Source organism: Stegostoma tigrinum, chromosome 8 (genome assembly GCF_030684315.1).
Source record: "Stegostoma tigrinum isolate sSteTig4 chromosome 8, sSteTig4.hap1, whole genome shotgun sequence".
Taxonomy (NCBI): Eukaryota; Metazoa; Chordata; class Chondrichthyes; order Orectolobiformes; family Stegostomatidae; genus Stegostoma; species Stegostoma tigrinum.
This window is the reverse complement of record NC_081361.1, coordinates 59,275,138-59,347,226: the sequence shown is the minus strand read 5'-3', so window position 1 is coordinate 59,347,226 and position 72,089 is coordinate 59,275,138. Positions and strand designations below refer to the sequence as shown.

Here is a 72,089-nt window from a genome sequence, read left to right as displayed (position 1 = left end):
GACTGATTCAACCTCCAGCTGAGACCCTCCTCCCTCTCTCAATCCCTGTTACAGCAGATGGTTTTGCAATATGGAGAGTCCTTTCTTTTGCTGAACACATGTTTAGCTCTACAAGGTTGTGAGAGGACATTAGTTGAATAGATGCTTCATGATACTTGATGTTGCAAGCAAAGGCTGTGTTGAAATTTGTGTTGAATATGATATAAGTCACCGAGTCCCGAAAAGAATTATAGTTTCTAAGGTACACTTACAACATATCAAATAAAATGAGTATTTTAGCTTGACACTCTTTGCTCGTTACAATCAAATGGTATTTCATTCATTCCTCAAGAATCCTTCATGAAGACAAGTTTAAATCTATAAGAGTTCACATAGAATGATGAATTTCACATACTTGATATCACTATCTGCCTGGCTTGCATATTTTCAGTGGAAACTGCCTTGTATTTTAATGTTCTTGCTGAAATGACATCTGACATTGCTAGCACCAGAGGTGTCCACACACACCATTTAGCATAATGTCATTCAATCATAAAACATGGCAAAGCTGAGTTTCATGTCCGCGGTTCTAAATATTTCTGAAAGTAAAAAGTGAGGTTGTGGTAGGTCGATATGTTACAAGACAGTTCTGAACATTTATGCAAAAACTAGAGGTAATCACTGAGAGAAGATGAGAAAAGCAAATTGTTTGTAATACAATTGTAAGTGAGAACAAGGATCTTGAATCCAATCTTTTGGGCACAGCCTATCAATTGTAGGTAGATGTTGCAAGCAAAGGGAGTATTGTAGTTTGTGTTGAATATGATATGAGCCACAGAGTCCTGAAAAGAATTGTAGTTTGTAAGGTAGAATTACATGATATCAAAAAAAAGAGTTTCTTTGCATATTAAAATCAATCGGTATTTCATTCATCCCTCAAGAATCCTTCATGAAGAAAAGTTTAAATCTGTAAGAGTTCACACAAAATGATGGATTTCACAAAATAACAAGAAGTTCATTGATAAGAATGTATGGCTTGCTGTGTCCTCCACACAACTGTATCTTTCATGAAGAACTTTGAGTGACTATACTCATTTCATGAAGGCCAGCTAAGTATCTTAAAATAGCCCCAATGAGCTAATGTTCAATTCCAGTAGTTAAATTTTGTTAAGCAAAGCACCCAGGTAACATTCAAATAAGCTTAAAAGATTTGGAAATGTGATGACAGCTGGCATTTTGAAATGGAACAGCAGAAGGTGACAATATAAATCCTCACTGAAACATTTAAAGTTCCAGTATATGTTAGAAATGTCATATATAAAGGTCAAAGTAACAATCAAAGTGCACCAACATCTACTGTAAAAGTATACAAGTATTCTTAATGTTAGTGATACAGTTTATAGGCCACATCATATCAACTGAAGAGAAATTGGCTAAAGCACATTTAATCCAAAGTATAAACCAAAACAATTATATTTTAGAAAGAATTTTATTATTCGAGTTGCGATTCACTCATAAATAATCAGCAGAAAACTAAACATTCTTCCCACTAATCTGGTAATTACCTACAGAGCAAATCCTCGGCATACCTAACAATAGAATGTCAGTCTTAACAGAACTAATCAGTGTACTGGTCCGAACAACTGAAAAACCCATTGAGGAAAACTATTACTAATGCTGATAGACTGATTGGAACTGACGAAAAGAAAGAAAAGTAAATTTTGCAAAAGTGAGATATCATGAGAAACACATGATTCCTTACCTTTATCCGTTTTTCAAAAATATCCTCCCCTTATAGGTTTCAATGCTATCAATGATATTGGGTTATGGCTACATAACTGTGAATAGGACTCCTAGGGCTAGATTTTCACTCACTGTTCCCTCAGTGATGGATCAGGAGGCTGGGGTAAGATGGCGCATTTAAAACTAGTGGGTGGTTTACTAAGCTCCGACCACACCAAATCAATCTGTCTCAAATTTTTGGGATATGGAGTTGCAGATTCACCAATCCCAGACCCATTGAAGCCTTTGACGAGTCGACTATTGTCTTCCTAAGGGCCCTATTCTGCCAGTGCCTGTACTTTACCATGGAGATGAGAAGTTCCATCACATGGGAAGCCTGTGAGCTTTATCAGCACAGGCTTGTGTTGACTTGCCTCCTTTGTGAGATACTTGGGCCTACTGGGGACCCTTCAACTCAAGGTCATCCCATCCTTTAACCCGACACCTCACCTTTTGAATCTTTCACTCTCGGTCATCTTTTCCCGTCACCACGACCCCTGAGCCTGGACTTACATGGGCCTTGCAGCATGGTGTGACTACAGAGCTGCTAGCCATCTGATTAGCTTCCAACTGTCCAAATTCTTTCAAAGTAGGAGTGAAAATCTTGCCTTAAAACAATACACAACAACAGCAGTTCTATTCTATCATGAAATCCAGCATCAAACAAGCATCCTTTACGCACGTGACTGACAATGAAGGCCCACTGTGTATTTGACCAATGGAAATACGAAGAAGTAAATCAAGAACACAGTTGCTTGACTCCTTTCTAACTCAGAGGCATTGGGTTTATCCCCTTCCTACCTCTCCAGCTATGATCAGTAATAAACGGAAACCAAATATTTATGATCTGTATAGCACAGCTATTCCTGAATCAAAGGAGCATTTATTAAAAAGCTCTTTTCATAGGAAGTGGGTATTAACAGCAAGGCTAGCCTTTGTGGCTCATCCCTAATTCCCTTTGAGTTGAATGGCTTGCTAGCTATTTCAGTGGATGGTTTCAAGACAACAACATTACTGTAGGTCAGGAGGCACACATAGGCCAGGCCAGGTGAAACCAACAGATTTCCTTCCCTAAACAATTTTACTGAACAGTAATTCATCTGGTTTCGCAGTCTCCATTTCTGAGACCAGCTTTCAATTGTATAATATTAATAAATTGAAGTTAAATTCCACCAGCTCTGTAGTGAGGTTTAAACTAATTTTACTGAATATTCAAAGGGTCCAAATCCACTTTTACATAATGTACTTCATCCTACAGAAGGCAAATCATAAATCAGGAATTTCCATAGAAACAGAGTGAATGCGAGGGGTGGAATTTTGAAACAGCACTTAAAATGACAATTGATTGGCGAGGTCATCTACTACACGAGTGATAGTGGGTCATGTCGTTTTGTGGCTAGTTGATGTTCATTGACCCACTATTACTATCACTCGTATCCTTACATACAGATGAGGAAGGACACCACTTTGATTGGGACAACACATCCATCCTAGGACAAGCCAAACAGAGACACGCACGAGAATTCCTAGAAGCATGGCATTCCAACCAGAACTCCATCAACAAACACATTGATTTGGAGCCAATCTACCATCCCCTGAGAAAAAGAAAGGAAATGACATCACCAACGCAGGAAATGACATCACCAACCCAAGGAAACCTAACCAGATAAATAGAAAGCGGGACATAACACCAGCGCTTCACTGGAGGCTCACTGATGATGTTACCCAGAATGGTGACGAAACGTCTGAAAACTAACCTTCCAGCTCAGTGAACCAACTTACATCTGGAACAAAATAAAGACCCACTCTTTAGTGGACCGAGAGGAGGAGAGTGCTGTGTTGGAGGTGGAAGGAAGACGTCGGGTTGGCTGTGCACCCTTGCGACCAGTGGATCTTAATGCTGGCTTCGGCCTAACGCTGGTTCAGGGGAGCAGCCTACCTGCAACGATGGCTGCGGCAAGTGCTCGTGCCCCAGGCCAGGGGGTCCAGAACACCATCCGTGTTTCTGTAAAGAAGGTGGATGAAGGTGCACCTGTGGACCGCACCTTCTTCGTGAAGAGGGTCCTGTTGGACTGCTGCGGGTTCGCTGCTGCGGACATTTACTGCGTGCAGGATTTCCCCGGAGGAGGTTTTTACGACGTGACCTTCAGGAGTGCCAAGCTTTCCGAGCGCTTCCTGGAGGTTTTCAAGGAGAAAGGAGGTGAGCGCCCCCTCTCTGTATTGACCGCTGTCCCGCTGTTTGTGATGCCAGCGCAGAGGAGCCGTATGGTGACTGTACACATGTACAACCCGCATGTGCCAGCAGTTGATGTCCTGACCTTCCTTGGAAGGTACGTGAAGGTGGAAGGGGACCTAATTGACATCACGGACCCCTTTGGCATCTGGACCAGTAAGAGGCAGGTCAAGGTGACGCTGAGGATGGGTGCAGACGGGAATGTCGTACACCCCCGTCCAGCTTCACGATCGGTGGGAGCAAGGGCTACCTGACCTACGCAGGGCAACCTAAAGTCTGCCATGCCTGTGGTAGGTCAGGTCATGTGGCGGCTGACTGCAAAGCCACCATCTGCAGGAACTGCAGGGAGGAGGGACACCTTGCAAAGGATTGCCCACAAGAGAAAAGCTGCAACCTTTGCGGGGAAGCGGGCCACCTCTATAGGGCATGCCCATGGCGGGAGACCACCTACGCCCAGGTCGCCGGTAGGGGCAATGTGGGGCTAGCCCCACTGGAGGAGAGGAAGGCACCAGGGCCCAGCAAGGACCCCACGAATGTGCAGGAGGGCCTGGTCGTGCAGGAGGGCCCAGCCCCGCAGGATGGGCCCGAGGTCAGCAAAGCACCCCTGCAGGCTCCGATTTCCCCCCGACAACCCGGACTCGATGGAGGTGGCGACAGGCGACCCAGGGGAGTGGACGACGGTCCGGAAAGCGAGGAGCAAGGCGCGCCAGCGGGTCCAGGAACCGCAACCATCAGGCGGGAAGAGGCAGCTACAGGGGGGCTATAAGAGCTCCTCTGACGAGGGTGTTTCAGAGGGGGCCTGCCCAAAGCAGAAGCTAAAGATTTCAAGGGAGAAGAAAAGCAGCACCCTGCTTCCAGGTGACGGGAGGCGTCCTGAGGCTCCCTCCGACACCCAGTCACATGCCACTGGGGCCCTGGAGGCCCCCCGGGAACTTCCAGGCGGGAAGGAGGAAACAGCGCATCCCCAGCCTGACCCAGAGCCAGGCTCTCCTGCTTCCGTATCCCCGATGGGGGGATGCCACCCGGAAGGCAGCACTGACGGTTTCCTGAGCCCGGAGAGCATCCAGCAGTTAGCCCGGGCAATTGGCATGAAGGGACAGATGGAGTGGCTGGACCTTGGACTTGGGGAGGGTCCTGCGGTCACTGCCCACAATGGGGGTACGAGTTGCGAGCATTAATGTGTGCAGCATCAAGTCCACCGCAAGATGTGTGTCCACGTTGGCCTACCTGACCACCGTCAAGGCGGACCTCCTGTTTCTGCAGGAGTGCGGGATACCGCACCTCAGCAGGTACGGGAAATGGTCCGGCGCCTGGACCTGTGGGCCTTCAATCTGGTCGGGGGGTAACGACTGTCGCTCCTCGGGCCTGGCTATTCTGCTGCGGGGGCGCGACATCACCATCTCTCAAGTTCAGGAGGTGGTGGGGGGCGCCTCCTAGTGGTTGACATCACCTACAGGAACGCTCCTCTGAGGCTGATCAACGTATACGCCCCAGCGGTACGGAGTGAGCGGTTGGCCGTCCTGCAGCAGCTTCCACCCCTGCTGGCTACGTCCAGGCCAGTCAGCCTAAGCGGAGACTTCAACTGCATCATTGATGCAGATGGAAGATCCGGCATGGGGACAGCGGGTGGGGGGAGTCAACTGGACGTCACATCCAGATTCCTGATAGGCACGGTGAAGGACGCCAAACTGCTCGATGTCTTCAGCACCCCTACTGACGGAGCGCAGCGGAGGTACACCTGGTCACGGCCAGACGGGTCTATTCGCTCAAGGATAGGCTTCCTGTTTGTGTCACGGGTGTTCTCGGTCAGGTCCACCGGCGTCGAGCCGGTGTTCTTCACTGACCACTGCCTCCTGCTGGCCGACTGTCACTTACAGGATGACCAGCCGGCCGGCAAGGGGGCGTGGAAGCTCAACACGACTCTGTTGACCCCAGAGAATGTCGAGGAGCTTAAGAGGGAGTACGCTGGTTGGAGAACCGTGAAACCCCTCTTTGAGTCTCCGGGCGACTGGTGGGAGACGGTGAAGGAGAACATCAAGAGGTTCTTTGTCCTCAAGGGTGTTCGGAAGGCGAGAGAGAGGCGGGGAAAGCTGTCGTGACTCCAGAAAAGGGTGCAGAACCTGCTCCTTCTGCAGTTGATGGGGCAGATGTCACGGAGGGCCTCCGCAAGGCGAGGGGCCAGCAAGCCTCACTCTTCACCACGGAGGCCTCCAGGATAATCTTTCGGTCCACGGTCCGCTCCGTGGAGCAGGACGAGACATGCTCGCGTTTCTCCTTTCAGAAGGTGCACAAAGAGAGCTCTGTGCTTAGCCGGCTGAAGGAGGACGACGGCTCGGTGATGTTGTTTCGGCCCGACATTTTGAGGATCAGCAGATCCTTCTATGCCGGACTGTACAACACGAAGCCCACGGACAGCACGGCCTCCGAGTCATTCCTGTCGTCTATCATGGAGGTCTTAGACGACGGCACGAGGGAGTGGCTGGACCGGCCGATATCCCTGGACGAGCTGACCAAAGCCCTCAAGTCCTTGGAGAGGAATAAGGCTCCCGGGACCGACGGCTTACTGGTCGAGCTGTATTCCGCTCTGTGGGACCTGGTCGGCCAGGACCTGCTGGAGGTGTACGATAGTGCGCTTTGGGCAGGGGAAGTGTGCAAGTCCATGAGGAAGGCCATCATCACCCTCATTTACAAGAGGAAGGGGGAGAAGGAAGAAATTAAGAATTGGCGTCCCATTTTACTATTGAACGTGGACTACAAAATCCTGGCCAAGGTCATAGCCAACCGGGTCAGGTCTGTCCTGGAGTCAGTGATTCACCCGGACCAAACCTGTGCTGTGCCGGGCAGGAAGATCGCTGAGAGCCTCGCGCTCATCAGGGATACGATCGCCTATGTACAGGACAGGCGGGTGGACACCTGCCTCGTCAGCCTGGACCAGGAGAAGGCCTTCGACAGGGTCTCTCATGCTTACATGAGGGACGTCCTCTCCAAATTGGGGTTCGGGGAGGGCATCCGCAATTGGATCCGGCTGCTCTACACCAACATCGTTAGCGCAATCTCGATCAACAGGTGGGAATCGGACAGTTTTCCTGTCAAATCTGGAGTCAGGCAGGGCTGCCCACTCTCTCCTGCCTTGTTCGTGTGCTGTGTGGAGCCCTTCGCCACCTCCATCAGGAAGGACGTGAGCCTGAAGGGCGTGACTATCCCAGGCAGCAGAGGCCTTCAGGTCAAGACCTCCCTGTACATGGACGACGTCGCCGTCTTCTGCACTGATCATCAGTCGGTGAGTAGGCTGTTGGGCATCTGCAGCCAGTTTGAACTGCCCTCGGGTGCCAAAGTCAATGGGAGTAAGAGCGAGGCCATGTTCTTCAGGAACTGGGACGACCGCTCCTTCATCCCCTTCACCGTCAGGACAGACTAGCTGAAGGTGCTGGGTGTTTGGTTTGGTGCAGCTGGGGCGTGTACTAAGACTTGGGAGGAGCGTATCACCAAACTGAAGCAGAAGCTGGGCAGGTGGATGCTCCAGTCCCTCTCCATCGCGGGTAAGAACCTGGTTGTCAGGTGCGAGGGGCTTTCGGTACTGTTGTATGTGGTGCAGGCCTGGCCAATTCCCTGGACCTGCGCTGCTGCAGTCACCCGGGCCATCTTCCACTTCATTTGGGGGTCGAGGATGGACCGGATCCGAAGGTACACCATGTACAAAGACCTGGAAAACGGGGAAAGGGCGTACCGAACGCCACCCTTGCCCTGACGGCTACCTTTGTGTGCGGCTGCATCAAGCTGTGCGTAGATCCTCAGTACGCAAACACCAAGTGTCACTACTTACTGAGGTTCTACCTGTCCCCGGTGTTGCGAAGGATGGGCCTGGCCTCGTTGCCGCGGAATGCTCCGAGTAGTTGGACTGTCCCGTACCACCTGTCCTTCGTGGAGAAATTTTTGAAAGGAAACACCTTTGACCACAAGGCCGTCAGGCAGTGGTCAGCACGTAGTATTCTTGGGACGCTTTGTGAAAAGGAGAGGGTGGGTCCCGTCGTGTGGTTCCCCACGCAGACTGCCAAAGTCGTTTGGCAGAATGCCTCATCGCCAGAACTTTCAAACAAGCACAAGGACATTACTTGGCTGGCGGTGAGAGGGGCTCTGCCAGTGAGAGCCTTTATGCATGCCCGGAATCTCTGCCCCACCGCACGCTGCCATCGAGGCGGCTGCGGGGGGGGGAATGAGACTGTCGATCACCTCCTTCTGGAGTGTGCCTATGCGCAGGAGGTCTGGAGGGGGATGCAGTGGTATTTGTCGAGGTTCAGCCCGAGCAGCTCCGTGACGCGGGACTCCGGGCTCTATGGGCTGTTTCCCAGGACACACACCGAGACTAACATCAACTGTGCCTGGAGGACCATCAATGTGGTGAAAGACGCACTTTGGTCTGCCCGCAACTTGCTGGTCTGCCAGCTGAAAGAACTGACCCCGACCGCGTGTTGCAGACTGGCACACACCAAGGTCCAGGACTACGTGCTGAGGGATGCGCTAAAGCTTGGGGCAGCCGCCGCCAAGGTGCGGTGGGGAAAGACCACCGTATGAAACCCCTCGTCCAGAATAGGGAAAAGCACCCTATCTGGTAACTGGGCCCAGCTGGCGCCTTCCCCAACTGGTCAGGGGGCCAACTGGGACTGTGCGGGGTGACGACTGCCAGGGTATTTTCTTTGTTTTGTTTTTTTTCTTCTTTGTTTGTTTTTTTCCTTTAGTTGGTGTACGTACCCCCTGGGTAACCCAGAGCGGCTTGCACGACTGGGTAGGTGTATAAATATGTTTTAATTTTTGTACATCTTATGAATAAAGTATATTCTTTCAAATAAAAAAAAGTGACGAAACTTCTGAAAACTAACCTTCCAGCTCAGCGAGCAAACTCACATCCAGAACCTCAACCTGAGCTACAAATCTTCTCAAAACTCGCTGATATGAAACACCTGTATCCAAATGAAGTTGACACATTCAGAAGTTTAAGAGTGATGTGGTCTTGTATATTAGGATTATGTAATCTCAATTATCGATAGTCCAAAGAAGTGTAGCTGTGTGCATTCAGGAGAAGCTTGGAGTGGAGCATAGCTCCATCACATGTGTTTTAAAGAAGGTTAGCACTATGGAAGTATGCCTCAATTTTTCACTTAAAAGGAGTCCATACAAAATGCCTATTGGAAGAATAAAGTTCTCAACTTTCCAGAACAAGATTTTTTTCAAAACTAGATACAAACTATGGATACTGGTCTGTCCATTACAGAAGAATTCCAAGAGCTAACAAATACATAGAACACTATTTGGATGGTAATTTATTTAATAGTTACCACTTAGGCTCTCAATTAACAAAGACATATTCCAACAGCACATGGATTATTAAGGATGCACCTGGTTGTATTTGCTTTGCTGACTATATCACAGTCATGGATAAGACAATAACTTCAACCTACTGATGGCAGCAGCACAAATTAATAGGTCATTGTCAACCAGCGAACCATTTTTGGCTCTATCTTATCTGTCCTGATCCAGGAGAGATCAAGAGTGTTTAAAAAATGCTGACCCTGCAGGATAAATAGAATAAAATTACCTCAATTTTTAAAAAATTCCCACTTGGCCTTTATTAACAACATTATGGACAAAGTATTTCCACTGAGAGATCTGCTGAAAGAGGATGGTCCCCCATGTGTGGCAAATGGGCTACCAATATGTCTTTGATTTTCTCAAGTAGGTTTGTCGGCAAAATCTTGCCTCTTGTAATACGATGACCCCAGGAAAGGCATGATTCTTAAAATGGATGCATCATAGAAAGGTTTAAGTGTGGGTCGTAGAGTCATTGAATCATAAAGTAATGCAACACGGAAACAGGGCCTTTGGTCCAAACGTGTCTGCGCTGACCATGGTGCCTAGTCAGCTAGTTCCAACTCCCTGCATTTGGTCCATATCCCTCTAAACGCTTCCAATCCACGTACCTAATAAGTGTTTTTAAAATTTTTATATTGTACCTACCTCAACACTTTCTCTGGCAGCCCATTCCATATATGCACCACTCTCTGCATGAAGAAGTTGCCCCTCAGCTCCTTCAGAAATCTTCCCCCTCTCACCTTAAACCCACATCCTCCAGTTTTCAACTCCCTATCCCTGGGGGAAAGATTATATGCATTCATCCTATCTATGCCCCTGATGATTTTATACACCTCAATAAAGTCACCCCTCATTCTACTACTTTCCAAGGAATAAAGTCATAACCTTGCCAACCTCTCCCTATAAGTTATACCTACTAGTCCTGGCAACATCCTCATCAATCTTCTTTGCACACTTTCCAGTTTAACTCTGTTATAGAAAAGACAGGGTGACCAAAACTGAGCACAATGCTCCATGTGCAGCCTCACCAACGACTTATACAACTGTAACATAACATCCCAACTCTTACACTCAATACCTCAACCAGCATGCTAAATGCCTTCTTCACCACCCTGTCTACCTGTGATGCCACTCTCAACAAACTATGTACTTGTACTCCTCGATCCCTCTGTTCCACAACACTCCTCAGGACCTTGCTATTTACTTTATGAGTTGTACCTTGGTTTGGCTTTCCAAAGTGCAACACCTCATGCTTATCTGTATTGAATTGCATTTGCCAATCCACAGCCCACTTGCCCATTTAATCAAGATCCCTCTGCAGTTTTTGATAACCTTGTTAGCAATCAATGATACCTTCTAATTTTGTATCATCTGCAAGCTTACTATTCATGCCTTGTACATTCACGTCTAGACCATTTATGTAAATAACAAATAAAGGTCCCAGCACCAATCCCTGTGGAACACCACGAGTCACAGGCCTCCAGTGCAAGAAACAACCTTCAACCATCACCCTCTGCTTCCTATCATCAATCCAACTTTGAATCCATTTAGGAGCTCTCCCTGGACCCATGCAACCTAACCTTCATGACTAGCCCTAGTCAGATATTGACTATCCAACTGTTGGCTGATCCTGTCCCTCAGTATCTCTCCAATAACTTGCCTACCACTGATGTCAAGCTCATTGGCCTGTAGTTCTCTGACTTGTCCTTGCTATCTTTCTTAAACAATGGAACAACATTAGCCACCCTCCAGTCTTCCTGAAGTTCACCAGTAGCTAAAGATGAAGCAAAAATCTTTGCAAGGGCCTCTGTAACCTCTTCCTTAGCCTCCCAAATGTCAGAGGGTGAACTTGATCAGGGTCAGAGGGTTTATCCAACTTAATACGTTTTAAGGCTGCAAACACTTCCTCTCTGGTAGTGTGTATGCGGTCTAAAGCATCCCCACTTGTTTCTCTTATTTCCTTAGCATCCATGATTCTTTCCTCAGTAAACAGCAAAGAGAGATATTCATTGAAAACCTCCCCCATCTCCTGTGGCTTCACACATAGACAGTCTTGCTGATCTTTAAGGGGACCTATTCTCTCCCTAGCCACCTTTCTTCTCTCAATATAGATATAGAACCTCTCCAGATTATCTTTAACCTTATCTGGCAGATCCATCTCATGCCCTCCTTTTGCTCTTCTGATTTCCTTCTTAAGTGTGCTTCATGCTTTTTATAGTCACCTCAGGATTCACTTGAGCCAATAGCTTAAACCCTTTGAATGCCTTCTTCATTTTCCTGATCAAAGCCTCAGTATCCCTCATCAGCCAGGAATCCCAAAACCAGCCTGCTTCTCCTTTCATCCTGATAGGGACATAGGGACCTTGTACGTTTGATATCACACTTTTAAAAACCTCCCATTTGACAGTTATTCTTTTTCCTTCAAACAGGCTCATCCAAACAACTGCTGCTAGATCCTGCCTAATTGCCCCAAAATTTGCCCTGTTTCAGTTTAGCACCTTAACCTGTGGATCTGTCCTATCTTTTTCCATAACTATGTTGAAAGTAAGAGAGTTATGGTCACCAGACCCAAAGTGCTTTCCAACTGACACTTCAGTCATTTACCTGGCCTCATTTCCTAAGAAGAGGTCCAGTGTTGCAACCTCCTATGTAGGCCCCTCTCTATGTTGATTTAGGAAACTTTCCTGGGCACATTTGACAAATTCCACCCCATCTGGGCCTTTTATACTCTGGATGGCCCATTCAATACAGGAGAATTTAAAATCTCAAACTAATACTCCTCTGTTATTCTTACAGGTTTCTGCAATCTCTTTACACATTTGCTCCTCTAACACCCACTAGCTATTTGAGGTTCTAAAATACAGTGCCAGAGTGACCATATCCTTCTTGTTTCTAAGCTTTAACCATATGGCATAATTTAATGACCCCTTAGGAACATCCTCTCGAAGTACAGTTGTTGTACCCTCGCCTGTCAAAAGGGCAACAGCCCCTCCTTGCTTACCTGTACTTCTGTCTTTCGCAGGATGAAAAGCTTTTAGTTCAAAAACCTATTATCTGCATAGACTAACTATTCCAGCAGAGCATGTGGGATATTAGCTCTAGTATCCAGATGCCTTTTAAATGTTGCAATTTTTCTAGTCTCCACCCATTCCTCTGGCAGCTCATTCTATACATGCACCACCTTCTTGCGTGAAAATGTTACCCCTTATGTCCCTTTTCAATCATTCCTCTCTCACATTAAACCTCTGCCCTCTTGTTTTTGACTTCCCTACTCTTAGGAAAAGACCTTGGCTGTTCACCCTACTCATGCTCCTTATGATTTTTTTAAACCTTTATAAGGCCACCTTTCAGTGTCTGACACTCCAGGGAAAACAGCCCCAGCCTAATCAGCCTCTCCCTACAGCTTAAAACCTTCATCCCTGGCTTCATCATTGCAAATCTTTTCTGCACCCTTTCAAGTATAGCAACGTCTTTCCTGTAGCAGGGAGACAAGAATTGAATGCAGTATTCCCAAAGTGGCTGAACCAATATCCTGTATAGCTGCAATATGACATCCCAATTCCCATTTCAATGCACTGACCAGTAAAGGCAAGTGCACCAAATACCTTCTTCACTAGCCTGTCTATCTGTGATTCTAACTTCAAGGGACTATGAAACTCTATCCCAAGGTCTCTTAGATAACAAAATGTAGGCTGGATGAACACAGCAGGCCAAGCAGCATCTCAGGAGCACAAAAGCTGATGTTTCGGGCCTAGACCCTTCATCAGACCTTCTCCCAAGGTCTCTTTGTTTGACGGCAGTCTCCAGGACCCTAACATTCAGTGTATGAGTCCTGTCATGATTTGCCATGCCAAAATATAATACATCATGTTTATCTAAAGTAAACTCCATCTGCCACCCTTCAGTCCATTGGTTCACCTGACCAAAATCCCCCTGTACTCTGAGATAACTTTTTTCAGTGCCCATTAAACCATCAATTTGACCTCCATGTTCATACTCTAGTACATGTAAATTGAAGATGTTCTCAAAGTTGATCTGCTACACTTTGGGCACACTCAATCAGCAACAACCAAAAAAGAGTTCCTATAAGAATCATAAAAGATCATTATCCGTGGATGGATTGGTTTAAAAAAACTACTTGTGAAGATGAGTTCATTTTGGTCATAAAGGGTTTAACTTGTTACATCGGGTAAATCATTTCAAAAGCAAACAAGTACTCATACCAAAAGTGCTACTTCAAGAAATTGGCCCAGATTTTCCTTGGAGTGAAAATCTCACACAGATTGCCTTTCCTTCTTTTGTTTGAGTTAAAAAGAGTGATCTCTGCAGTTTTGACAGGAGTTTCTGATCAGAATTCTTTAAGCAATTTATTCTGTTTTATCAATTCTGTTGTGGTGCAGAACTGTCAGAGGAAGGCAAACTTTGCTTCTCTTCACAGTACTCAGCTACCAGGTTCTGGAAGATGAAAGTCTAGAATCACGCATATCTAATTTGAGACCTGTGAAGTTAGGATGTCAGGTATGTAGAGAGTAAAGGCAAGCATGGAGCCAGCTTGATAGGGGCCAGTTGGATAGGTTGCCAGGTGGGTCAGGGAAAGATAGCAAAGGGACCAGATAAATGATGCAGTGTTTGGGGTGCATTGGGGTGGTTGAGGGAATTCAGGTCTGACATGGGGTGAGGAAAGGTGGTTTTCAGTTAGGTATCAGGTCACATTGAGTTGAAGGGAGGAGAGAGCTGGAGGCTGATCAGGTGCAGAGTGAAGGAAGTGAAGGGCAGGGAAGGGGGAGTGTCAAAGGGTGGTGTTAAGCCCAGACCAAGGGAAGCAGGGAGCAGGTCCAGAGTGGGGTTGAGGTGTCAAAGGCAACATTTCCCAGGGGAAAGTGGGGCATTGTTGTATCAGGGTCTGGGATTGCATGTGATGGAGTAGGTGGAAATGTGTGAGCTGAGTATGAGGTCGGTGAATATTTAGTCATGAGATAGGCTATTCAACAGGCTAACTTTTCCTGAGTTCCTATTTACTTAATTTTAGAACACTCTGAATTTTTAGATTTACATGGATATATTCAGAAATTTCCAAGTACAGGGGAACTGCCCATTGGAATCTTGAATTTTTTAAAACAAGCCCTTTTGAGTCTGCTACAATAGGGATTCCACAAAGTCCACACATGCAACTCCCATTTATACGGGATTAATATCTGCCTGGCCATGAGAAATCCAAGCCTATTACGACCATACTATGTCGGGGTCATATGGTGTTGAACGCAAGAAATAGCTAGCACACGATTCTATGTGCTGGTAAGGGATGACTCAGGATATTCGACATGTGAATGCATGTGAAGGATATCAAATGTATCAACCCAAGCAGAGGAGGGAACCTCTTTGTCCACATAATGTTCCAACCACTCCGTGATTGAAAGTCGCAACAGACGTAATCACAGCATACAAAAAAAAAAATGACATCTTGTGATGGATTTCTTCTCTAAATTTCTCTTTGATCTTAGCAATGCAACAAACATGACCAGCATTGAAACAATAGTGATATTTTCAACATATTCGGTGTCCCAGATCAGATAATGTCATGACAACAGACCGCAGTGAACTGGGAAACTTGTTTGAGACGTATGTACTTATTGGGGAGTGATCCATGTCACATTGTAACCCCATTATACACACTCAATTGGTCTAGTAGAATATATGGCCTGTTCTATCAAATTAAAAATTACCAAGAATGAATCAACTAAGCATTGTTACAATCGATGCAGATCATACGAAATCATTATTGATCATGGTGCTAGATTGCAAAGGAATAGAAGCAAGTTCAGATCAAAATCTGCCATGCCAATCACGTACAAAGAAAGTTCAGAACAACACTTTGGAACTGACAATTATGCATTAATGTTGAGTAACAGCATGATAATCAAGTTATCAAACAAAGAGACAAAGAATACCCATACTTCTCCAGCTAGGTGTCTGATGACTACAACAGGACAAGTTGTCAAACCCCAAAGATGTTACATTGAAGTGTGATTTTTTTAAAAAATTTGGTTTACATTATTTTAATGGCTGCATAATTATCAACTTGATAGCAATTCCCTATGCACAAGTCTGCAGATCTGTTTGAGATAAGGTTTTATCTTTGGCAAAAGGGAGAGGTTATGTTCTGGTTCATGGTCAGCATGTCAGCAAACATGTAAGATAAATGTTCATAATATCATCACTGTATCAGAGCAAGTGGCCTAAGAGCATAAAAATCTCATAGCCCACCTTATCCTAGGATTACTTGAAGCATGACATGCTATAAGAAGTGTGCTGCATAGCTCAATATTACCCGAGATACTGATGTGCCTGAAAAATGCAATGTCAGTTTATGATACCTACCTTTAATAAATGCCCATTAAATTCTTTAATGCCATGTCTACATCAGTTCCTATTAAAGGCAAAATGCACATCATCTTAATCTTTCAGACGAATTAAGGTAAGAACCATATGGAGCAATGTTGCAAGAGACCCAATACGACAGTCACAATTTTCCTGTAAGATGGGTCAGCCATGTGTTTTCTGGGCTTTTGTTTCTGAGGAGAAACCAGAAAAGTTCATAGGTGGCAGCAATAATCACTGCCTCCTTACATTGGTAGCATCATTTCCAGGCTCACAACACTGCAGAGAAGGCAACCAAGATTTATCCTGCTATTGGGGAATCTGGGGAAATGATGCTGACCCCCAAATACAGGTGGGTTGACATCGAGCCAGAGCAAACATTTTCGTAGAATTCCACCTGGCCTGCACACAAGAAATAAATGAATAGTGGGTGGGGTTTTTGAGGCAATTGTCCAGACTGAATTGTATCTTTCCAGGGGCTTGAAAAACAGGAGAGTGTTGCGCTTTCCTCAATTTGCTCTTATTCCTCCACACTATGCATTTTATAATTTAAGTTTGGCATCACTTAAATTTTACTTCTTAAATTATTAACTTGATATTTTATCAAATCTATTTGATAAGCAAATTAACAACATTATTAAGTGGAGATTGATTTTCTACGGTACAGGTTATCAAATGTAAAAAAAGCTGAGACGTTCTCCCTGTTTAAAACCTGTCACGGCTGTGCTAAATATACCCAACTAAGTCTCAGAATTAATTATTATATCATATAGAATCCCACAGACATTTCCTGTCAAGATGTTACCTGAATAAAAATGATGAGGCCCTGCACTAAAATTAAAAGTTCCTGACAGACCAAATAAGAATATTTCAACCACCTTCATTTATCGAGTTGTCAAACTTTACTTCTCATTAAAGTTCCAGATGGAACGTCTATCAGAAACCTTTAGGTTTCTATCCAGTGCTTTATGCAGAGAGTTTCAATTTGTATGCAGTCCTATAATGTGTTTGGTTATCAGGTTGAAACCCATTTATCATTAATATCACTTAGAAAGCACAAGCCTTGATTCCAATGTAGCCTTTGTTGTTTCTAACTCTTCTCCTTGAATTTTGCTGCAGCCATAATCGTGTATCTTTTTGCATTATCTTGTGCTAAAGGTCATTCAGAAAACTAAATTTGTGCACTGTGAGACTTGTTCTCTGCAAAAGGGCAAATGTTGTTTTGGAAAATCTTTAAAAGGTCACTCAAAAATTGCTATTCATATTTAGTTACTTTTTTAAACTTATTGGTGAAATTCAGTTATTATGGAAGCCTTTTAATTGGCTGCTGTAGATAATATCCTGGTGAGGACCTCATCACCTGTCCAGGTAAGCTTGCAACTCATTTTCAGTTCCTGGGGCCTGTGCAGGGGCAGTTTTGGACATAAGAAAATCCTGGTTCCTGTTACTCTTAAAATTCTTGTGAATTTCTTGACAGAGCAGGATAAACTGTAAGGAAATTTAAATTCCAAGTCTTGCAAAATCACACTGAAATGAATAGGGCTGATAAGCCTCTTCCATAAGAGTCTCATACAGAGAGAAGCTTAACACTTTTACTGCTTTCTTTGTGTAGCAAAAAGCACTAGTTTGTGTGGTTGAGCTACAAGGACCCTGATTTAAGGCAGTAATGATGGAAAAACTATTACTATTCACGGTCACTGTGGATCAAATGTTACCAGAAATTAATATTGTCATTTTCATCAAGTTTCTCCGTGAGGCTAAGAAAGTTTTCTCACTAATTTCTCCCATGTTAAATTCTCACCTCATTAATTAGGTATTGTTCAACTATGGCTTGTTCAATGCTAGCCCAATTTTTTCACTTGCCATAGTGAACGTACTGGCCATTGACAGGATACCCCAGGCTCTCTGGTGCCAGTGCCATATTTAAAAAGCAGAGTACTAGCAGCTTGGAGCTGTTCAAGACATTTTCCAAGGGGAAATTGGTATCTTGCTTTGCGGAGAGAGGCCTAGAGGTGCAGATGGACAGGGTGATAAGGAAGCAGGCCATTCTATTTGCCCACCCTGCCAAAGGAAGCCATGATGCCAAACCCTACTAGCCTAATCCAAGGTTGTCACTCATGTCATTGTAGTGTCAACTGTCCAGAGGAATGCCCAGCAATGCTGCAAGGTCAGTGACCTTCACTGCTCTACCAGGATAAATGCCACCACCTTCTCTCTGCAACCTCACACTCACTCTATCAATGCTACAACATCCATGTTCCACAAAGTCTCATGTGCTACTCTCATTGTAGCATTCAATATCTTCTCTACTTGCTGTCACACTGCCAATCCCTCAACCTGCTAACCGCGCATAACCCCTGAGTCTCGTACTCACTCACTGGGGACATTCCACTGTTTTTTTCATTCACCTGCACCATCATTAGGAGCTGCACCAGCCATTTCATCTCATTCAATCCTTCTCATTGTCTCATTCCAGATGAAAATGGCCCACAACAGGGCAGGAAGGCATTACTTGAAGGATGTGTTCTAAGCCTTGACTGAGGACAACACCTCATTGACCTTGAAATATAGCTATTCAGTTGAAACAAATATGATGGGTTTCATGCTTGATACGGGTGTGAGGCTGGCATAGCACAGTGGCATACAGCAAGATGTCCGAATCCTTAACTAATGACTGCTAGCAACAAAGTCAACTTGCCTGGCTTTGTATCTGTGCTAAAAGACTGAGCAAGTCAGAAGTACTGTGAACCTATTGGCACTGGCTGAGGGGCAAAGTGGGGAAAAAGGTAGCTCATGGCAAGGAAGCAACACCAAGAGTGTCAAATTAGGCAAAGGTAAGTGAGCATTAAGAGAGCAAATGGCAAAGTCTGAGATGCTCCCTGGTCTAATCCATCAGCTGTGTGTCTATTCCGATAAAGCATCCTTGCAGAAGCAGCATCTTAGCAACAGCTGTCTATGGCCTCCACAGTGCAGAATTAAAATGGGTGTTGAAAGATGCATGTCAACGTTTTTAAGGCCAAAGGAAATAGATTCCCGGTATATTTTTACTTCCTTGTTTATCTAGCATGGGTAGGAATGTGAATTAATAAGATTAGCAATGATCTAATTCAATGGCAGGGCAGGCTGAAGGGGATGAGTAGCCATTGCTCTGCATAACTTGCATGTTAAATTCATTAGAAAGCTCTGAAAGGGTAATTTTCTACTTGCTAAATGTCACATTCTACATTATAAGGAGAAATCCATTTTGAAAGTTTAATTAATTTTGCCTTGTGTTTAATTCTTACATGGGTCTGAATCATTCATTTCACAATTCGTAAAATTTAAAAAATTAGGAGTAAAAACTTTTCAAAGTTTTTATTTAAATCTCCTGACTTGCTAACTGTGAGAATACTTTAAATAGGATTAGCTGCTAAAGTTGGTTGATGACATCACAGTTGCTGGTGTTCACCAGATCTTCTAGATGTAGCACCAGAATTAAATGGATGTCAGGACAGGGGTCCTTAGGAGTCATTAACTAGTGGTCAACTTTCTTCACTATCAGCATGACCACTGTTCACCACTCCCTGGTGGCCTCTTCAACAGGCACGTAATAAAAAGGGCTTAAAATCTGCTTTTGGTACTTGGTCCAAAATCTGGCAGTACCAAACAGAGTAGATACAGTGACATGGAGTCAAATTTTATTCTGTACTGCTTACTGGATAGAGCAATCAGTATGCTCACTCATCCTTTCAATGTTACCGGTGAAAGGTCTGAACCATTTTAATGCTCAAGCTTCGTTCAAGTCAGACAGATGAGCTTGCTTATGTTTTCAGTCCTGACAGGCAATTTACCATTCAGGGATTTAGAGAAATCTACCAGCCCATCTGATTGTCAGCACAATACCCTTAAAGAGGGAGAATTAGTCTGAAAGAAAAGTAGCAGAAAGTAATAAAGCAATTAGGAAGATTTTTGTGGAACAACAGGAAGAACAGCATTGTTCAAACGTCAAGGATTGGTTTTGTCACACTCCAGCAGAGCCAGTGTTCAGCTCATCCTCAATATCTTAATGAGTTTGCTCCAAAAATCAGATTTGGTTTCCAAATTCATCAAAGTTGGTGTGTACTACCAAGATTCCACTCTGCATATCAAGTTTGATCCTGACTGAACGAAAATCTAAGTTGAAGTCTTTGCGTTAAGCTGAGGAACGTCATAAATATATCTTTTGGCTGAGACAATAAAATGATAGCTCAAACAACAATTATCCCTCAGGCAATATCTAAAACAGACATACTCTTCCTGAATTCAGGACATGGGTTAAAGCTTTCAGCCAGTTAAATACTTTTGATGCTTATTCACTTGTAGAAAATTTGAGGGAAAGATTACAAAAGAAAAAAAACTATTAAGGAGAATATGAGTCACGCAAATTAGACAGTGATGTAACAGCAAATATAATACACGGAGGGAAATGCAATTGTTGTCAATAATTAAAACTAATAGATAGCATTTGATATTGAATTAATTAAAAGCAGCAGAAAATCCCAGAAATGGTGACTGACAGGTACCAGTCCGAGTTTTCACTAAAATCTGTCTATTGCAGAATCACCCTAAATCAAATGCAATGGTAGTAGATTGTTGTACCTGGGGATTCCTTCAATCCTAACGTGGCATCGTGTAGATGAGGATATCCATCTTTCTGATCTAAGTAGAAGAGTCTTGTTGAGTAAACAAGTGTTTGTAGATTTATAGCAACTATTACAGATTACTTGTGTATGACCTATGCTACCACAGGCTTCTTTTACTCATACATCTCTTGGTTTTGTTTTTACACTCTGCCTTGTGGTACCCATGCACTATGACAAAGCTGCAACTGTCATAGAGTCAACTCTCAGAGCTACAACTTTTCTGTAAGTTTTTTTTTTAAGTTGCTGCTTCACAACCTGAATTACTGCACCAATTAAGGTTTTCCATTTGTACTGAGGACTTTTCAATTTTGACTCACACAATCCTCGATTAATTAGGTTCACAAATGTCCTTCAGGTAAGGAAATCTGCCAACCTCACCTAGTCTGGCCTCTATATGACTCCAGACCCATAGCAATGTATTTGACTCTCAATTACCCGCTGTAATGGCCTAGCAAGCCATTCAGTTGTACCAATTGCTGGGTCAAAATCCTGGAATTTCCCTCCCAGTGGCATGTTGGTCTACCCACAGCAGGTGGATTGCAGTGGTTCTAGAAGTCAGCTCACAATCACCTTCTCAAGGGCACTAGAATGGGCAATAAATGCAGTGATGCCCACATCCCATGAATGAATAAATTAAGAAAAAAAAGATATTTAATTGTATCATTGGTCTAGCTTAACTTTGGGATTGCTTCCACCGACAAACCCCTTGTGATGTAAACCGTGCCTTTGCCCTGGAGCTGCAGGTCTCACCTATTCCTATACATATTCTATTGTGTCTGAAATGCTTTTTGTGCATTCTCTTCAGTATTCTTCTGTACTGAATGTTGCTATGAAGTTTGTGGGATTTGAGCTCATCAGCAATCAATAGTATCTACTTCTGTTGAAGTCTTCTGAATCACCAGCACGTTTCTCTGGATTTTCTTGAGGCTTAAATTCTAACTTTCCTTAGTTGGTACCATTTAGAAATAGTGCTGGTCACCGCTGCTCCCTAAATTATGGCAGGGCCTTCTGCTATCACCACATTGTTATCACCACACTACTGCTCACTATATTTTTGTGGCTTCCTTCAAGCCTAAAATATAGTGTGGGTGAGGATGGCTTACTTTCAGTTCTAACTAAAAGATATTGAGTAAACAATAGGACATTTATTGAAACAAAAACAGAAATTACTTGAGAAATGTAGCATGTTTGGCATCATCTGTGAAGAGAAAACAGAGTTAACCTTTTGAGTCTTCTTTAGAACAAGTTTATTGCACTATTGCATCTATTTACAGATTGCATAAACATGACCAACATTACTACAGTTACCATTAAGAGCACATTAGCCTCATGTCTGTCTCCTACCCATTCCTTCTTTATTCTGATCAAGTCCCCATGATATCATTATGGTAGGCTTTGCTTACAGCACTCATTCAAATATTAACTAGTTCAGACCAAATACAACATAGATCCTAACTGGATTTCTTGATATAGTTGTTGACATAAGAGGAGTAGCAAATTGCCAGGAAAAATAAGAAACTCAAGAGCATAAAGAGGCTAGAAGAATGAATAAATAAATTAAAGATTCAATTTAATATGGTAAAATGTGAATTAATGCAGCTTGGAAACTAGAAGGACGTACAATAATCTTGAATAGCAAATGCTTCAGTGTAATGAAGATAAAAAGTTAAGAAGATCTTAAATCTTTAAAAGGTTGGTTAAACAGGTAAAACCAAATAATTAAGAATACAAATGGGATTTGGGACTTTATATCAATAATATTGAATACAAAAGCAAAGAAATCACAATGACACTACATAAACAATAGTTCTTATATTGTGTGCATTTTTGGGACCTTTTTCTATTGACTGGCTATGACAACCCTGAAGGTGCAATGCAGACTTATCAAGATGGTCCACTGACTCTGGAACAAGGAGTTTGAGCTACTTGAGAAAGCTCAAGAAATTACAGCTGTATCCTGTAGAGAGTGGGGGAGTTGATAAATGTTCAAAATAATAAAAGAAATTTTCGAACAAAGACATATCTATTTTTATACAGTATTAAATACATAAATTAATTTTAAAAAAGCACGAGATACTTAAAAGGGCAACTATAGCAAAGTTATTGGAATGCGGAATGTATTAGCACAATTAGTGATCAAAACTAGATTAATTACAGTATTTTGAAAGGCACTGGGTGCCTACTTTCAGAAAAGATTATTGGAGCAGAACAAGAAAATTGAATTGATGTTTGAGAAGGAGAGGATGAAAACACAAAAATAAGAAAATATAAACAAGAATCAACCCTGAAAGGTTGTGCATTTCTAGAGGAAGGAAAGGATGTATGGCTTCTTTGCATTAAGTTTTAAACATTCTAAACCCATCACAAACTACTCGGCCAGCCTTGTTCATATCATCACATACAATTATAAACCAGCTCTGAAAACCCACCACAGGCTGACGCACAAATTCCCAAATCTCTTTCAAAAAAAAACTGATAAAATTCAGTCATAATAACATTAACTTTGCACTAATCATCATCTCCATATCTGTGTCTTACTTTTGCTCCCCACTTCCTTCACAGAATCTCTACAGTGTGGAAGCAGGTCATTTGGCCCATCGAGTCCACACCAAGCCTCCAAAGGGCATCTCACGCAGACTCACCCCATCCCGGTAACCTTGCATCTCCCATGGTTCATCCACCTTGTCTGCATATCTTTGGACAGTGGGAGAAAACCCATGCAGGCACGGGGAGAGAGTGAAAGCTCCATACAGATAGTCAGCTGAGGGTGGAATTAAACCTGGGTTCCTCATGCTGTGAGGCAGCAGTGCTTACCACTGAGCCACCTGTGCCCTGCATAAATTGACCTGCATTGTTTCAGATGCTATTCACTGAACTTTCTGGTAGTTAAGGGGGGCATGTAGCATTCCTTCTTAAACGCATTTTGATAAAAAAAAACTATTTCTTACACAAGGTTGTTTCAATGTCAGCTGTAAATACAAAGAAAAATTACAGGAAATAATTAGATAAGCACAAATTAATTCCTTTTCACAAACAAAATTCAGAAGTGATACAGGTTCCTAATTTTAGAATTCATTGATATTAAATATCTTTTAATTATGATATAACATGGAAAATCAAAGTTGTCAGAGACATGCTGCACGCAAATTTGTATGCACATCCCATGAGTTTAAAATGATTAATTATGGAAAATAATTGAATTCTAAACAGATTAAGTTGTTTTCACAGTTTATTGCTGACAAAGCTTACAAATACAAGGAATGCAGGACACAGATTTTTAAATCTCTTAAAACTGCTAGAGACAATGAAGAAGACTTACATCCAGTTCAGTCGTTTTTAGGCTTTTTCCATTCACACTCACTCAAAATATGCCCAGTGGAATTTTAAAAGGCCTACACAATAAGTTTTACATTTAAGCTGCTTATTATCTTATAATTTGAAATTGTCTGTGAAGTTAACCAATTAATTATCTGAATTTTCCATTCATTCACTTCTCTATTTTATTTTTCTCTATATGCTGTGTTTTTCTTTGCATTATTACTTGGCAATGCTCCTCTATTCAGCTATCCCATTGCTGAAAAAAAAAAGCTTCTAAGCAGCTTGAAAAATATTTGAAAAGACTTGCATTTACTTAGCACCTTTCATTTTCCTCATTACATGAGGAACAGAAACTGCCCATTCAGCCTGACCAACCTATGCTGTGCTGATGTTCCATTCAAGACTAATCCCACATTTTCACTCTAAATCTACCATTATACCCATCTAGTCCTGTCTCCCACATACGTTTGTATTGCTTTCCGTTATGATCACCTGAATAGGGTCAATCGGTTCCTCACCTTTTAAGTTTCTCAAGTGGCTACAACAAATATTTCTGTTTCTTCTGGCATATATTTGATGTGTGATATAGCTATGTAATTAACTAGATCCAAAGTCACAGCCAATTGAAAGGTTTTACTGAGTGAATTGAGAAGAATTTTACTACTTGCCAAACCTGAAAAAGATTAATAATACATGATATCAAAAGGTAACAATACTAAGGCTTTAGGAGGTGTACTTTCTCCCATTTTGTTTTAAAATGAGGAAAAGTTGAGACAGAGCTGCTGGGCAGTCTGCTCAAAGCCAATGAAGTAAAAAGCTTGAGACAGCTTTGGGTTTTTCTTTTAAAGTTGGAACAATAGAAGCAGCATGAATGGGTGGGGTCCAGCTCCTGGTCAATCAGAAGTGTTAAGTGTTTTCTTTTCTGCAGTTGCTGGGATCTTGAAACTGGATGTGGAAGCTCTTATTCCTCTCTCTGTTTCAACTAAAACATGAGGTTTTCTTTTTGTTGCAAGAATTGCATGTGAGACAATCTATTTTATTGAATTTGCCTTTGCCAAGGGTGTGTTTATGGGATGTTACTATAATGGAATAGTTAAATAGTAACAGTTAGTACACATATTAATGTTGTAAAGCATTTCAATAGAGTTAAATTTATGTCATTCTTTCTATATTTTCATTTTGTCTGTATTTTAACTGTAGTGTCAAAATAAAGTGTGTTTTATTAAAAATTGAGTAGTTTGACCAATTGAATCGCATTTAGAATGCAATGCCTACATTTACCTCTAAAATAATAAAATGTTACAATCTAGGCCCTCTTAATATATTTTTGAGGCGGTTTGGTCTGGTCAACAACAAAAATACAGACAAAAACAGCATATTACATAGTATCAGAGCCAGGTCATCTAGTCCATTCCATTACTGTTTGAAAATCTGTCCATCTCAGCCTTGAATAGCCTCAATGACCAGGCCTCAGAGTCCTCTGCAGTAAAGACTTCTGCAGATTCACTACTCAGAAAATAAATTCCTCCTCATCTGTCTTAAATATACACCTCTTAACCTGAGATCATGCCATCTGGCCCTAGGCTCTCCGACAAGGGGATATATCTTGTCTACATCCTTCCCATCAAAACCACTAAAAATCTTATTTGTTTCAAAAGGCTGCCTCTCATTCTTCTAAATTTCAATGAGTACAGGCCAAACTTACTCAACCTCTTCTCATAATCTCCCTATGCCTGATATTTCACACTGAACCATTTCTGGATTGCCTCCAATTTCCTTAGATAAGGGACTCAAAACTGTTGATAATTTTCCAGCAATAGTCTGACTGCTGCCTTGTATAATTTTAGCCATATTTGTGAGCACTGCATCAATCCCACCTAACACAAACCTCAATACTTTTACACTCATTTCCCCTTTGAGCTAAAGGTCAACATTTGATTTACCTTCCTTTTAATGCTGAACTTGGAAATTCATGGAAGAGGATTCTGAAATCCCTCTGTTCTATGGATTTCTGTAGGCTTTCTCCATTTAAACAATACACAGGTCCTCTATTCTTTTTGCCAAAGTGCATAAAACTAAGTTTTTTTCAGCATTATATTCCACCTTCCAAGTTTTTTTCCATTGCTTAATCTGTTTATATCCTTCTTCAGACTCTTTCCGTCATCTTCACCTGTTGCCTGCCTTTGTGTTATCCTCAAATTTGGCTGTAATACATTCACTTTCCCCATCCAAGTCATTAGTATATAGCATAAATAATATGTAACTAACATATATAACAACTTTATAAAAAGGAGATTGTTGGCACAGCCAGGGACGATAAAGGTTATGCAGTTTAAAAGTACTTAGACTCCTTGAGGTAACAACGTGTGGAGCTGGATGAACACAGCAGGCCAAGCAGCATCTTAGGAACACAAAAGCTGAAGTTTCGGGCCTAGACCCTTCATCAGAGAGGGGGATGGGGAGAGGGTTCTGAAATAAATAGGGAGAGAGGGGGAGGCGGATCAAAGATGGATAGACTCCTTCAGGTGTTAGTTTCTTAACCAGACAACACAATGGTTTAATTGTTAACTTGTATCCTCAGCAGTGGCAAAGTTTGTAAATATCTTTGAGTTCTCAGTGAAAAGTTATTTCCCCGAATTGTTTTATCACCAGACATTGTCTTCTAAGATGTTGAAAGACACAAGGAGAGTGAGTGTTATTGCCTCAGCTATTACAAATTAATGTCATTTGCACCTGTTTTGTTGCTTAAAACTAGCAGATCTAAAGAGAGTCGAATGTGTATTTCAGAGTCTGGCTCCATAATTTCTTTAAGCTGGTTGACTCGCAGGCAAGCTTTACACCTCCCAATCTGTAAAAATAATTTTATAGGTATAACTTAACACAGGAGATACGAATTACTTGACTCTAACTCAGTTGCCTGGTTTAGATAAATAGTGACTCATTCCAAATTGGTCTGACAAAGCTGTCTCCATTTACAATCAGCTGACAGCAGTAGCCATTTTAGGACCATGTTTTTTCCTTTAAAAATTCATTACTTTTCATGGAAGTTCTTATGTATATCAAATGATAGAAGGTAAAATTCACGTGACTATATTTGTGAGCATTGTACCAACCATTCCCAACACACATAATAAAACACAGATGCAAACTATACTGTTCCCTTTTGTTTACATTGAACATTCCATTACAAGGTCAATACAAAATACTGGTAAAAGTATTAGGATAACAACATACGTACATTCCACATTCACTCCCACTTATCTATGCTGGGTTCAAAATCTGCTTTAGGACTATTTAAACTTACTCCATGGACTGCCTTTTCAGTCTGAATTTCAACTACCCATTGCCCATTTCTATAATCCATATAACAGAAAGTGCTGAAGTGGCTCAGGAGGTCTGGCAGCATCTATGGAGAAAGAAACAAAATTGACAATTCAAGTCCAGCATGACACTTCTTCAGAACAGAAAGGAGGCAGACAATTGTGCAATTTCATACGGTTGACAGAGGGGGTGGAAGAAAAATTGAAAGATTGTAAAAACTGATAAAGGTAATGAGAAAGATGATGAAGGACAGGTACAGATGTAAAGTGGGTGTAAAAGGAAGCTATGAAAAAGAGATGTCAGATGTTCTGCTGAGAGCGAAGTTTGCACAACTTGAACAAGACACAGCCAGGAGAGGGTGAAGGCATAAGAAATATGGAGCACAGACGTCACAGTCTGAAATTATGGAAAACAATATTGTGGGGCCATCCACAGCAGGTGGACTGCAACAGTTCAAAAAGACAGTTCACTCCACTATCTTCAAGGGCAACTAGGGACAGGTAATAAATGCTGGCCAGTCAGTGATGCCCACATCCCACAAATGAATAAAGAGAGTCCTAGGGGCTATAAAATGCCCAATCTTAAAATGAGCTTGTGTTGAAGTTCATTAGACTCCTGTGGCAGGCCAAGGATGGAAATTTAGCAGGGGAGCAAGGTAGTTTCTTTAAGTGTCAAGCAAGAGTAAGGTTAGAGTCATTCCTATGGACAGAGCAGAGCTGTTCTGCAAAGCTGTCATCTGACCTCACCAATGTGAAGAAGACTGCATTCTGAGCAGTGAATACAGTAGATTAGATTGAAAGAAGTACAAGTGAAGTGTTGCTTCATCTGGAAGATGTGTTGGGGAACTTAGGTGGTTAGGAGGGAGGAGGCGAAGGGTCAAGTGTTACACCTTCTGTAATTGCATGGTAAGTGCCATGGGGGAGTGAGGAAGTATTAGGAGTGTTGGATGGGTGGACCAGGGAACAGTCTTGAAAGTTGGAGGGAAAGGAAGATGTGTTGGCGGTTGTCTCATGCTGGAGGTGGCAGTAATTGTAGTAGATAATCCTTAGAATGCAGAGACTGCTGGGATGGAAAGTGAAGACGGGGGGAATCATACTACTATTCTGGGAGGGAGAGGAAGGAGGGTGAGCAGAAGTGAGAGCAATAAGTCAAATAGTTTTAAAGAACCCATCAACCACAATGGGGGAGAGGGTGGTTTCAATCCTCAGTTGAGAAATAAAAAAAAAACAGGACTTGTCAGAGGAAGCCCATTGGAATGTAACATCACGAGAACAGGAGCAATGGAGATGGAAGAACTGAGAGAATGGAAAGTAATGCTTTCAAGAAATGGGTTATGAAGAAGCGTATTTAAAGTAACTGTGTGAATTGGTGTGTTCGAGTCCAGTATGACAAAACACTAACTTCCTCTCTGCACAGATTCTGCTGGACCTGCTGAGTTTCTCCAGTACTGTGTTTCTATTTCATATTTCAAGTATCACTAGTTTTTTGTTTGCTATTATCCCTTTACCACATTTAGACATTTTGATTTCTAAGAGATCAGTGAGTGGTAACATGATGTTTGCTTCCTGCAATATCGAAACTTTGATTCTGCAGTTCTCACTTTTGTTTTACTTTCCAATAACCTGATTTGGTTAGCTCAGTTGGGCGGATGGTAGGTTTGGGACGCAGAGTGATGCCAACAGCATGGGTTCAGTTGCTCAGTGGCTGAAGTTACCAGGAAGGACTCTCCTTCTCAAACAAGGGGAAGGTTGAGGAGTGGCGATCGTTAGGTTAAACCCATTTCCAGTCATCTCTCTGTCTATAATGAGAGCGCAGCCCTATGGTCTGCAAAGGCGATGGCCACATTCTCTCTTTTTGTCAGATCTGAAGTAAAAGATAGAGAAAGAGATGTATTTGACAGGGAGCACAGTCAGAAGAAAAGGGTAGTTACAGTAAAGAAAAAATATGGAAAGCAATAGAAATATCAGCACAACTGGAGAATAAATCAAACTGAAAACTCATTAGTTAATCAAATTGGATAATATGGAATCACTCAAGAAGTTAGAGAAGATGATATTTTATCTTCAGTCATTATTGAAGTGACTTATTACAAACACAGAAATTAGCTGTGTCACTAGCTCAGAAAACATCTTTTGTTGTTCATTATCTTAATATGGGAGGTGCATTATTTTAATCACTCATGGGATTTCTTTTATTCATTCATTGCTCATCTCTCACTATCCATAAAACAATATTGATACAAATGCATCTGGAGAAACTAGCTCAAATGAGGGAATGTATCAAGTGTTTGATGGATTGAATTGAGTCTTAGTAGTTGGAGCTCACAGTGTCATGGTCACCAACTTGGGTATTGCTGTTAAAAGTCTCTATTGACTATTGCAAAATCAATGCAGTAACTAAAGCAGACACAAACCCTGGTCTAAGATTGAAGGACACTATTCAAATAATTGGACATGAATGACACATTACCAACCTTGACTTACTAAAAGGATATTGGCAAGTTCTAATGACAAGTGTGAACTGAAGAAACATCAGCTTTGTGACAATGGATGGATTTCTAAAAGTCATGCTCAAAGTCAAATGTACCATCAACATTCCAACACTAACCAACAAAATCAGTGAGGGTCTATGTAACTGAATTAATTACTTGGCATTTTTAAATTTATCTATTAGGCATGGACATCACTGGGCAATTAAAAGTCAACCACATTGCTGTGGGTGTGGAGTCACAAGGAGGTCAGACCAGGCAGGGATATCAGATTCTCTTCTCTAAAAGGGCATTAGTGAACCACACGTGTTTTCACAATCACACTATTTGTTCCAGATTTCTATTGATTTCAAATTTCATCATTTGCCATGGACTGCTAAAACCTTTACATTATCATTGCACCACTACCTCTCTGTAGTTCTAGTCAGTCAAAACTGGGAAGAACATTAACACTACTTGACTAAATGTATTAATTGGTTACAATTTGCCATTTAAAATGAATCTGGCTATGCAAAAGTTGGTTTGGATTTTTCCATGCCTAAGACAAAATGCAAAATTTTGCCATATGTTGGCATGAGTTAGTTTTATCCATTTATTCAAACTATCACTGTAGTGGGTCCATTGAAAAAATTGTTAAAGAAAGGCAGAAAATGTGAAGGGGCACAAATGTATCAGAGTGCTTTTGATATCTTGAAAAAAGGTGCAGACAATTGCAGCAGTTTTAGCAGCACAGAATTATGAAATGCTTTCTTATCTTCTGAAACCCAGATTAAATTTTCCTTCTTCCCAGATAGAATGGATAGTACTCCTGTCTTTCACAGTCGAAAATACAGTGCATGCCCCTTTCCATGATCTTTTAAAGAAATTTCTATTGCTGTGAGCATAAATCTTGCCTCTATATTTCAGGTTTAAATTAGATACCCCGATGTGATCAAAGTCTTAAAATTCTTCTATCTTCTTCAGATTTGCTCCACAATTTTCTCAATGCTGTGGTCTTGGTATGAATAAAGTTAATGGCTACTGACATCGTTACTGCAGCTATGCCTCATACTATCACTTACAGAAAGTGCATTCTCATTTCAAATTGTAAAAATTCCTTTCCCTCCCCCCTTCTGTCCATCATAGCCCTGTTTTTTGCCTGTTTAAAGTTTTGGAAAGGGTGCAGAGGAGATTTACTAGGATGTTGCCAGGTATGGAGGGAAGGTCTTACGAGGAAAGACTGATGGACTTGAGGCTGTTTTCGTTAGAGAGAAGGTTGAGGTGACTTAATTGAAACATATAAGATAATCAGAGGGTTAGATAGGCTCTCCCTATCCACCCTTTCTCCTAGGATGGAGACGGCGAGCATGAGGGGCCATAGCTTTAAATTGAGGGGTGAAAGATGTAGGACAGATGTCAGAGGTGGTTTCTTTACTCAGAGTAGTAAAGGGAATGGAACGCTTTGCCTGCAATGGTAGTAGATTTGCCAACTTTAAGTCGTCATTGGATAAGCATATGGACATACATGGAATAGTGTAGGTTAGATGGGCTTGAGATTGGTATGACAGGTCGGCACAACATCGAGAGCCAAAGGGCGTGTACTGTGCTGTTACGTTCTATGTTCTATGTCTTCTGGGAAATTTAATATTGTTCATGAAACTGAAAGTTACATCCAAGTAAAATCTTAAAGATCTTCTACAGAGTTTTCTTCACTAAGCATCCTTTACCTTCCTTTTTTTTGAAAAAACAAATATGTGTTGCGTCAGAGAAGTTGCTGCTAACTGCAATTTTTTAAAAAATTCACCCATAGGATGAGGGCATCACTGAAGCCACATTTTATTGCTCATCCTTGACTGCCCAGAGGGCAGTTAAGAGTCAAACACATTAACAAGTCACATGTAGGCCAGATCAGGTAAGACTGGCAGTTTCATTCTGTAAGGGATGCCCATGACCAGCAGTATAAAATGGGCAATGAACACCCCCAACAAGCTTTGCAGAACACAACTGCGTGTGGGGAAAACCCTGCCTGGCAGGATTGGAACCTGATTGTCCAGAACATTGAACTGTTAATGCAGAAACCCAGTTAATGATAATACCACTGGGTTGTCATCGCCCCTTGAGGCAAACAATTCAATTTATTGCATTACATTAAACTTTGAAATGTGTGGTTATCATTTGGTTGCCATCGTTCAGAGGCAATATTGGTTAGGTAAAAGGGCTTGGCTGAGAAAATTAAAATAGAGATAAGCTCCCTAAGGCATGGTTATGCAAGATGCCTACACTCTGTCTCTGTGGAATACAGTTGGTTAAGGTATTGGCACTTTTACACCAATAAACAGTGAGCAAGAGATACAAAATGGAAAACAAGAACAGGGATCGTTTAGGAAGAAAGGAGTGTAGGAGACTGGGATGAGGTTGATGAGAGAGTAATGAAAGGAAGTTGATAAGGATAAAATGAAAGGGATGCACAGGAAGACTGGGGTCCCATGAGAGAAATGGAATTGGTTGTGTGACAAAATGCGAGGAACAGTAATTAACGAAGTCTTTGCTCAAAGAGTCCAATAAATATATTAATTTTACTGCAAAAGGTTTTGTGGATTTCTGTCAGTAAACAGAAAACTATTATTTCCTTCGCTCTGTCACAGGTGACACTTTCTGATGAGATGTTAAAGCAAACCTCAAAGTATAAAGAAAATTATCTGAGTGCTCACTGTTGTTACTGTTTATGTAAAAATACTATGATCCATTAAGATCGTTCACATTAAGCAAAAATAAAAAAAGCCTTTTGAAAGACTATAACAATGAAACTATATAACTATAAATGAATCACTATGTTAAAAATTAAACTCCTGAATCCTTCATATAGATTCTGTACTACACAGCAAGCAAGCTCAAACATTCACCAAAACTGCTGATATGCCAAGTCCTAGGAAATAAGAATGACACAGCAGTTCCCAATTTCAGACACTGTGGATGGATTAAGTTCAAGTAGATTTATAGCTCGGGCTGTGGATACTGCAATTGGTTCACTCACCGAGCTGGTTCATTAATTCACATACGTTTTATTACTCTGCTGGTAAAGCTGTCTGATGAAGTGCTGTTGTGTTTTCCCACCTGATATTTAAACTCGAGGGTCCATTGGAGGTTGTTTACCTTATTTCTGGTTTTTCTTTGCAGTGGTGTATATATAGGGTCTAATTTTATGTGCTTAATGTTGGTCTTGGGAGAACTAGGCCTCTAGAAATTCACATACTTGTCTCTGTTTGGCCTGTCCTAGGACCCTAGGTGTCCAAATCGAACTGGTGGTTCTCTTTATCTGTGTGATGGAGATGAGTATTGGTCATGTCTAAATTATGGATCTGATACATGGACGACATGTTCATCATCGTCAAATGGACTAAACTAGAGGAGATGCACCAACTAATAAACAACACTCTCACCGGCATCAAATTCACCAGGGAAGGAGAACAGAACAATCGGCTCCCATTCCTAGATGTCATAGTAGAATGCAGGGCCAATGGAGAATTTCTGACAAAGGTACACAGAAAGGCCACACACACAGATCAAAGTCCTGAATTTCAACAGTAACCACCCGAACACCCATAAACAAAAAGTTGCGTGAAAACACTATTTAAACAAGCGACAACACACTGCAGCAACCTGGAACTATGCCTAAAAGAATACCACCTCTACCATGAATTTAAGGACAATGGATACCCGAACAGCTGGTCCAACGATGCCTATCACACAAACAACAACAGGAAGATACAGTACGCCCTGAAAAAACTCGTCACGTTGCCATCTATCAAGAACATATCCGAACTGATGACAGGACTCCTATGACCATTCGGCATCAGATTGGCACACAAACCTATGTTAACTGTTAACTCGAACCAAAGACCCCTTACCCACTAGGGAGAGAACCAATGTGATATACCAAATTCCATGCAAGGACTGCGACAAACATTACATTGGTCATCAGAATACATGAACACCAACGAGCAAAAGAATGTCACAACCAATACTTACTCGCCTCAAAATCACACAGATAAGGAGAACCACCAGGTTCAATTGGGACATCATCAGGATTCCAGGACAGGTCAAACAGAGACAAATCACAGGAAGTTCTAGAGGCCTGGGTCTGCACCAAGAAGGCCAACAGTAAACACAGATCTAGACCCCACTGAAGAAAAAAAATAAACAGAAATGAGGTTATAAAAACTTCAACGGACCCCAGAGTTCAAATATCAGCCAGGAAAACACGACAGCGCTTCATCGAAGGCTGCACTGATGATGTTACCCAGCAGGGTAATGAAAGGTCAGTGAACTACTGGACCAGCTTAACGAGCAAACCAACTGCATCATCATCTTGGATAATTCTTCCCAACTCCATATGGCAATGAAGTAATTTCAAGAAATGGAACTTGAGAAATAAATCTTCCCAGTCCTTGAAATAGGTCATTTAAATGAAATATCATTCTTGGGATTATAAAATTGTAGGAGGAGCAGAAACAAAGTTGGTTCCACTCAACAGTTCAGTCCCAAAACTAAATTCCAGATAAAAATAGCATTTTTTGAAAATTAGTTTTATTATGAAAATGCCTTTTAATTTGAAAAGGATGATTTGACTTTAAGACACAAATCTAGAAATCAGAGCATAGATTTTCAATGTATCAATTAATCCCTATCATTTCTGCAGACCAACATGAGGAATACCACCAGCTGAGACTGAAACATCTATTTGTAATACAAGTCGACAAGTCCACCTAGTGGTAAAACTGGATACTAAAGAAGCTTGTAACTGATGTCCATTTCAAGCCCACCGACTCCCACAGCTACCTAGAATACACCTCCTCCCACCCACCCTCCTGCAAAAACTCCATCCCCTATTCCCAATTCCTCCGCCTCCGCCGCATCTGCTCCCACGATAAGACATTCCACTCCCGCACATCCCAGATGTCCAAGTTCTTTAAGGACCGCAACTTCCCCCCCACGGTGATTGAGAACGCCCTTGACCGCGTCTCCCGCATTTCCCGCGACACATCCCTCACACCCCGCCCCCGCCACAACCGCCCCAAGAGGATCCCCCTCGTTCTCACACACCACCCTACCAACCTCCGGATACAACGCATTATCCTCCGACACTTCCGCCATTTACAATCCGACCCCACCACCCAAGACATTTTTCCATCCCCACCCCTGTCTGCTTTCCGGAGAGACCACTCTCTCCGTGACTCCCTTGTTCGCTCCACACTGCCCTCCAACCCCACCACACCCGGCACCTTCCCCTGCAACCGCAGGAAATGCTACACTTGTCCCCACACCTCCTCCCTCACCCCCATCCCAGGCCCCAAGATGACATTCCACATTAAGCAGAGGTTCACCTGCACATCTGCCAATGTGGTATACTGCATCCACTGTACCCGGTGCGGCTTTCTCGACATTGGGGAAACCAAGCGGAGGCTTGGGGACCGCTTTGCAGAACACCTCCGCTCAGTTCGCAACAAACAACTGCACCTCCCAGTCGCAAACCATTTCCACTCCCCCTCCCATTCTCTTGATGACATGTCCATCATGGGCCTCCTGCACTGCCACAATGATGCCACCCGAAGGTTGCAGGAACAGCAACTCATATTCCGCCTGGGAACCCTGCAGCCATATGGTATCAATGTGGACTTCACCAGTTTCAAAATCTCCCCTTCCCCCACTGCATCCCTAAACCAGCCCAGTTCATCCCCTCCCCCCACTGCACCACACAACCAGCCCAGCTCTTCCCCCCCACCCACTGCATCCCAAAACCAGTCCAACCTGTCTCTGCCTCCCTAACCGGTTCTTCCTCTCACCCATCCCTTCCTCCCACCCCCAGCCGCACCCCCAGCTACCTACTAACCTCATCCCACCTCCTTGACCTGTCCGTCTTCCCTGGACTGACCTATCCCCTCCCTACCTCCCCACCTACACCCTCTCCACCTATCTTCTTTGCTCTCCATCTTCGGTCCGCCTCCCCCTCTCTCCCTATTTATTCCAGTTCCCTCCCCCCATCCCCCTCTCTGATGAAGGGTCTAGGCCCGAAACGTCAGCTTTTGTGCTCCTGAGATGCTGCTTGGCCTGCTGTGTTCATCCAGCCTCACATTTTATTATCTACTAAAGAAACTGTTGTATTTTGTAAATTATACATTACATAACACATTGTACCAAATCTAATTTTGACCCACAAAACTCATTTATCGGCAAGAAAAATATAGATTACATTACTTTGGCACATGAAGCACAGTGGCTTCTTCAAAATGTCATCATCTCACAAAATATTAATCTCCACACCACTCCTCCTTTGAATTTCTACATCTTCCACTATCCTAAAATAGCTGTAACAGAAGTATGAATGCTAATCACAGTAAAATGCCGGCTTTATTGTAAATCCATAAATCTATTCAAATCTAAAAACCAAGGGTTGTAACTTGGTAACTTGGGCGTTTCAGTTTACCCAAGTCTTTTGCAGTTCAGCCAGCTGTTGCCCATCTTCACCTACAATTCTATATTAGCTGTCAAATAGTTAACTATTACTGTAAATCACGAGTATGTTCAACAAACAAATTAGAAGACATTACCTTTCACAATGAGAAAACCATGATCAAAAATGAGATTCCTGCAGCTATGAACTATCGTAATATAATGTACATTCTTGCAAGGGAGCAGCAAACAGATTTATTGAACATTACATTTTTATAACCAACAAGGACACATGAATTGACTCCTCTTTTAAAGACGTGATTTCAAGCATACATACACAGTCGCCAAGTTAAGGTATTGTTTCCAGTACAAAATGAAAATAGAAGGAAACGTTTACAGTCCTTACAGCATTCTTGAGGCATAAAAATTTTAACTCAAGACAATGATTTCCTAATGGATACCTTGTACCATCAGTAGTCCAGGATGAACATCATGGATTCAATTTAATTTAAACATAGTCAAAAAAAAAATGGGGGGGGGGGGGGTTGATGAGGAAATTGGTGCTTTCTAAATTCAGGAATTGTGCCAAAAATGAGACTACCGACAAAAGTCTATGCTCCAGTGCATTGCAATTAACAATTGCTATGTAAATAGAAATTTGCAATTTATACATAGCAGTAGCAGATTATTTATTCACAGGCAAGTAATAGACAACAGAAGGGAAAAAGAGGGGTTGCAATGGGAAGACATTTTTTGAAACAAAACAGGTACATTTATTTTAAGAAAACCTTCAAAGTATAGCAGATTAAGGATAGATTAAAGAGAATCACCTCATATTACAACAGATGCATCAAAAGGAATATGACTACTGAATGAGACTGCAGTACAGGACATGTATCAAATAGCAATCAGCCAGTCAATAGCTGGCACATCCAATTTGGTTATTTCATAGTTCAAACCTTTCATTCAAAAATGGCTAAGTTGCTTAAGTTAACAGCAATTTCCAAAAGTTCTAATTGCACAAATGCTAATTTAAGTCAGTTTCATATATTAAGCAAACATAACCTAAGTCACTAGTTTGTACATCTGAAACATAAAAACACGTCAATGCTTGTCCCGGAACAGGAAAACTATCAGCCAACAATGACACTCATTGCAATCTCTAATGTCTCAATCATACGAGTGATGAAAAACAGACCACAATGCCTACGTGCATAGTAAATAAATATTGAAAACCCAAGGCCATTTTGACTAAATGTTAAAAGGCACTACACTCTAGTATCGTCAGATGACAGACAACAGGCAACAAAATTAATTAATGTCAGCATAATGAACTGGAGGTATTTTTATTCGGAGGATGTAGACATTACAGATTAGGTCAGCATTATTGCCCTGCCTTAATTTTCCTGGAACATGTTACGGTGAGTCATACCCTTGAGCTACAGCTGTTAGGGATTTTTACCAAGTGACAGAACTATAATTGCCATTGCTTCGCTAAGTCAGGATGGTGCGTAAATTGCAGGGAAATTTGAAGGCATGGTATTCCCATGGTGAATCTACATCACTTGTGTTTCTAAGTGGTAGGAGTCACAGGTTTAATAGGAACTGCAGATGCTACGGAATCCGAGATAACAAGGTGTGGAGCTGGATGAACACAACAGGCCAAGTAGCATCTTAGGTGCAGGAAAGCTGACGTTTCGGGCCTAGACCCTTTGAAACATCAGCTTTCCTGCTCGTGAAATGTTGCTTGGCCTGCCGTGTTTATCCAGCTCCACACCTTGTTACCTCAGGGTCACAGGTTTGGAAGGTGCTGTCAAAGGAGGCTTGCTGAGTTGTTGCATCACAGATTGTGTACAATGTTGCCATTATCAATTGGTTATTGAAAGGAATGAATTTTTATGGTGTGGATTTGGGGCCAATCAAGCAGGCTGCTTTGCCCTGAATACTGTTAGGTTTGCTCCGTGTTATTGGAACTGCAATCAACCAAGACAGTGGAATGTATTCATCCTGATGAACAGGCTTTAGGGAGTCTGAAAAGTGAGTTACTCACTGAAAATTACTGGATGTGTTGCTCCTGTAGCAACATTTACGAATATATAACACACACACACACACACACTTTAGTAAAATCCAAACAAACAATATTCTGGATTCAGACACAAAAAGCTAACACACTTGAGAATTACTTTTCTGCAAAGTTTAAAACACTTGAACAAGTCGCCAATTTCTTTATTTCTTTTATTTTAAAGTTATTACATGAGCAAATGGACCCCATTTCAAGGTAGACTAATTACTTAGAATAGCAAAGGTCAGACTGAATCTTACGAACACTATTCAGCAAATGCGTAAAATATAAATTATGAGTCTCTCCCAAGGACTGACACTTTAAGATATGTTTCCTGCATGCTACTGAACCACATTTTTAATGTGGCAATGTTGCTCATTAGTGAAGATAATCTACTTATCATGTTTGAGCCACTTGTCTATTAATTACAAGCATACTAGGTATGAGAGATAATGGGAACTGCAGATGCTGGAGATTCCAAGATAATAAAATGTGAGGCTGGATGAACACAGCAGGCCAAGCAGCATCTACTAGGTATGACTTGTTTTTAAAAATTAAGAAAATCAGTAGATGAGAAACAAACAACAAACCAGAAGCTCTCGTAATCGAGTTAATTAAGTGAGATACTCTGGTACAGTCTAGCCTTTAAAATTACAGACTCAAAATTTCTCAAAATTCAGTGCTCAGAATTACCATCCAGTCAGTTTAGAATGGAAGGATTAGAACTATAATCATAGTAAACAATTAAACATGATACTTCCAAACACAGGAATAAAATCAAATAAACACACTTGAAGTACAAAGCATGCCAATCAGTATCTGTAAAGGCCAAGAACAGGTTAATATTGCATGTGTAGATCTTTTGATGTTCTGAAAAACAGCAGACAATAAAAGTTTTAGCCTTTTCTCTTTATAGATGCTAACTGACCGTCTCTGGATTTCCAGCATTCACAATTTATTCCTTTCACGGGCACAGTACCTGACTGTGGGACAGAAATTTAAGAAAATATTCTCTATATGTCCTCTTGTTCATAAATATTGCAACATAAATATAGTGCAAAGTGACATGGCTGAATGATCGTACTCTTCCTTTCATGCATCTAACTGGTGCATTTGAGCACTGGCTAGTGAGTGGCAAAGAAATTGTTACGTCAGGCTTGCATATTATCCAGCAGTGTAAAATTCTTCTGCACTGTTTCTCTGGTCACCTATTCTGGATTCAACCATTTTCACTTAAACATATTTATTCTACAGGAAAAAACATGCATACAATGAAGTTCTGTAAAATCTGTTCCCAGGATGTGGGTAAATGTTGGTCTTTCCAGTGACAGTGTCCAACCCTAAATGCCCTTGAAAAAGGTGAAGTTAAGTTTCTTTCCTCAACTATGACCGTCCATGTGAAGACGACAATACCTCAGCGCCGTTAATGTATTTTTGGATTTTGACACATTTAAACATTATGCGACCAAGATCAATTTAATTCCTTAAAAAAGTACATAAATAGATAAATCCAAGGACAAACATGTGTTCACAGGCTACTTTTCCAAAATTATGTTTTTCCACTATGCAGAAATTATTTCATGTCCATTAACAACTTACATAAATGCAGACCTTTAGTTTTCATTTTCCTTCAAGCACTATGACTTTTGCAATCAAAATTAAAAAATGTGGAATATGTTGGGCATCTAAAAATCAAAATCAGCATCATATGCATTTAGATTAATAAATAATGACCATTTATGCATGAACTGCTTTAAATATGATCATTTGGTACGCAACAATACAAGTCATAATGAGGGGCAAGAGTCTGAATACACCCTTAAGACAAATACATGTTATACACGAGAACTTTGAATCTATACATGACCAAGAGAGGATTTCTAGTTACAAAAGGTATTTGGAAGCAGATATTTTTGGGAAAAAGCAATATTTTCTTGCTTGGCAAAGAATGCTTTCATAGAAAAGTAATAGCAAACAATATACCAATGGAAAGATATGTATCCACTCAAGGATTTCTGATGAAAATAATATCTTGTAAAATAAACAGGACAGGTAGAAGATAACTGCTTCTTCCAGCATAAGTATTTGAAGCATCTGATTTTTAAAACTTCAGGAGAACAGCTAAATTCAATTTTCGGAATCAAAGATTTTCTGGACTTCAACAAAAACCTGGAAAAAAAACACCAAGCAAAATAAATTCTAAGTTAACACCAAACATTTTCAAATATTGGCCATTAAATGCATATAAATCCATGGTGCTATAATATTAGATCACAGGTCTTTCAATGCAAAAACAGAAAGAAGAAATTTATCAGCCCAAAGAACAACAAACACTTCCCGAAAATAATTGCAAATTCTTGCTCTATAACAAGGAGATAACAAGGAGAAAATAGGGAGACTAGAGAAGTTAACTAAACGCTTTACACATCACGTACCTCATCAACACTTTTGGCACCATCAACTCTTCTTACTTTGCCCTCTTTCTCATATAGTTCTATAATGGGTTTAGTAGACTGCGTGTATGTCTGAATTCTGAAATGAGGTCCAATAAAAATAAATATATCAAAAGCAGAAAAGACAACTCTTTATCAACAGGATAAAATTGGTCATTTGTACAGAGCACTGAGTGACCTCCATTTGTGCCGAGTTGCTACGATTCTATGAAAGAAAGTTGCATTTCTACCTTTTTTGCAAACTTTGGACATTGTCATCTGTTCTTCCACTGTCTTTTCCTCTTTCAAGGCAACGCTCTATACAGACCTTTGGAAACAAGAAGAATGTAAGAAATTAAGTTTAGTTTCTATTAAGGCTCAATTTTAAATGATTAAAAAAGTGAAAAAAAAGAGAAAAATCAGACAAGATGTCCAGGCTTTCAAATCTTGTCATTCTAATGAGTGAAAGATGGCAAGGTGGTTAATGCAAGTGCAGAAGACGGTGGCTGCAGTAAGAAACAATGCCAATAAAACAGAACAATGTGATCTGGATTTGAACACTGTCTCTCGGGAGGTAAACAGATTGCTATTTAAATAGGATCATTTAACTTTTTCTTAAAGTAAATTACCTCATTTGATTTAAGATTATATTATGATAATAGTTTATGTCAATAATTTATTTCATAGTATAATTTTAAATTAAAAATGAGGGAATTTGGAATGTTCACTTCCATTTTGTTGTCTTTGAAAGAACTTGTTGTTTACCCTGATCAATACCATTGATGCATTTGGACTCCCGAAGATCCCCCTGGCACCAGATTCATTTTTTAAAAAATTCATGAAGTATGAGCATTGCTGGCAAAGCCGCATTAATTACCCAAAGATGGTGGAAACAGCCATCTTGAAACATGCAGTTTGCGTGGTTTTGGTATGCTAACATTGTTGTTCGGGAACTCCAGGATTTTGATCCAGACAACAATGAAGGAACAACAATATAGTTCAAGTTAAAACAATGTGACTATGAGGGGGGGGACTTGCAAATGCAGGTGTTCCTATTCACCTGTTGCCCACATTTTTCCCCCTAAATGCACGGGTCTGCAGATATAGAATATACAGCTAAAGACACTTAGATTGTTGCAGTCCATTTGTTCAAAGTACACCGTACAGCCAAAGTGCATTGGTGATAGAGTGAGCAAACGTTTAATGTGGTAAATAGGGTGTCAATTAAGCAGGTTAGTTTGGCTTGAACAGTGTCAAGCTTTTTGGATATTGTTGGAACTGCTTTTATCTAAGGAAGTGGAGAATATTCTTTCCTACTACTGATTCCTGCCTTGTGGACACTGTACAGGGTGTGGGCAGTAAGGAGGCAAGTTGTTTGCCATAGGATCCCCAGACTGAGCCATTCTCATTGTATACGACTGGTCCAGTTTTGTTTCTAGTGAATAGTAACTCCAAGATGTTGATTGTGGAGAATTCACAATGGTAATTCCAGTAAGCATCAAGAAAGATTGTTCGTTCTCACTTGAAGATTTTCATTGCTTGGCACTTCTGTCACAGAAATGTTACTTGTCAAATCTCACCCAAGCATGAATGTTATTCAGGCCTTGTTTAAAGCAGGCATGGACTGTTTCAGTATCTGAGGACTCACGCATAGTACAGCTCAATCACCAGAGGGAAACCTCATATCTGACATCTTGATGGAGGAAACATTATTGGAGATGAACACAAGAACGGTTGGGCCTTGAACACTACCATGGAACAGTGTCCTAAAGCTGAGATGATGGCATCAAAACAAATAAAGAGACTGTTCCCCCCACTCCATGGTTGCCATTCACTTCAAGTTTACCAACACTTCCCAACGCCACACGATCAAATGCTGTCTTTAATCAAGGCAAGTCATATGCTGGAATGAGATCCAAAGCTGAATAATCCTGGCAGACCTTAAACTGAACATCAGTGATTGGATTATTGGTGAGCAAATGTCACTTATCAGCTCTAATGCCAACACCTCTTTTACTTAAGACTAAGGGCAGACTGATACCAGAGCAACTGGTTAGATAGGATTTGTCCTGTTTACTTCAGACATGAGAGATATAGGTAATATTCCCGATCATTGGGTGGAAGCTCCCACCCCCACATGTAACAGAAATGTGTAGTTAAAGTTTTGGCAAAGTTCCAGAGTGCAAATCTTCACTATTATAACTAATGTTATCCAGGCCCACAGCCTTTGCTGCATCAAGTGAGTTAGAAAAGGAGAACCCATCTAGAAATCACAAAGTTTTGCAGGCAGCTTTTCTCAAGAATAGCGCCGAGCACTATTACTTCATTGGGCTGCATTTTGCTGATAGCAATGTATTTCAGATGATTAGCACAGGAAAATTCTACTGGCAACACGATACACTAAATTTATTTTTGTGACATTCCTCTGCCTATTTTAGCAACAGATTTAGAAGACATGCACTGATTATACCAGTTCCTCTCATGGTATCTGTCTTCATTCGGAGAACTGTTCATTCAAGTTACCTCATTGCTACAGTCAAAGAAGAGGACAAATTTCACATCAGCATTGTTATCCATTTGTTTGTTCCAGCCATCGAGGTTGTCTGTATTTCTTGGAAATCCATCAATAAGAAATTTATTCTTAGTTGCATCTTGAGCCATTGTCTCATCCATTGCCTGCAAAATGCATCAGAAACGTAACACAAACATTGTCAAATTAATTTCCAGTAAACATTTTAAAAAATATATGTTCAACACGATCAAATCAATTGGCCAGAGCTTCGAAATATTCTATCAGCATGGAACAAAGTTCATTTAAGCATATGGGATAACTGGTTAATTACCACTGATTAAACAAGGGAGTGAGGCTTTTTATATTTAACTTAAACATTCCTGAAGGCTGAATTCTGCAATCATGCATACTTTAGTTTGATGAGTCATAAGCAATATCATGTTGTGGAAGAAAACTATTAGTTTAGTACTGATCCTACACAGCACAGTCAAGGTATCAGCTGAAATAATAAGTTTGTATTTAAAAATTACATCTTAAAGCCCATTGTGCATTTTGTATAGTAATTATTCAAGTTACCGATCATTAAAAACATCTCTCCTGGGAAGAGAATGGCTCTAAGTAAATTAGATATTGTACGAAGGGGGAAGAGTTTGAGAAGGGAGGTCCTTTGTGGTAACCTCATATGGTGCAGGAATTGATTAGTGGCATCACTGCATTGCAAACCAACCATCCAGCAAACTGACCTCCATTTTAGGAATACTAAAAAAGTGAAACAATTTAGCTGTTGTAAAACTTGTTCTTCCTCTGACAGCAGCTGTTGTAATCAATATGTACACAAAAACGTTCCCTCTATCAACAGCAGTCTATGGAAAACTTGAAATATTGACGAATCAATCTTGTTAACCTACCAAGTACTTATACTGCATCCTATTTGAAAAGTTAACAATATATATTGTTCTGAAAGATGATCTTGTTATTAAAATCACTCATGAAAGTGGCTAAACAAGGAAGATTAAGTCCTGGCCAAATAAGTAAGACTGTTGTATACTTTTTATAGCAACTTCACTACTATTTCATGAGTGATTTTAATAACAAAGATCTTCTTCCAGAACAATGTACATTGTTAACTTTTCAAATAGGATGCAGTATAAGTACTTAGTAGGTTAACAAGATTGATTTGTCAATATTTCAAGTTTGCCATAGACTTTCATTTCAATCTTATTTTAAAATTATTATTACAGGTGATAAAGATCTGGGTAGGAGCCTTTGCAAAAAGAAGCTGTGCTTGCTGACGTCACAACTGACAGAATTGACACACTTACAAATTTACAGTGCCTGCGATGTCAGTGCTAGACTAGGGCAGCTCCAAATTCTGTCACGAATCCTGAAATGTGTTTCACAGATTCAGTAGAGAACAATAAATGTACCTGTCCATAAATTCTACTGCTTTCAAGTATTTCTGGTTTTAAACTGTAAAAAGTTTGCCCTACCTTCTTTATAAGATTGATAGTTATTTCCACTGGGACAATTCTTCCTTCTTTAATGTAACTGTCAATTAGTTCTCCATACTGAGTAGCTGCTTTGCTTCTTTCAGCACGAAGTAGATCACCAGCAGACAAGTGAGTATATCCATATTTCTGGACAATATGAAAAATATTTAATGGTTACAAGATTTTAATATATATTGAAATAAGGTACAGAAAATTCAGGTGACATTCAATATCACAAAAAACTGAAAGTCGTGCAAAACAACTTGAAGAGTTCACTGAGACAGATGTTTTAAAACATCTGCCTGGCATAAAATTTAACCAAAGCCACAGATCTCATTCAGTTTTGGCAAAATATTTTTATATTGCACTCATGATAAAATGCTATTTGAACATGTTTCTTGGAAGTCACGCTAGTCAAATATAACAAAAATCATATGCTATTAAATGGCCAGAATTCCCAATTTTATATTGGTCAATCTCCTAAGGCGTTATACCTGGGGAGTTCAGGCTAAATATAAAAGGCCTGAAGTGAAGAAAGATGTCAGAGGAGGAAATAATTCAACTTCAACATTCAAGCATAACTTTTAAAATGGGATATGTCCTTATTTTTGTACTTTCATTCAATTTTCCCCTGTCACATTTGATATTCCAACTCAACATACAGCAAATTAAATTTGTGTTTTAGATCCATACTAAAGAGATATCAAATTTAATATTAATTCATGCAATTTTGGCAAATCATAAACTTTATAAGCATCATTTTTAAGCAACTGAGGGAACACAATTGCTATCAATCCAGTTGCAGGTCTGATGTCACTGTTAGGTGAGAACAACAATTAGAAAGCAGAGTGGGACAGTGAGCAGAGGGGGGAATAAAGTGCTCATAGGCAAAGTAGGCAATAAAAACAGTCCCCAAGTAGAATGAATAGAGTTACAGTTGCACAATGACATTGCCAATGGCATAGACTTCCTGTTTCAATGTGATTTCAGACAGGTTATTCGCTTACATAAAAGTAGTTTTTTTTTGCATAACTGAAAGCTGACTAGATTGTCTCAAAAACATGTGTAAGCTTTACTTAAGACATTGTTTGGTGCTTGAACAATCTAAAGATAAGTAGGATATTGACTAATTCATATTGTCTAGAGTTTACCCTTCCCTCGCTATACCCTGTGTGTTCAATTAGAAACCTGAATTAACCCATCACAATTAATAATGAATGTGGGTATCCCTGGCAAGTCCATTATTTATTACCCATCCTTTGATGCCTGAATTAGTTACAATAGAGTGGCTTGTTCAGAAGGCAGTCATGTCAACCACAACTGTTTGGAAATTGAGTCACATGTAGGCCACACAAGTTAAAAATGGCAAAGCTCCTTTCATAAAGGGCAATAGTGAGCTAGCAAAGTTTTCATAAGCCAACTGCTTGATGACCACTTTCCACTGACAATTTGAACAAATAGCAATATGACATAAAACCTCTCATTTGTGGGAGTAAAAAATAAAATTTTACACCAAGCCACATATGATAATATTAGGGAATATGATGCAAAGCTTGGGTGAAAGGTGGATTTTAGAAAAGTCACATGAAGAAGTAAAGAGGTCAAGAGATTTAAGGACGCAACTTAAAATCATTATTGCTGAAGAGACCAGAATCATCAATTATTTTTGTGGGCTGAATGGCTGGAGAAGATTAAAGAAATAAGGTCATTAAGGATTTTGAAAATAAATAAAAATTGCTTTTAAAAGCAATGTGTTACTTAACTGGGAACCAACTTAGATCAGCGATAAAGAAGAACACAGGCACCAGTGTTTTGGATGGCCTTAAGTTTAGAAAGTGTTGACTAAAGGATGCCAGTCAGGAATGTACTGGAGCTGTCAACTCTAGAAGTAACAAAGGCATAGCTGAGGTTTCCAGGAATAGATGAGCTGAGACAGAGATAAAGGCGATGATTGAGAGGTAGAAACAGGGAGTCTCAATGATGGCATAGATGCAACCAGAGATTCATCTCATATTGAATGTGACACCAAGTTTGCAAACAAATTGGTTCAATTACAGAGTTACAAGAAAGATTCAGAGTTGTACAACATGGAAACAGACCCTTCTGTCTAACTGTCCATGCCAACCAGATATCCTAAATTAATCTCACCCCATTTGTCCGCATTTGGCCCATATCCCTCAACTTTTCCTCTGCATGTACCCATCAGATGCCTTTTTAAATGTTGTGATTGCATCAGCCTCCACCACATCCTCTGACAGCTCATTCTGTACACACGCCACTTTTTTTTTCCAAAAAAAAAGTTGTCCCATAGATCAATTTTGTATCTTTCCCCTTAAGCCTATGCCCTCTAGTTTTAGGCTTCCCTACCGCAGGAAAGAGACTTTGGCTATTCAGGCCATCCATATCCCTGATGATTTTATAAACCTCTGTAAAGGTCACCCATCAGCTTCCAATGCTCCAGGCAAAAAAGTCCCAGCTTATTCAGTCTCTTTCTGTAGCTCAAACCCTCAAATCCCTGTAAATCTTTTCTGCAGCCTCTTAAACTTAACAACATATTTCCTATAAGCAGGGAGACCAGAATTGCATACAGTATTCCAAAAGTGGCCCCAACAATGTCTTGTACAGCTAGAACACGACATCCCAACTGATATACTCAATGCACTGAGCAATAAAGGAAAATGTACCAAAATGCCTTTTTCACTAACTGATTACCTGTGACTCCACCTTCAAGGAACTATGAACCTGCATCCCAAGGTCTCATTGTTTGGTGACACTCCCCAGGACTGTACCATTGTTCGTATAAATCATGCTGTGATTTGCCTTACCAAAATGCAACACCTCACATTTATCTAAATTAAACTCCACCTGCCACTTCTTGGCCCATCAGCTGATCTGATCAAGGTCGCACTGTGCTCTGAGAAAACTTACTTCACAGTCACTGCACCACCAATTTTGGTGCCAGCTGTAAATTTACCAACCATTTCTCCTACTTTGACATCCAAATAACTTACATATATTACTCAAAGCTGTGGTCTCAGCACCAATCCTGATAGCACACCGCTGGTCACAAACCTCCAGTCTGAAAAACAATCCTTCACCACCAGTGTCTGTCTCTTACCTTCAAGGCAGTTTTGTATCTGAATGGTTAGCGCTCTCTGCATTCCACATGATCTAACCTTGTTAACCAGTCTATCATGTGGAATCTTGTTGAGCACCTTGATGAAGTCCACACAGACATCTACTGCTCTGCCTTCAATCTTCTTTGTCACTTCCTCAAAAAAACTCAATCAAGTTAGTGAGACGCAATTTCCACTGACACAAAGCCAAGCTGACTATCCCTAATCAGTCCTTACCTTTCCAAATACGTGTAAACCCTGTCCCTCAAAATCCCCTTCTACAATTTACCCATCACTAACGTTAGGGGTGGAGTCAGTGACTTGGGAATAAAGCCTGTTATGGGAACCAAAGACATTTCCTTCAGACTTCATCAACATTTAGTGAGGATTTTTAAAATACATTTGGAGCCAGATACTGGCCAGTTTGATAAGACAATTTAGAAACCAATTATTCATTTTCAAATTTTAAAAAAGTCTATGTACATGGAGATAGAAAAATGCAAAAAAAAACTAAAATATTTTGCAAAATGCACATGTAGTTTTGGAAGTTAACCATATGAAAACACTTAATAACCAAACCAACAACTGTCAAAATCTCACAGGTAAATTCCCTTAAAATCTGCAGTCCTACCCAAGTTTCTCCCTATGGGCTCAATATAAAAATGCAAGCACATACATCTTCCTTGGAGAATACAAAAATTAGAATTGCAAAGAAACTCAGACACAGCAAAATTATTCAATGCATCTGTACATTCCATAATAAGTGTTCACAGAATTAAAAGCATGTGGTTTGTTTTTAAAAATTCTGTGCCCTGAAAATATTGCCAAATTGTCAAACAAGTTTTTTTTCTGGGGGGGGGGGGGGGGGGGGGTTGGTGGTTTCTCACATTCAACAATTTCAAGTCATAACCCCTGCTTGCTAATTTCCCCTATTCCCTATCCCCGTTTTTTGCGACAGTAGGAGACAGTAACGAGTCCAATACAATTTATACCTCCTCCACTCATTTATTACCTAGAAATAAGAAGGTGTGGAGCTGGATGAACACAGCAGGCTAAGCTGCATCTTAGGAGCAGGCAAGCTGATGTTTCAGGCCTAGACCCTTCATCAGAAAAGGGCCTAGGCCCGAAACATCAGCTTTCCTGCTCCTAAGATGCTGCTTGGTCTGCTGTATTCATCCAGCTCCACACCATGTTATCTCGGATTCTCCAGCATCTGCAGTTCCTATTATCTCATTTGTTACTTAGTCTATCACCACTCTCCCACTCTCTTCCCTTCTGCCATTTAAATCACTCCTGCCTTACATTCAATTACGGTGCTTCCATGTTTTCTCTCCAACTCTTGCTCCTGTAATAAATTTAAAATCTCTACATCTCCATTTCTAGTTCAGACAAAAGTCTGACGTTAACTGTCTCAACATCAATTCTGCCTGAACTCGAGTAAGGATTTATTCCAAATTATGACGGATCAGCTTTATATAAACATTAATTACTTTTACAACTTGCTTTTAAAATCAATATCCAGCCCATTCCATTTGCTTCCGGCTTCGTTCACTTTGCTGGACAAAATATCGAGCTGCTCAAGGCCTTACCGTTACACTTAGATTAAAAATGTACTCACAGGTTTCGCATTGAATGTGACAATCAAATCATCCCACTCCCCACTTGAGATCTAAAAGGTTTCAAAGTGAATAGCCAGCTCCACCTTCCTCCTGAGTGAATGGCTCCAGGACATGGATTGCTTTGGCCCAGGGCTGCTCTCCCACCACCATTTGGCTACATGATATTTTCCACCCACCTTGACGATTTTGACGCACTGGGTCCCTTTCCCGGCTCCTGGCCCACCGAGGACAAAAACCACTTTGGGCTTCATCATCAGCAAATTCCGAATCAACGCTCCCCAACAAGAAATAACCATGCACCAGCCCGGCTCTTCCTCACTTCTCCCGCCGAAAAAGCGAAGGTAGACTTAAAGAAAAGAGTCATATATAATCAGTCGGCTACCGTCTTCTTCCTCTGCAGTCGATACACAGCCGCCTTGACTCAAATCACCCGACGGAATGACTACTTCCGGGAACGAGCTCCACGCAAGCAATAAAGCTTTGTTCAATTCAGGCAAAGGAAGGTTGTAATTAAGAAACTCCTGAAATTAGCAACCAATGATGTCGTTTAAAACTACAAACATTGTGATTATCACGAAATCGATGCAATTTCGAAAATATATCTATTACTAGTATTGGAAAGATTTTAAATAATAATTTCGTTGTTCTACAAGAATTGGACTGGAATTTGGGGATATTTTCGCTGTGTATTACATTATATCAACAGATCAAGGTCGATTCACACACAACTGCACATCATGTTCGTTAAAACAGTCCAAAACCGGGCGAAAGCTGCCTCTCTGCAAGGGAGAAACAAAAAACTAAAACTCCAAGGCCAATGCAAAAAACATCAGTTAGACAGAAATAGTCCAAGAGACCGCTCTGACCCTGATTAGTGTTACACAGTATATTCTCATTCTCTCAGAGACCCAGTCAGACACAGATCTGACTTGAAGAAACAGAGAATCAGTACGCAGCAGACGGCTCCACGGGTCTACTATTCCATAAGAAACAAAAACTGGTAGATAATATCCACAATGTGGACTAATATTCAAGTGCTGGAGCGTGTGAATATTTATCATGGTGGATGGGATACTAATCAAGTGGGCTGTTTGGTCATGAATGGTGCCAAGCTACTTTTTGGAGCTGCACGCATCCGTGTTACTAGGGAACATCGGCAATACTCCTGAGGTAAGCCTTACAAATGATGGAAAGACATGGAGGAGTTGGAAGGCACATAGTTCCCTTTGGAATACCTAACATCTGACCTGGCCTTGAAATCAGTTTGTGTGACTGGTCCAGGTTAGTTTCTGGTCAACAGTGACTTTCAGTACAGGATTCAGCATTGCTAATAGCATAGATTTTCAACTTTGTTGATATTCAGTCATTGCAGATGGTGTTCGTCTGGCACTTACTTGGCACAAATACTTCCTGCCATTTAACTGGACCAAAACTTAAATGCTTCCAGGCCTTATTACACAGCAGTTGTGAACGGAACTAAGTACAAGCAATATTGAGTGAAAATCTCTATATCTGACTTTACAATAAGTGGAAAGTCATTGATACAACTTTTAAAAATGGTTAAGACTTGTAACTACCCTGAAAACCTCTACAGCAATGACAAAGGACAGAGTTGATTGTGGCTGTCAATAGTCACAATCACCTCACTTCCGGCTACACATGACTGCAACCAGTGAAGGGATTTCCTGTGATACCCACTGACTTAAATTTTAGTCAGGCTCCTTATGCCACACTAGGACAAATGCCACCTTGACATTAATGGCAGTCACTCTCACATCACCTTGGAATTTAGCCCATTTTCTTCATATTAGACCAAGGCAATAATGAAAATTGGAGTAAAGTGGTCTTGTCAGAATCTAAACTATTCTTACCCTCACGATTGTGACTTCTAATTCACTCTCACCTATTTAGCTGGAATGAACTGTTCACTAATCTACTTCCTTCGCCATCTTATAAACTTTGATCAAATTATTTCCTGATTAATGACCAGCTCTTTGAATATATCTTGCCAACAAAGATGCTGTAAACTAAGAACTGATTTTGTGACTCTCAACTGTATCCTTTCAAAAAGTGTCAATATCACCCAGAATGTGAGAGGGCTGAAAGCTGACACAGTGCTGCACTGAGGTCTTACCAAGTGTACAAGAATAAAAAAATACATTTGTCTGACAGCAAATTATTCTATAAATATATCCGGCACTGTATTCATTCTAGCCGTTGCTTTATTACAATGGGAATGTTCTTTGCAACAGAATGACTAAAACTCTTCCTCTTTCCATCAGTTTTTGCATTTTTCCTGAAGTTTCTAAATGTCCTCAGCTCTTAAAAATTACATTTTGAATATTCTTAAATAAAAATCATCCAGCAAAAGGCTAAATCTCTCAGAGTCACAGTCCACCAGCAGAAGTATGGCATACAGAGTTCCCAACCACCCACGGGACAATATTATCTAAAATTTCAAGTCATTATCATGTTTGCAGTTAGTAAACTGAACTTAAACGAGTACTCAGAGGTATATTTATCAAGTAACAAGCATTATTCTGAGAAGTGTATACTACTTGTTAAGAGGAGCCCTGGACTAAGAGGCTGAATTTTTTTGCAGGTATTTTTCCCCTCAGTTCAACAGGGGAAAGGCTTTGAATTAAAAGGTAAATGATTACTGTTGCGTTTTGGGCTTTTACCAAACCCTAAATATCTCTTGCCAGCTCTCAAGTACTCAGAGCTTTATAGGTCACAAGTGGTGGAATTTACAGAGGATTTTCACCTACACTGATCCTTCACTTATGATGGAGCCCATGAAAGACCAATAATCAATACATAACCTTAAAACTGCTGATGTGTGATGACTTAATTGTACAAAGTTTATTGAATGAAAATAAATAATCCACTTAAAGAAATAGCAATTGTCTAGGTTCATAAATGAAATTTTTTTAATGAAGTATTGTATGAATATATAGTTTATTTTCTATAACATTGGCATAAATTATACACAAACACCTAACTGTGTTATTTGGATTTATGTCAGGTTAAGGTAATTAGCCATAATCAGTGAAGGATTATAGGCATTGCACTCACTGTTAAAGAAAGATATGTGGTTATGTAGCTTAAGTGATACCACTTTGCATCAAACATGGGCAAAACAGGGAGGCACAACTCCATGAACCACCATAACCAATATGAAGACTGTATCCATGCTGTTAGCACCATTCAGCATCACAGTCTAACCAAATGAGCTGACTAACAGTCACAGATTTATATCATACAAATAAAATGTCTGGCTGTTGGAGCTTTGCTCCTTCTGAAGATTGGTAGATCTTCTTTTTGACAGGATTTTTTTTGCAATGATAGGCCTATTGAGGAATACCACCTACAGCTCCATTGCTGACATAAGCAGTGAGATTTGCCATAAGCATTAACATCACTTCTGGTCCTATTTCAACCATAATCTTGCACAAACATTACACTGTTTACCCACCATCCAGAGTTGTAAATGTCTGGCATAAGAGGACCTGCCTATTAAGATCAGTTACTTGCATGATTTTAGGCTTGTAAAAATCATAGGAGCAGAAGATACATTTTCTCTACAATGTAGCTTTTATTTTCCATGACCAGACAGAAATAATTAATTATATTTATTGAAGCATGTTATTTTGACAATTTTCTGACTTGCTGGATCTTTACACATCTTTATCACCATATTCCAGTACAGGCAAATTGGGACTACACAACTGCGGAGATGAATTTAAAAGCAACTCTCTTCCAAAAATTTTCAACAGTCAATTCCATAGCATATCTCAATTTCATCAGATGCATTTAAAATAACGTGCCATTTATTAGACCATGATTTGGTTTGGAGAGTCAGATTATATTTAGTTACCTCGTATCTTCAAAATGAGGAACCATTTATCCTGTGATTGGTGGTAACTTCAGCAAAGAAAATAAAATTATTAAAATTACATTGACTAGGTGACTAGTAAAGAGAAGTAAAGTTGAGCCAAAAATACTCACTGAGGTGCTCCTGTTTTGGTTTTGATAACAAAGAATACTCACTTATCATTAGCCAATATTTTAATTATTTCAGGTTGCCACCTGGCTCATAGGTACACAAGACCTGTCATCTTAATCAGGCTAAAATGTCTCATTTCGAAACCACTTTTAAATTTTGATGACCTCCAGCAGGAAATGACATCACCAACCCAAGGAAACCTAACCAGATAAATAGAAAGCGGGACATAACACCAGCACTTCATTGGAGGCTCACTGTTGATGTTACCTAGAATGGTGACAAAATATCTGGGGACAAACCTTACAGCTCAGTGAACCAGCTTACATCTCGAACACAATAAAGACCCACTCTCTTGTGGACTGAGAGGACGAGAGTGCTGTCTTCGAGGTGAAAGGAGGACGTCGGGTTGGCTGTGCACCCTTGCGACCAGTGGATCTTAATGCTGGCTTCGGCCTAACGCTGGTTCAGGGGAGCAGCCTACCTGCAACGATGGCTGCGGCAAGTGCTCGTGCCCCAGGTCAGGGGGTCCGGAACACCATCCGTGTTTCTGTAAAGAAGATGGATGAAGGTGCACCTGTGGACCGCACCTTCTTCGTGAAGAGGGTCCTGTTGGACTGTTGTGGGTTTGCTGCTGCGGACATTTACTGCCTGCAGGATTTCCCCGGAGGAGGTTTTTACGATGTGACCTTCCGGAGTGCCAAGCTTTGTGAGCGCTTCCTGGAGGTTTTCAAGGAGAAAGGAGGTGAGGGCCCCCTCTCTGTATTGACCGCTGTCCCACTGTTTGTGATGCCAGCACAGAGGAGCCGTATGGTGACTGTACACATGTACAACCCGCATGTGCCAGCAGTTGATGTCCTGACCTTCCTCGGAAGGTATGTGAAGGTGGAAGGGGACCTAACTGACATCGTGGACCCCTTTGGCATCTGGACGAGTAAGAGGCAGGTCAAGGTGACGCTGAGGATGGGCGCAGATGGGAATGTCGCACACCCACCGTCCAGCTTCGCGATCGGCGGGAGCAGGGGCTACCTGACCTATGCAGGGCAACCTAAAGTCTGCCATGCCTGTGGTAGGTCAGGTCACATGGCGGCCGACTGCAAAGTCACCATCTGCAGGGAGGAGGGACACCTTGCAAAGGATTGCCCACGAGAGAGAAGCTGCAACCTTTGCGGGGAAGCGGGCCACTTCTATAGGGCATGCCCGCGGCGGGGTACCACCTACGCCCAGGTCGCCGGCAGGGGAAATGCGGGGCCAGCCCCCCCGGAGGAGAGGAAGGCACCAGGGCCCAGCAAGGACCCCACTAATGTGCAGGAGGGCCAGGCCGTGCAGGAGGGCCCAGCCCTGCAGGATGGGCCCGAGGCCAGCAAAGCACCCCTGCAGGCTCCGATTCCCCCCCGACAACCCGGAGCCAATGGAGGCGGCGACAGGCGACCCAGGGGAGTGGACTACAGTCCGGAAAGCGAGGAGGAAGGTGCGTCGACGGGCCCAGGAACCGCAACAATCAGGAGGGAAGAGACAGCTACAGGGGGGCTATAAGAGCTCCTCTGACGAGGAGGATTCGGAGAGGGACCACCCGAAGCAGAAGTTAAAGGTCTCAAGGGGGAAGGAAAGCAGCACCCCGCTTCCAGGTGACGGGAGGCGTCCTGAGGCTCCCTCCGACACCCAGTCAAGTGCCGCTGGAGCACTGGAGGGCCCCCCGGAACTTCCAGGCGGGAAGGAGGAAACAGCACGTCCCCAGCCTGATCCGGAGCCGGACCCTCCTGCCTCCGCACCCCTGACGGGGGGATGCCACCCGGAAGGCAGCACAGACGGTTTCCTGAGCCCAGAGAGCGTCCAGCAGTTAGCCCGGGCAATGGGCATGAAGGGACAGATGGAGGGGCTGGACCTTGGACTTGGGGAGGGTACTGCGGTCACTGCCCACAATGGGGGTACGAATTGCGAGCATTAATGTGCGCAGCGTCAAGTCAACCGCGAGATGTGTGTCCACATTGGCCTACCTGACCACCATCAAGGCGGACCTCCTGTTTCTGCAGGAGTGCGGGATACCGCACCTCGGCAGGTACGGGAAATGGTCCGGCGCCTGGACCTGTGGGCCTTCGATCTGGTCGGGGGGTAACGACTGTCGCTCCTCGGGCCTGGCTATTCTGCTGCGGGGGCACAACTTCACCATCTCTCAAGTTCAGGAGGTGGTGGGGGGGCGCCTCCTAGTGGCTGACATCACCTACAGGAACGCTCCCCTGAGGCTGATCAACGTGTACGCCCCAGCGGTACGGAGTGAGCGGTTGGCCGTCCTGCAGCGGCTTCCACCCCTGCTGGCTACGTCCAGGCCGGTCATCCTAGGCGGAGACTTCAACTGCATCATTGATGCAGATGGAAGATCCGGCGTGGGGACAGCGGGTGGGGGGATTCAACTGGACGTCACGTCCAGATTCCTGATGGGCACGGTGAAGGACGGCAAGCTGCTCGACGTCTTCAGCACCCCTGCAGACGGAGCGCAGCAGAGGTACACCTGGTCGCGGTCAGACGGGTCTATCCGCTCAAGGATAGACTTCCTGTTTGTGTCACGGACGTTCTCGGTCAGATCCACTGGTGTCGAGCCGGTGTTCTTCTCTGACCACTGCCTCCTGTTGGCCGACTGTCACTTACAGGACGACCAGCCGGCCGGCAAGGGGACGTGGAAGCTCAACACGACTCTGTTGACCCCAGAGAACGTCGAGGAGCTTAAGAGGGAGTACACCGGTTGGAGGACCGTGAAACCCCTTTTTGAGTCTCCAGGCGACTGGTGGGAGACGGTGAAGGAGAACATCAAGAGGTTCTTTGTCCTCAAGGGTGTTCAGAAGGCAAGAGAGAGGCGGGGAAAGCTGTCGCGACTCCAGAAAAGGGTGCAGAACCTGCTCCTTCTGCAGTTGATGGGGGTCGATGTCACCGGAGGACCTCCGCGAGGTGAGGGGCCAGCAAGCCTCGCTCTTCACCGCGGAGGCCTCCAGGATAATCTTCCGGTCCAGGGTCCGCTCTGTGGAGCAGGACGAGACGTGCTCGCGTTTCTTCTTTCAGAAGGTGCACAAAGAGAGCTCTGTGCTTAGCCGGCTGAAGGAGGACGACGGCTCGGTGACGTCGTCTCGGCCCGACGTTTTGAGGATCAGCAGATCCTTCTATGCCGGACTGTACGACACGAAGCCCACGGACAGCACGGCCTCCGAGTCGTTCCTGTCGTCTATCACGGAGGTCTTAGATGACGGCACGAGGGAGTGGCTGGACCGGCAAATATCCCTGGACGAGCTGGCCAGAGCCCTCAAGTCCTTGCAGAGGAATAGGACTCCCGGAAGTGATGGCTTACCGGTCGAGCTGTATTCTGCTCTGTGGGGCCTGGTCGGCCAGGACCTGCTGGAGGTGTACGATAGTGCGCTTCGGGCAGGGGAAATGTGCAAGTCCATGAGGAAGGGCATCAACACCCTCATTTACAAGAGGAAGGGGGAGAGGGAAGAAATTAAGAATTGGCGTCCCATTTCACTTTTGAACGTGGACTACAAAATCCTGGCCAAGGTCATTGCCAACCGGGTCAGGTCTGTCCTGGAGTCGGTGATTCACCCTGACCAAACCTGTGCTGTGCCGGGCAGGAAGATCGCTGAGAGCCTCGCGCTCATCAGGGATACGATCGCCTACGTACAGGACAGGCGGGTGGACACCTGCCTCGTCAGCCTGGACCAGGAGAAGGCCTTCGACAGGGTCTCTCATGCTTACGAGGGACGTCCTCTCCAAATTGGGGTTCGGGGAGGGCATCCGCAATTGGATCCGGCTGCTCTACGCCAACATCGTTAGCGCAGTCTCGATCAACGGGTGGGAATCAGACAGTTTTCCTGTTAGATCTGGAGTCAGGCAGGGCTGCCCGCTCTCTCCTGCCTTGTTCGTGTGCTGTGTGGAGCCCTTCGCCGCCTCCATCAGGAAGGACGTGAGCCTGAAGGGCGTGACTATCCCAGGCAGCGGAGGCCTTCAGGTCAAGACTTCCCTGTACATGGATGATGTCGCCGTCTTCTGCACCGATCGTCGGTCGGTGAGTAGGCTGTTAGACATCTGCGGCCAGTTTGAACTGGCCTCGGGTGCCAAAGTCAATAGGGGTAAGAGCGAGGTCATGTTCTTCGGGAACTGGGACGACCGCTCCTTCATCCCCTTCACCGTCAGGACAGACTACCTGAAGGTGCTGGGTGTTTGGTTTGGTGGAGCTGGGGCATGCACTAAGACTTGGGAGGAGCGTATCTCCAAATTTAAGCAGAAGCTGGGCAGGTGGACGCTCCGGTCCCTCTCCATTGCGGGTAAGAACCTGGTTGTCAGGTGCGAGGGGCTTTCGGTACTGTTGTATGTGGCGCAGGCCTGGCCTATTATCTGGACCTGCGCCGCTGCGGTCACCCGGGCCATCTTCCACTTCATTTGGGGGTCGAGGATGGACCGGGTCCGCAGAGATACCATGTACAAAGACCTGGGAAATGGGGGAAAGGGCGTACCGAACGCCACCCTCGCCCTGACGGCTACCTTTGTGTGTGGCTGCATCAAGCTGTGCGTAGATCCTCAGTACGCAAACACCAAGTGTCACTACTTACTGAGGTTCTACCTTTCCCCGGTGTTGCGAAGGATGGGCCTGGCCTCGTTGCCGCGGAACGCTCCGAGTAGTTGGACCGTTCCGTACCACCTGTCCTTCGTGGAGAAATTTTTGAAAGGAAACACCTTTGACCACAAGGCCGTCAGGCAGTGGTCAGCACGTAGTATCCTTAGGACCCTTCGGGAAAAGGAGAGAGTGGATCCTGTCGTGTGGTTCCCCATGCAGACTGCCAAAGTCGTTTGGCAGAATGCCTCATCGCTGGAACTTTCAAACAAGCACAAGGACATTGCTTGGCTGGCGGTGAGAGGGGCTCTGCCAGTGAGATCCTTTATGCATGCCCGGAATCTCTGCGCCACCGCACGCTGCCCTCGAGGTGGCTGCGGGGGGGGGATGAGACTGTTGATCACCTCCTTCTGGAGTGTGCCTATGCGCAGGAGGTCTGGAGGGGGATGCAGTGGTATTTGTCGAGGTTCGTCCCGAGCAGCTCCGTGACGCGGGACTCCGTGCTCTACGGGCTGTTTCCGGGGACGCACACCGAGACCAACATCAACTGCGCCTGGAGGACCATCAATGCGGTGAAAGACGCTCTTTGGTCTGCCCGCAACTTGCTGGTCTGCCAGCTGAAAGAACTGACCCCGACCGAGTGTTGCAGACTGGCGCACTCCAAGGTCCAGGGCTACGTGCTGAGGGACGCACTAAAGCTTGGGGCAGCCGCCGCCAAGGCGCGGTGGGGAAAGACCACCGTATGAACCCCCTCGTCCAGAATACGAAAAAGAACCCTATCTGGTAACTGGGCCCAGCTGGCGCCTTCCCCAACTGGTCAGGGGGCCAACTGGGACTGTGCGGGGTGACGACTGCCGGGGCGGTTTCTTTGCTTTGTTTTTTTTTTCTTTTTTCTCTGTTTTGTTTTTTTTTCCCTTTAGTTGGTGTACGTACCCCCGGGTAACCCAGAGTGGCTTGCATGACTGGGTAGGTGTATAATGTTTTATTTTTTGTACATTCTATGAATAAAGTATATTTTTTTCAAATAAAAAAAAGTGACAAAACATCTGGGAACAAACCGGCAAGCTCAGTGAACCAGCTTACAACTGGAACAGAATAAAGACCCGCTCTCTTGTGGACCAAGAGGAGGAGAGTGCTGACTTGGAGGTGAAAGCAGGACGTCGGGTTGGCTGTGCACCCTTGCAACCAGTGGATCTTAATGCTGGCTTGGCCTAACGCTGGTTCAGGGGAGCAGCCGACCTGCAACGATGGCTGCGGCAAGTGCTCGTGCCCCAGTTCAGGGGGTCCGGAACACCATCCGTGTTACTGTAAAGAAGGTGGATGAAGGTGCACCTGTGGACCGCACCTTCTTCGTGAAGAGGGTCCTGTTGGACTGTTGTGGGTTTGCTGCTGCGGACGTTTACTGCGTGCAGGATTTCCCCGGAGGAGGTTTTTACGACGTGACCTTCAGGAGTGCCAAGCTTTGCGAGCGCTTCCTGGAGGTTTTCAAGGAGAAAGGAGGTGAGGGCCCCCTCTCTGTATTGACCGCTGTCCCACTGTTTGTGATGCCAGCACAGAGGAGCCGTATGGTGACTGTACATATGTACAACCCGCATGTGCCAGCAGTTGATGTCCTGACCTTCCTCGGAAGGTATGTGAAGGTGGAAGGGGACCTAACTGACATCATGGACCCCTTTGGCATCTGGACGAGTAAGAGGCAGGTCAAGGTGACGCTGAGGATGGGCGCGGACGGGAATGTTGTACACCCACCATCCAGCTTCGCGATCGGCGGGAGCAGGGGCTACCTGACCTATGCAGGGCAACCTAAAGTCTGCCATGCCTGTGGTAGGTCAGGTCACGTGGTGGCCGACTGCAAAGCCACCATCTGCAGGGAGGAGGGACACCTTGCAAAGGATTGCCCACAACAAAAAAGCTGCAACCTTTGCGGGGAAGCGGGTCACCTCTATAGGGCATGCCCGCGGCGGGGGACCACCTACGCCCAGGTCGCCGGCAGGGGCAATGTGGGGCCTGCCCCCCCAGCAGGAGAGGAAGGCACCAGGGCCCAGCAAGGACCCCACTAATGTGCAGGAGGGCCAGGCCGTGCAGGAGGGCCCAGCCCCGCAGGATGGGCCCGAGGCCAGCAAAGCACCCCTGCAGGCTCCGATTTCACCCCCCCCCACCCCCCCGACAACCCGGAGTCGATGGAGGTGGTGACAGGCGACCCAGGGGAGTGGACAACAGTCCGGAAAGCAAGGAGGAAGGTGCGTCGACGGGCCCAGGAACCGCAACCATCAGGCGGGAAGAGGCAGCTACAGGGGGACTATAAGAGCTCCTCTGAGGGGGATTCGGAGAGGGCCCACCCGAAGCAGAAGTTAAAGATCTTGAGGGGGAAGGAAAGCAGCACCCTGCTTCCAGGTGACGGGAGGCGTCCTGAGGCTCCCTCCGACACCCAGTCAAGTGCCGCTGGAGCACTGGAGGGGACCCCGGAACTTCCAGGCGGGAAGGAGGAAACAACGCATCCCCAGCCTGACCCGGAGCCGGGCCCTCCTGCATCCGCACCCCTGACGGGGGGATGCCACCCGGAAAGCAGTACGGACGGTTTCCTGAGCCCGGAGAGCGTCCAGCAGTTAGCCCGGGCAATGGGCATGCAGGGACAGATGGAGGGGCTGGACCTTGGACTTGGGGAGGGTACTGCGGTCACTGCCCACAATGGGGGTACGAGTTGCGAGCATTAATGTGCGCAGCATCAAGTCAACCACAAGATGTGTGTCCACGTTGGCCTACCTGACCACCATCAAGGCAGACCTCCTGTTTCTGCAGGAGTGCGGGATACCGCACCTCGGCCGGTACAGGAAATGGTCCGGCGCCTGGACCTGTGGGCCTTCGATCTGGTCGGGGGGTAACGACTGTCGCTCCTCGGGCCTGGCTATTCTGCTGCGGGGGCGCGACTTCACCATCTCTCAAGTTCAGGAGGTGGTGGGGGTGTGCCTCCTAGTGGCTGACATCACCTATGGGAACGCTCCCCTGAGGCTGATCAACGTGTACGCCCCAGCGGTACCGAGTGAGCGGTTGGCCGTCCTGCAGCGGCTTCCACCCCTGCTGGCTACGTCCAGGCCGGTCATCCTAGGCGGAGACTTCAACTGCATCATTGATGCAGATGGAAGATCCGGCGTGGTGACAGCGGGTGGGGGGAAGTCAACTGGACGTCACGTCCAGATTCCTGATGGGCACGGTGAAGGACGCCAAGCTGCTCGACGTCTTCAGCACCCCTGCAGACGGAGCGCAGCAGAAGTACACCTGGTCGCGGCCAGACGGGTCCACCTGCTCAAGGATAGACTTCCTGTTTGTATCACGGACGTGAGGGGCCAGCAAGCCTCGCTCTTCGCCGCGGAGGCCTCCTGGATAATCTTCTGGTCCAGGGTCCGCTCCGTGGAGCAGGACGAGACGTGTTCGTGTTTCTTCTTTCAGAAGGTGCACAAAGAGAGCTCTGTGCTTAGCCGGCTGAAGGAGGACGACGGCTCGGTGATGTCGTCTCGGCCCGACATTTTGAGGATCAGCAGATTCTTCTATGCTGGACTGTACGACACGAAGCCCACGGACAGCACGACCTCCGAGTCGTTCCTGTCGTCTATCACGGAGGTCTTAGACGACGGCACGAGGGAGTGGCTGGACCGGCCGATATCGCTGGACGAGCTGACCAGAGCCCTCAAGTCCTTGGAGAGGAATAGGACTCCCGGAAGCGACGGCTGACCGGTCGAGCTGTATTCCGCTCTGTGGACCATGGTCGGCCAGGACCTGCTGGAGGTGTACGATAGTGCGCTTCGGGCAGGGGAAATCTGCAAGTCCATGAGGAAGGGCATCATCACCCTCATTTACAAGAGGAAGGGGGAGAGGGAAGAAATTAAGAATTGGCGTCCCATTTCACTTTTGAACGTCGACTACAAAATCCTGGCCAAGGTCATAGCCAACCGGGTCAGGTCTGTCCTGGAGTCAGTGATTCACTCTGACCAAACCTGTGCTGTGCTGGGCAGGAAGATCGCTGAGAGCCTCGCGCTCATCAGGGATACGATCGCCTACGTACAGGACAGGCGGGTGGACACCTGCCTCGTCAGCCTGGACCAGGAGAAGGCCTTCGACAGGGTCTCTCATGCTTACATGAGGGACGTCCTCTCCAAATTGGGGTTCGGGGAGGGCATCCGCAATTGGATCCGGCTGCTCTACGCCAACATCGTTAGCGCAGTCTCGATCAACAGGTGGGAATCGGACAGTTTTCCTGTTAGATCTGGAGTCAGGCAGGGCTGCCCGCTCTCTCCTGCCTTGTTCGTGTGCTGTGTGGAGCCGTTCGCCGCCTCCATCAGGAAGGACGTGAGCCTGAAGGGCGTGACTATCCCAGGCAGCGGAGGCCTTCAGGTCAAGACCTCCCTGTACATGGATGATGTCGCCGTCTTCTGCACCGATCGTCGGTCGGTGAGTAGCCTGTTGGACATCTGCGGCCAGTTTGAACTGGCCTCGGGTGCCAAAGTCAATAGGGGTAAGAGCGAGGTCATGTTCTTCGGGAACTGGGACGACCGCTCCTTCATCCCCTTCACCGTCAGGACAGACTACCTGAAGGTGCTGGGTGTTTGGTTTGGTGGAGCTGGGGCGTGCACTAAGACTTGGGAGGAGCGTATCACCAAATTGAAGCAGAAGCTGGGCAGGTGGACGCTTCGGTCCCTCTCCATCGCGGGTAAGAACCTGGTTGTCAGGTGCGAGTGGCTTTCGGTACTGTTGTATGTGGCGCAGGCCTGGCCTATTCCGTGGACTTGCGCCGCTGCAGTCACCCGGGCCATCTTCCACTTCATTTGGGGGTCGAGGATGGACCGGGTCCGCAGAGACACCATGTACAAAGACCTGGAAAATGGGGGAAAGGGCGTACCGAACGCCACCCTCGCCCTGACAGCTACCTTTGTGTGCAGCTGCATCAAGCTGCGCGTAGATCTTCAGTACGCAAACACCAAGTGTCACTACTTACTGAGGTTCTACCTGTCCCCGGTGTTGCGAAGGATTGGGCCTGGCCTCGTTGCCGCGGAACGCTCCGAGTAGTTGGACCGTTCCATACCACCTGTCCTTCATGGAGAAATTTTTGAAAGGAAACCCCTTTGACCACAAGGCCATCAGGCAGTGGTCAGCACGTAGTATCCTCGGGACCCTTCGGGCAAAGGAGAGGGTGGATCCCGTCGTGTGGTTCCCCACGCAGACTGCCAAAGTTGTTTGGCAGAATGCCTCATCGCCAGAACTTTCAAACAAGCACAAGGACATTGCTTGGCTGGCGGTGAGAGGGGCTCTGCCAGTGAGATCCTTTATGCATGCCCGGAATCTCTGCGCCACCGCACGCTGCCCTCGAGGCAGTTGCGGGGGGGACGAGACTGTCGATCACCTCCTTCTGGAGTGTGCCTATGCACAGGAGGTCTGGAGGGTGATGCAGTGGTATTTGTCGAGGTTCGTCCCAAGCAGCTCCGTGACGCGGGACTCCGTGCTCTACGGGCTGTTTCCGGGGACGTACACCGAGACCAACATCAACTGCGCCTGGAGGACCATCAATGCGGTGAAAGACGCTCTTTGGTCTGCCCGCAACTTGCTGGTCTGCCAGCTGAGAGAACTGACCCCGACCGAGTGTTGCAGACTGGCGCACTCCAAGGTCCAGGACTACGTGCTGAGGGACGCGCTAAAGCTTGGGGCAGCCGCCGCCAAGGCGCGGTGGGGAAAGACCACCATATGAACCCCCTCGTCCAGAATACGAAAAAGAACCCTATCTGGTAACTGGGCCCAGCTGGCGCCTTCCCCAACTGGTCAGGGGGCCAACTGGGACTGTGCGGGGTGACGACTGCCGGGGTGGTTTCTTTGCTTTGTTTTTTTTTTCTCTGTTTTGTTTTTTCCTTTAGTTGGTGTACGTACCCCCTGGGTAACCCGGAGTGGCTTGCATGACTGGGTAGGTGTATAAATGTGTTATTTTTTGCACATTCTATGAATAAAGTATATTTTTTTCAAATAAAAAAAAGTGACAAAACATCTGGGAACAAACCTTCCAGCTCAGTGAACCAGCTTACATCCGGAACAAAATAAAGACCCACTCTCTTGTGGACCGAGAGGAGGAGAGTGCTGTGTTGGAGGTGAAAGGAGGACGTCGGGTTGGCTGTGCACCCTTGCAACCAGTGGATCTTAATGCTGGCTTCGGCCTAACGCTGGTTCAGGGGAGCAGCTAACCTGCAAAGATGGCTGCGGCAAGTGCTATTGCCCCAGGTCAGGGGGTCCGGGACACCATCCGTGTGTCCGTGAAGAAGGTGGATGAAGGTGCACCTGTGGATCGCACCTTCTTCGTGAAGAGGGTCCTGTTAGACTGTTGTGGGTTTGCTGCTGCGGACATTTACTGCGTGCAGGATTTCCCCGGAGGAGGTTTTTACGACGTGACCTTCAGGAGTGCCAAGCTTTGTGAGCGCTTCCTGGAGGTTTTCAAGGAGAAAGGGGGTGAGGGCCCCCTGTCTGTATTGACCGCTGTCCTGCTGTTTGTGATGCCAGCGCAGAGGAGCCGTATGGTGACAGTACAGATGTACAACCCGCATGTCCCAGCTGTTGATGTCCTGACCTTCCTTGGAAGGTACGTGAAGGTGGAAGAGGACCTAACTGACATCACGGACCCCTTTGGCATCTGGACCAGCAAGAGGCAGGTCAAGGTGACGCTGAGGATGGGCGCAGACGGGAATGTCGTACACCCACCGTCCAGCTTCGCGATCGGCGGGAGCAAGGGCTACCTGACCTATGCAGGGCAACCTAAAGTCTGCCATGCCTGTGGTAGGTCAGGTCACGTGGCGGCCGACTGCAAAGCCACCATCTGCAGGAACTGCAGGGAGGAGGGACACCTTGCAAAGGATTGCCCACAAGAGAAAAGCTGCAACCTTTGCGGGGAAGCGGGCCACCTCTATAGGGCATGCCCACAGCGGGGGGTCAGCTACGCCCAGGTCGCCGGCAGGGGCAATGCGGGGCCAGCCCTCCCGGAGGAGAGGAAGGCACCAGGGCCCAGCAAGGACCCCACTGATGTGCAGGAGGACCAGGTCGTGCAGGAGGGCCCAGCCCCACAGGATGGGCCCGAGGCCAGCAAAGCGCCCCTGCAGGCTCCGCTCTCTGCCCCCCCGCCCCCGACAACCCGGAGTCGATGGAGGCGGTGACAGGCGACCCAGGGGAGTGGATGACGGTCCGGAAAGCGCGGAGGAAGGTGCGTCAACAGGCCCAGGAACCGCAACCATCAGGCGGGAAGAGGCAGCTACAGAGGGGCTATAAGAGCTCCTCTGACGAGGCAGATTCGGAGAGGGCCCGCCCGAAGCAGAAGTTAAAGATCTCAAGGGGGAAGGAAAGTAGTACCCCACTTCCAGGTGACGGGAGGCATCCTGAGGCTCCCTCCGACACCCAGTCAAGTGCCACTGGGGCACTGGAGGGCCTCCCGGAACTTCCAGGCGGGAAGGAGGAAACAACGCATCCCCAGCCTGACCCAGAGCCGGATCCTCCTGCCTCCGCACCCCTGACGGGGGGATGCCACCCGGAAGGCAGCACGGACGGTTTCCTCAGCCCAGAGAGCGTCCAGCGGTTAGTCCGGGCATGAAGGGACAGATGGAGGGGCTGGACCTTGGACTTGGGGAGGGTACCGCGGTCACTGCCCACAATGGGAGTACGAGTTGCGAGCATTAATGTGCGCAGTGTCAAGTCCACTGCAAGATGTGTATCCACGTTGGCCTACCTGACCACCATCAAGGCGGACCTCCTGTTCCCGCAGGAGTGCAGGATACCGCACCTCGGCAGGTACGGGAAATGGTCCGGTGCCTGGACCTGTGGATCTTCGATCTGGTCGGGGGGTAACGACTGTCGCTCCTCGGGCCTGGCTATTCTGCTGCGGGGGCGCGACTTCACCATCTCTCAAGTTCAGGAGGTGGTGGGGGGGGGCCTCCCTAGTGGCTGACGTCACCTACAGGAACGCTCCCCTGAGGCTGATCAACGTGTACGCCCCAGCGGTACGGAATGAGCGGTTGGCCGTCCTGCAGCGGCTTCCACCCCTGCTGGCTACGTCCAGGCCGGTCATCCTAGGCGGAGACTTCAACTGCATCATCGATGCAGATGGAAGAGCCGGCATGGGGACAGCGGGTGGGAGGAGTCAACTGGACGTCACGTCCAGATTCCTGATAGGCACGGTGAAGGACGCCAAGCTGCTCGACGTCTTCAGCACCCCTGCAGACGGAGCGCAGCGGAGGTACACCTGGTCGCGGCCAGACGGGTCTATCCACTCGAGGATAGACTTCCTGTTTGTGTCACGGACGTTCTCGGTCAGGTCCACTGGCGTCGAGACGGTGTTCTTCTCTGACCACTGCCTCCTGCTGGCCGACTGTCACTTACAGGACGACCAGCCGGCCGGCAAGGGGACGTGGTAGCTCAACACGACACTGTTGACCCCAGAGAACGTCGAGGAGCTTAAAGGGGAGTACGCCGGTTGGCGAACCGTGAAACCCCTCTTTGAGTCTCCGGGCGACTGGTGGGAGACGGTGAAGGAGAACATCAAGAGGTTCTTTGTCCTCAAGGGTGTTCGGAAGGCGAGAGAGAGGCGAGGAAAGCTGTCGCGACTCCAGAAAAGGGTGCAGAACCTGCTGCTTCTGCAGTTGATGGGGGTCGATGTCACGGAGGACCTCCGCGAGGTGAGGGGCCATCAAGCCTCCCTCTTCGCCGCAGAGGCCACCAGGATAATCTTCCGGTCCAGGGTCCGCTCCGTGGAGCAGGACAAGACGTGCTCGCGTTTCTTCTTTCAGAAGGTACACAAAGAGAGCTCTGTGCTTAGCCGGCTGAAGGAGGACAACGGCTCGGTGACGTCGTCTCGGCCCGACATTTTGAGGATCAGCAGATCCTTCTATGCCGGACTGTACGACACGAAGCCCACAGACAGCACGGCCTCCGAGTCGTTCCTGTCGTCTATCACGGAGGTCTTAGACGACGGCACGAGGGAGTGGCTGGACCGGCCGATATCCCTGGACGAGCTGACCAGAGCCCTCAAGTCCTTGGAGAGGAATAGGACTCCCGCAAGCGACGGCTTACCGGTCGAGCTGTATTCCGCTCTGTGGGACCTGGTCGGCCAGGACCTGCTGGAGGTGTACGATAGTGTGCTTCGGGCAGGGGAAATGTGCAAGTCCATGAGGAAGAGCATCATCACCCTCAGTTACAAGAGGAAGGTCATAGCCAACCGGGTCAGGTCTGTCCTGGAGTCGGTGATTCACCCTGACCAAACCTGTGCTGTGCCGGGCAGGAAGATCGCTGAGAGCCTCGCGCTCATCAGGGATACGATCGCCTACGTACAGGACAGGCAGGTGGACACCTGCCTCGTCAGCCTGGACCAGGAGAAGGCCTTCGACAGGGTCTCTCATACTTACGAGGGACGTCCTCTCCAAATTGGGGTTCGGGGAGGGCATCCGCAATTGGATCCGGCTGCTCTACGCCAACATCGTTAGCGCAGTCTCGATCAACAGGTGGGAATCAGACAGTTTTCCTGTTAGATCTGGAGTCAGGCAGGGCTGCCCGCTCTCTCCTGCCTTGTTCGTGTGCTGTGTGGAGCCCTTCGCCGCATCCATCAGGAAGGACGTGAGCCTGAAGGGCGTGACTATCCCAGGCAGTGGAGGCCTTCAGGTCAAGACCTCCCTGTACATGGACAATGTCGCCGTCTTCTGCACCGATCGTCGGTCGGTGAGTAGGCTGTTGTTCATCTGCGGCCAGTCTGAACTGGCCTCGGGTGCCAAAGTCAATAGGGATAAGAGCGAGGTCATGTTCTTCGGGAACTAGGACGACCACTCCTTCATCCCCTTCACTGTCAGGACAGACTACCTGAAGGCGCTGGGTGTTTGGTTCGGTGGAGCTGGGGCGTGCACTAAGACTTGGGAGGAGCGTATCACCAAATTGAAGCAGAAGCTGGGCACGTGGACGCTCCGGTCCCCCTCCATCGCGGGTAAGAACCTGGTTGTCAGGTGCGAGGGGCTTTCGGTACTGTTGTATGTGGCGCAGGCCTGGCCTCTTCCCTGGACCTGCGCCGCTGCAGTCACCCGGGCCATCTTCCACTTCATTTGGGGGTCAAGGATGGACCGGGTCTGCAGGGACACCATGTACAAAGACCTGGAAAATGGGGGAAAGGGTGTACCGAACGCCACCCTCGCCCTGACGGCTACCTTTGTGTGCGGCTGCATCAAGCTGTGCGTAGATCCTCAGTACGCAAACACCAAGTGTCACTACTTACTGAGGCTCTACCTGTCCCCGGTGTTGCGAAGGATGGGCCTGGCCTCGTTGCCGCGGAACGCTCCGAGTAGTTGGACCGTCCCGTACCACCTGTCCTTCATGGAGAAATTTTTGAAACGAAACACCTTTGACCACAAGGCCGTCAGGCAGTGGTCAGTACGTAGTATCCTCGAGACCCTTCGGGAAAAGGAGAGAGTGGATCCTGTCGTGTGGTTCCCCACGCAGACTGCCAAAGTCGTTTGGCAGAATGCCTCATCGCCAGAACTTTCAAACAAGCACAAGGACATTACTTGGCTGGCGGTGAGAGGGGCTCTGCCAGTGAGATCTTTTATGCATGCCCGGAATCTCTGCGCCACCGCACGCTGCCCTCGAGGCGGCTGCGGGGGGGACGAGACTGTCTATCACCTCCTTCTGGAGTGTGCCTATGCGCAGGAGGTCTGGAGGGTGATCCAGTGGTATTTGTCGAGGTTCGTCCCGAGCAGCTCCGTGAAGCGGGACTCCGTGCTATACCAGCTGTTTCCCGGGACCCACACCGAGACCAACATCAACTGCGCCTGGAGGACCATCAATGCGGTGAAAGACGCACTTTGGACTGCCCGCAACTTGCTGGTCTGCCCGCTAAAAGAACTGACCCCGACCGAATGTTGCAGACTGGCACACTCCAAAGTCCAGGACTACGTGCTGAGGGACGTGCTAAAGCTTGGGGTAGCCACTGCCAAGGCACGGTGGGCAAAGACCACGGTATGAAACCCCTCATCCAGAATAGAAAAAAGGGCCCTATCTGGTAACTGGGCCCAGCTGGCGCCTTCCCCAACTGGTCAGGGGCCAACTGGAGCTGTGTGGGGTGACGACTGCCGGGGTATTTTTTTGCTTTGCTTTTTTTTCTTCTTTGTTTTTTTTTCCTTTAGTTGGTGTACGTACCCCCGGGTAACCCGGAGCGGCATGCGTGACTGGGTAGGTGTATAAATATGTTTTTTTTGTACATCTTATGACTAAAGTATATTTTTTCAAATAAAAAAAAGTGATGAAATGTCTGAAAACTAACCTTCCAGCTCAGCGAGCAAACTCGCATCCAGAAACTTAATCTGAGCTACAAATCTTCTCAAAACTCGCTAACTCCTGAAATGTCTGTCTGCCATCTACAAAGCACAAGTCAGGAGTGTGATGGAATACTCATTTGCATTGTTAAGTGTAGCTCCAAAAACACATATTATCCTGAACACAAAAAAAGCCCGCTTGATTGAGATCACATTCACAAACATTCACTCCTTTCACTGAAGTACAGTAGTAACAATGCATACCATCTGCAAGATGTACAGGAGAAATTCTCCAAGGCTCCAAATATCTCACCTTCCAAACTCACAACCACAACAATCTAGTCAAGTGCACCAGATACTTTGAAACACCTCTATCTGCAAGTTTCCCCTTCAAGCCACTTCCCATCCTGACTTAGAATAATACCACTGTTCCTCTCCCATCATTGAGTCAAAATCCTAGAACTCCCTCCAAAACATCACTGTTAGAGATACCTACACCAAATGGTCTGCAGCAATTCAAGAAGGCAACTCACTCCCACATTCTCCATGGCAAGTAGCGATGGGCAATAAATGCTGGCCTAGCTTGTCAAGCCCACATCACATAAATGAATTTTTTTTAAAGTTTAATTTCTGTTCTTGGCTTACTAATATTGCAAACACACTTCTTTTATTTTCACTTTTCTCCTTAACATATTCCAAATGAGCAGACGACACGTCACAATTCAAAAACTCCAATTAAGAATTGTTGTAGTTTTGTAATTGCATAGTTTACATTTTCACCAATTGGATCTAAATCTATTATTGTTTAGAGACATAAGCATTGTGTTGCGAGCACAAATAAACTATAGATTATTTCTCAATGCATATACAGTAATGATGTCAGTTACTTGTTCAAATTGCAATCTCAAGGAAGAATTTAAAGGATGTTGGGGTTAAAATGTGCACCAATTAACAGCATTCCCTAAACAAAATGTTGCCAAAAAAAACAAATGACTTCTGAAAATCAAAACAATGCAATAGATATTTATTTATTAGGCAATTTTAAGACTGTAACCTAATCTTCTTGGATTTTGAACCCTGATTAGATAACTGGTTTGTTATCATTCTCATGTTTTCACTATTCCACCTACAACTGTTCACAAAACACTCCGTCATTGAAAGTGAATGGGGGTTCAAGAGGGCAGGAAAACAATAAATTGCTCCAGAAAGGTGAATTTCTCACATACATGAGATTTCATCCTGAAACAATGGGAATTTTGCCGAGTTATAAAAAAGAGATGATATAAAGACTGCAATCGAAATTAAATACTTTTGGACTGTTTCAAATGACAAAGGAGAAAATATTAATGTTTTCAACTATTACTGTGTAAATGAAATCAATGATAATTTAAATAGTTTCTTGATCAATTTATTCAGAAATGTTATTACACACATCTGGAGCAGGTGAGATTTGAACACAGACCTCATGACACAGCACTGTGTCAGCTTTCAGCAATCTCACGTTCTGGAACATTGAACTGTACAGCACAGTACAGGCGCTTCGGCCCATGATGTTGTGCCCAACTTTTACCCTAATCCTACAGTCTTTCTAACCTCCACCCCTCCCTTATACTTATGCCTATCTATCAGCCGCTTAAATGCCCCTAATGAGGCTAGCTCCATTAACTTCTCCGTCAATGCATTCCATGCCCCTACTACTCTGAGTAAAGAACCTACCTTTGACGTCTCCCCAATATCTACCTCCACTCACTTTAAACCTATTCCCCTTTGTAATAGCTACCTCCACCCTAGGAAAAAAGTCTCTGGCTATCCACCCCATCTATACTTCTGATCATTTTGTACACCTCTATCAAGTCACCTCTCATCCTTCGTCGTTCTAAAGAGAAAAGGTCTAGCTCTCTCAACCTTTCCTCGTAAGACCTTCCCTCCATTCCAGGCAATATCCTGGTAGATCGCCTCTGCACCTTTTCCAATGCTTCCACATCATTCCTGTAATGAGGCGACCAAAACTGGACACAGTACTCCAGATGTGACCAAGCCAGGCTTTTGTATAGCTGCAGCACAACTTCATGGTCTTAACTCAATCCCTCTATTAATGAAAGCTAATACACCATACACCTTCTTAACAACTCTATCCAATACAGTGGCAGCTTTCAGGGATCTGTGGACATGAACTCCAAGATCCCTCTGCTCCTCCACACTGCCAAGAATCTTTCCATTGACCCTGTATTCTGCTTTCAAGTGTGGCCTTCCAAAATGAATCACCTCACACTTTTCAGGGTTAAACTCCATCTGCACTTCTCAGCCCAGCTCTGTATCTTAGCAATGTCCCTTTGTAACCTAGAACAGCCCTCCGCACTATTCACAACTCAACCCACCTTCGTATCGTCCACAAGCTTACTAATCCACCCTACCACTCCTACATCCAAATCATTTACAAAATTCATAAATAGAAGAGGAACTAGAACAGATCCTTGTGGTACACCACTCATAACTGAGCACCATATTGAATACTTTCCATCCACTACCACCCTTTGTCTTCTAAGGGTCAGCCAATTCTGAATCCAATCTCCCACATTTCTCCCTACCCAGGCCTCCTTACTTTCTGCATGAGCCTACCATGGGGAACCTTATCAAATGCCTTACTTGAATCCATGTCACATCTACCGCTCTACCTTCATCCACGTGTTTGGTCGTCTCTTCAAAGAATTTAATCAGGTTTGTGAGACATGATCTACCCCTCACAAATCCATGCTGACTATCACAAATCAAACTGCGCCTATCCAAGTGATCATAACTCCTATCTCTCAGAGCCCTTTCCAATAACTTGCCCACCACTGAAGTAAGACACCTTGGAACAGGTGCACTTTTCAAATCCTGAATGTGTCAAAGGATGCTGTTAGTTTCTAATGAACTGGTATTTTCACATGCGTTTCCCTTGTGACATGGGTACAACCATAGCAGGCAGGAAATGTAGCCTGTAATTTCCA

General features: G+C 44.7%; 1 protein-coding gene across 1 annotated transcript; it reads right to left on the bottom strand.

The window, feature by feature from the left end:
- Window positions 1-35,721: 35,721 nt before the first annotated feature.
- Window positions 35,722-49,653, bottom strand: cmpk (cytidylate kinase). The gene is made up of 6 exons (XM_048539675.2): window positions 49,367-49,653; window positions 44,456-44,602; window positions 42,977-43,129; window positions 40,705-40,781; window positions 40,457-40,553; window positions 35,722-40,190 (listed from the first exon to the last, which is right to left on the bottom strand). Exons 1-6 carry the CDS (start codon window positions 49,484-49,486, stop codon window positions 40,149-40,151), a joined length of 636 nt encoding a protein of 211 aa, XP_048395632.1. The 5' UTR covers window positions 49,487-49,653; the 3' UTR covers window positions 35,722-40,148.
- Between the last annotated feature and the right edge of the window lie 22,436 nt (window positions 49,654-72,089).

Bases quoted from the DNA above. Each gene is read 5' to 3' on its own strand.
- cmpk (XM_048539675.2), bottom strand. From the start codon at position 49,486: ATGGTTATTTCTTGTTGGGGAGCGTTGATTCGGAATTTGCTGATGATG. The intron at 44,603-49,366 runs GTGGGTGGAAAA...CATATTGTCCAG, and splicing joins AGTGCGTCAAAATCGTCAAG to AAATATGGATATACTCACTT. The intron at 40,782-42,976 runs GTAACTTGAATG...TTGTTTCCAAAG, and splicing joins TCTTTGACTGTAGCAATGAG to GTCTGTATAGAGCGTTGCCT.